General features: G+C 39.6%; 1 protein-coding gene across 1 annotated transcript; it reads left to right on the top strand.

Moving 5' to 3' along the window:
- Nucleotides 1-10,521: 10,521 nt before the first annotated feature.
- On the top strand, nucleotides 10,522-60,941 carry SCIN (scinderin). The gene is made up of 16 exons (XM_050332660.1): nucleotides 10,522-10,728; nucleotides 15,683-15,837; nucleotides 17,372-17,533; nucleotides 29,436-29,585; nucleotides 44,784-44,876; nucleotides 47,353-47,485; nucleotides 48,830-48,918; nucleotides 49,109-49,324; nucleotides 50,491-50,612; nucleotides 50,796-50,886; nucleotides 53,273-53,443; nucleotides 53,940-54,117; nucleotides 54,965-55,086; nucleotides 56,725-56,802; nucleotides 58,122-58,182; nucleotides 59,139-60,941. Exons 1-16 carry the CDS (start codon nucleotides 10,530-10,532, stop codon nucleotides 59,270-59,272), a joined length of 2,154 nt encoding a protein of 717 aa, XP_050188617.1. The 5' UTR covers nucleotides 10,522-10,529; the 3' UTR covers nucleotides 59,273-60,941.
- The last annotated feature ends 5,283 nt before the right edge of the window (nucleotides 60,942-66,224 follow it).

Raw genomic sequence — 66,224 nt, 5'->3', positions numbered from 1 at the left:
GAACAGAGAGAAAGATTTCAAGGTCTCTGCTCAGGATATCCTCTGCCCTCCCACTCCTCTGTATACTTCAAATTCAGTGTTATCTCTAAAACTGTTGTACTTAGGGTTAGATGTAACCATGTCCCCTGTGATTTCTGGAACTGAGAGCCTACTCATGAATAATTACCATGCAGATTCAGTATTTGAATTATACACAAGATTCCTAGTTCTAATCTAAGATCTGTCAATAGTTCTGTAACTTTGTTTATATTTTTTCTATGAATTTATGCCCAAGTTCAAAAAAAGACACTTTTCTATATCCTTCCTCCATCACAAAAATTAAGCACACACATGGAGTATTCAGGTGATCAACAAACTTCTGGTACTTGAAATGGTTCTAGGATCATACTGGTCATGCTGAAAGTGCTAACATTCTTGTCACACTAAGCCTTTGAAATACCAAATTTTACACCTTTCCTGTGGAACAAAATCATAAAAAGACATAAAACAATCAACCTAACAACAGACTAACAGTCTAATGTTCAAAGAGTTATTATTCAATTGTTAAGATCTTTCTGAGACCTGATTTATAAAAACTGGTAAAGACAGCAGACTGGTTTGCAATAAAAAATATCTGCTATTGGGCACAATCAAATTTAATATACTGGAAAAAATTTAAAGAATAATTTTCTGCTAAATACTTCCTTGCTCCATTGAACATTGCTTTGAGCATTGCATTATACCTTATCTCATTGCACTGATAGCAGTAGGGTAATTTTATTACCTTAATAACACAACTGCAGTTAGCTAACACTGCACAATTTAATTCATATAAGGAAGAAAAATATTAATTTCTTTTAAATAAGGGACTGCTTTTAAAAAGGCACTAACTGCATCCAAAAGGACACATAAGAGAGCTGTGCAATGTTAAATAAAGGAGTGAAGTAGAATGAAAAATGTTATGGGATGCCTCTTTTCATTTAGCTAAAACTAATACCTTCTTCTCCTTCAACACCAACCACTGGAACAGCTCAGTAAGTGCTGGAACTGTTCAGGCAGAATTTTGTGCACGTGGTTGTGAAGGACAACAAACAGGGATAAGACTGGGGAGAAGGAGGAGTGGTGGAGTCGTGGGGAGAGGGCTTTGGAGGGGGCAGTGGCTTGTGCACAGCATCTGTGGCTGCAGGACGCCTGTACATGGTTCTTCCCATAAAGAGCCAATTAAGTTTTAGTACCATGGGTTTTCCTCGCGTTACAAACCAACAGGCAGCACATGAAACACAGTAACTCTATTCTGTAACTGTTTAAAACACTACAGTGTGCTTTATAACACTGAAGTGCTGCTTTTCCTGCACAGAGGCCTTTTCTTAGTTGGAAAAAACCCAAACCAGAAAGTGCCTGTCATTCAGGTTGTACTAAAATTATGCTTCACCCAATAAACTTATCTGTAATAATGTGTTCTTCAACTGACTCTTTACCTATCATCTTTTGCTTTGTAAAGGGAAACAGTTTATTTTCACTTGCTTCCTCCATATTTGAAGAAGACAGTAGCCAAGCAGTGATGGTATTCCTTCTATGTTCGTCTCAAGAGATGGATGGGAAAACAGCAATTGCCAGGCAGCCAGTGAAACTTCAAAACATGGAGCCATAAACAGCTGTGTTCCTGTACGTGTTTTCCTGTGAGGATAATTGTTCTTGTTGATGGTCATGTACCTTTGGAAGTAAACAACAAACAGTGTTACTAGTGAAAATAACTAAAACCAGAGAAAGTCAGAGGATAAAAAAGGGATTTTTCTGTTCCCAGCAGAGGAAATTTTCTGACCTTGTGGACAAGACAAGGAAGGAAAGGGAATATAATGGCCTGGTGTATTTTAAACGAATGCTTCAATATGCACCCTTCCCTCTGATCACATCTTTAAAGCTGGCTGGCATGCCCAGTGCAAAACATGAGCCTTAGCACAAAGGGGCTGTGTAATCTAATGTTGGCTACCTTGAACTGAACAAGGAAAATACTTCTCTTGAATTTATGAAGGACAAAGTCTTAAATGGCTTCCAGATCTGCAATTTCAAGCACAGAGTCCATGCCCATAATCCTGTGTCATTGAAGAAAAAGGAGCACAACATTTGTAAATTTATTTATTGATTTTATTGTGCAAGGATTTGGGAGTTTTGACTGTTTTGGTGTGATTTGTTTTGGTTTGTTTTCATTTGGGTTTTTTCCTAGCACCACACAGCATATCACAGTTTCACAACATTATAGGTCCTGTAAGACTGGGCACCATCCATTCTTTTGTGGTACTGTTCAGGATTTTATTTTTAGAAACAGAAATTTGATAAATATACTGTCAGAAGTCATACAGGAGGTGGGACTGGTTGAGATAAAGATAACATTTATGTTTGGCTTCCAGCAGATCTAGTCATGAAGTCTTGGAGCTGAGCTTGGAAATATGGGACAGGAGAATGCCAGAGACCCCAGAGTATTGCATGAAGATGGGGGGATGGGATTTAAGTTAGCAGGATAAACTGAAGACTGAGGGAAAAGAGGCACCTAATCTACTGATCTGAGAGAGAAGCTGAAGGTTGCTTTGCATCTGTTAAACAGTTTTATTCTGTAAGGAGTGAAAGCCGTAATTCTATTTGGAGAATAAGTATATACAGTGTTATTGACTGAAGGAATATGAAAGAAATAAGGGGATGATAAATTTTGGAGATATTAGCTCTTTTAAATTTTAGTTAGAGCATTCATTCATTCTGGGAACTATGCCTAATGCTAGATAGGATTGAGGGTGTGTAAATAAACTACCCATTTTACTATCTCACATCAGTTATGCATTTTATCTCACACTACTTTATCTGGTATCTGGCCTTTGTCAGTGGACAATCAAATTGGAAGAGGAATCAGGAGAATAGGGTTTGCAAAGATAATGCATGGTGTCCCTGAGGACTTGACCTCTCTAGGATAACACACCTTAAGATAGTAAGAAAGTGGACTGAGGGACTGGGGGAGTTACGATTTACTGATCAGACTTCAGTTGATATGAAATGTGTGTTCTTCAAACTTTCTCATGAAAAAATCTTGTTCCTTATGACTGGCAAGAAAGCCTAACAATACATTACTCCTTGTCTTTCCTTGTGACTTACACTTATGAAATCAACTTTGAAATAAATGTTAACAGTACAACATTTAATGTCAAGGCACCTCCATGCTTTCCTGGTATAGTGGTAAACAGAAACCAGGAGCTGGGTCCTTTTCCAGTAACTATGTCTCATAATCTTGAAACAGGAATCAAACCCAGGCTTTGATTTAAAATAGATCTTTCTGTAGATCTCTTGAGCAATATCAGGATTATTTGGGCAAGGCTGATGAAAGCAAGGGTTCCTGCCCTCTTAAAACAAGCAGTGCTGAGACTATTAATTTAAAATGTTGTGATGGGATCTTTGTTAGTGACCTTAGTGTTTAGTGCTGGCAACTTGGCTAATACATAAAGGCTGACACACAATAACAAAGTTCATGATTCTCAAATGTGTTATTCTTGGAGAGTTTAAAACCACATTTTATTAGTGAAAGTATAACAATACACTTTGTGCTGTAAGAAAACCAGTGTGAAGCATAAACACTTTCCTATATGATCTTGGTAGCAACTGGATGTTTTGAACCATCTAGAAAATGCTTATTTTTCCCAGGTTGGTGTACCAAATTCAAGAAACCTTCAAGCAGACTTTTTTTCAGAAAGTCAGAAAACAGAAGGTCTTCTTCTTCTTTCCCTTCCCTTACTTTCTGTTTCAGATTTTTGAGTGACTTAGGCAAGGGCTCATGCCCAGTGAATTAAAAACTGATAGAAATTCTGTCTGAAGGTCAATGAAAGTTTCTTAATAATTATTTTCCATACATAATTCATATGTGAGATTTGATGAAAAATGTAACTTTTAGTGTTCAGCTTAGTACTTGCAGATACCTATTTATGAGGAGCTACTTTGTATTTGAAAAACAACCATACTACTGCAGTGAACTGTGTTATTCTGAAACTCTAAAGAAGCTGAAATGCTATTTTTATTCATAGTCAAATTAATCTTATAACTGCTTTGACTGGAATAGAGAATTTGGTCTATTCCATGCATATCTACCACTGAAATCAGATACAATGAATGAGTTTATTCCTTCTCAGAGAATTCAGAGGCACTACTTACTCAGCGGGGGTAGGAGATGCACATGCTTTGAGTACTCTGCTTTTCACACACAGAGCCTTTAAATACATAAAGATATCTTCATTCAAGAGAAAAAACTATCTCAGAATAACTTTATTTCACCTGCAATTAGAATCTTACGAAAAATATGCTTTCCTTAGGATCTTAGTTTAGTGTCACACATAGGCTGTTCTTTTTATATTAAATTCAGTAACTTTCTCAGGCAGGTTAATATCAAGGAAATAATGAAGTAAATATTTACTATTTAATAACGCAATGAAATAAATTAAATCAAAATCCTATCTCAGTTTAGATAACCACTAGCAGTTTTTATTACCACTTTTCTAGAGAGTTGATTTTTCCCCCTTCTCTCTTTGTGAGATGTCTGAAGAACCACTGGTTTATGCAGATGGAGAAGGCTGTTTTCCCTGGATACTCTGCACTCTCCATATTGCCATACCCAATATTTTAGGATCTCTTGTTGGAGAGTTGATCTATGAGCTTAATGGATGTTGCATATTTAATTAATGGGTCCAGAAGATGATTGTGCTTTCTTCAGATTGTTCTTGATTTCTTGTTTCTGGGTAACACTCTCTTTCTCGATTTTACTTAGATGCTTTTAACTTTAATTACTGCACTGATGGTAAATGGGAGTGTAGCAATTTGCTTGTCCCTTATTACCAAGAATTCAAAAATAACTTAAAACATCATCAAAACCTTTAGCTGCAACATACAAAAAACCCCTTTCAATTATAACTTCTTAGCAATCAAAAGATCATCCTGAAATTACACTCAGACCAAACTTGGAGCATTTTCAAATGCAGAATGGATAAACATCACTCTGACACTTATGGAATGTCAGTCCATGCAGACACATTCTGTAACTGCTTTATAGTAGCCTTTTTAGGCTATGTATTTGAACTTTACTCAATAAATAAATAAATTAATATGTATATAAATCAGGGTTTAATTGCCTTCCATCCTTTGTAATGTTTCTTTCACAAAGTGGTTCAGATTACTGAATCCCGGTAATACTGTGGAAATTGATAAAAGCTAGTGAAAGAGGGTTTGTAGCAATAATCAAAGTTATCACCTGATATAAAATAGTCTTGTTTTAATTAAACTTTCTGAGTAACAATTTTTGGCCATTACCTCTGAATCTTTCTTAACAAAGAATGGTTTCAATTTTTCTAGTTTCAGTGAACATACACAGATTCATTCAAAACTTTAACTCTTTGAAAAGAGCTGGCAATTTTCCTCCTCAAACTTGAGACCATTGGATCTAAATATAAGGAAGCAAAAGTAAGGATCAGTGGTATGGTCTTGGTGAAACTTACTGATCCATGTAGAGAACAGCTGATTTATTCCTTTGGTATTTATTCCTTGCTTTTCCAGAGCAGGAAATGTGGACAGGCTGAATGATCATTGCTGAGAATAATGGCAACATTTTTCTGTATAGGTAGACAAGGTGGGTAAAGTGATGAGTCTGAGAACATATTTTTCTAAATCTCGTCTACTCCCATGACCACGAAATGAAATGAAATGTCATGTCATATGAACATAGAGGAGACCTTCTCTCTTTTGGAAGACGGGCGATTGCTGAAGGAGTGCTTCAGTTTTCTCTGACTCCCTGAGATATAATATACTATGGCTTGAGATGAACATAAATAAAAAGAATTTCTTCATTAAACATTCATGCTGCTCATTGAATGTTTCAGGGGAAGAACATAAGAAAAATTCAGGCAGCTATAACATACTTAATAATTAACACTTCACTTCTCACTATCCCAGTGTTAAAAATGTTTGCCTAGATTCTTTCACTGAAGCAAACATTTAGATCACTTTCTCTGCATAGCCTATTTAGCCCCATTGCTGAAGAATGAATTTGAAGAGTGAGAGCTTCTCATCTGCTGGGTGTGTGCTGTCTTTACCTGCACAGATGAGAGTGGTGGGTGCCACTGAAGAATCCTTCATTGCCTGTACAGGAAACATGGCGATGGCATTAGGGAGTGAGAGTGCTCATGCAAGCAGAGCAGGATGTAAGTAGGAGCCAGCCAGTTGACAAGCGGAGCTCACAATGTAGCTATGATCCTGCCCTCTCTGTGCCTTAGACACCTTCCTCAAAGCTACACACTAAGACCCTTTATTTGCTCTGGACTTGAGGAATTAAAACCAGACTCCTCTCTTGAAGGTAAAGGAGGACTTCATATTTTTATGTCAGGTTCTGCATATGTCTCACCTGTTAGCCTTGTGACTAAAACTTTGGCAATAAGGAGGAAATCTAGGTTTCAGTCTTTCTTTAGCATGTTCTGACTTTGTTAAAATATCTCCAGTTGAAGCTGGGCTACTAAGCAGGATGATTTTAAGTACGATTATCACAGAACATTCTGACTTGGAAGGGACCCACAAGGATCATCAAGTCCAACTCTTAGGTAAATGGCCTGTAGAGGAAACAACCCCATGAACCTAGCCTCATGCTCTAACCAACTGAGCTAATCTCAGGGTCATGATGGAAGAATGAAGAGAATTAGCAAATGGTAGCATAATTCTATAGCTTGGTTTTGATAACTTGGCTTTCAGAGCTGTATGGTCCAATTGTCCTTCAGCTCACATACTATCAGTGATAATTGTGGGGTTTTTTAAATGTATATTGTAAATAAGAATTTAGATCTCTGAACTGACTTAAATCTGAAGTAACTGTTGATTTTTAATTCAGCAACAGAACAGATGAGAACATGGGTTGACTTCTGTGACTGTTTGGACAAGAGTGTGCTTTTGACACACATACTCTGCATACAGCAATATTTGTCATGTGAAACTGGAGGCAAAACTAAACACGTGTAATCCCATTGTTGAGGTAGGGTCATAGAGTTCAGGAGGATATTTGGCATGTGTGGTGAAGAAGAAATAACCTTTGTAGAAGGAAACATTTGTGACACTTGAAAATATGCTCTCGTTACATTCCTTTTCATTCCTTTCGTTGTTAGTTCCTGGTACTGCAATTCAAGCCTTGTAGGAGAACTTAAACCTTAGACTTAAACAATCTATGCTGAAAGTTATTTCTGCTGGGAAAGATTCTGAGCCTTAACTTCTGGGAGTCCTTTTGGGTTCCTTGTATATATCACCTGGAAACAACCACCATGTGTTTTTGCAAACCTTAATCTTGATTGGAACAAAAATCGGAACTCGGGACATTGCATTCTATTTCTTTTAATATCTATAGACACACTCCCTGCATATTTACTGTATATGATGACAGTACTTTGAGGAAAAAAGATCCCTTACTCAATATAACAAAATACTTTGGAAATAAATGAGCAAAATCAAATGGCAAAGTTTTTCCTAAATCCTTGAATTCCCTGAGTCATGCCAAAGCTTTGAACTCAATACATTTGAATTTGCTGTTTAAGGATTAGATGAGGAGCAGGAACACCTTCTGGCAGTCCTGGGTGATCTATTATGACTTGGGAAAAAGACAGGGCATTTAAAGATGGCCATATTTCCCACAGTGCAGTGAAGCAGCCAGAAATCTACACCTTTACTCCACAACTGTGTTTCTGGGCCATGACAGCAGCCAACTGATATATCCAGCCTTCCCTTATGGAAAGGGTGTGACCCAAAATTATTTCCCTTTGTTACTGAACAGCTGAAACAGTGCTAGACTTTTGCCGTCCCTCTGAGAAAGCCATAGTTTATCAGTAAGACAAATCTTTACTAAATTAAGTAAAGTAGTCTCAAAGAAGTCTGAAATTCCCTTACAGAGCAATTTCTAATGAGCATAGCAATTACTATTTGACCCCAGAGTTCTGGGTCATGAAAACAATGCTATTTTCAGACCTTTCCACTGCAATTACTATATCAAAGGACAAGCAAAAGCACACAAAAAGTAATTTTAAATATTGTTTCGAAATGTGTGAATCTTAATATGCTTCTCATTTTTTTTCTTCAAAATTTCACTCTTGAATGACCTTGTTAGAAAGATTTTGTTTATTAAAAAAATTATTAAGACTTGTATAATGTTAATAATGCTAGCTTAATTTTGCTACCGAAAAAAATAGATGGAAATGGAAGAAGACAGACACAATTTTCATTAGGAGTGAGATTGCAAAAGCAAGATTTGCAAACAGTCAAAAATTAATTTTGAAGAGTACAAACAAGTATCCTGGCACTTAGGACACAAACCTCAATCCAAGGTTTTCTTTGCTAGGAGCCAAATGATTACATAATCCTAGTAAGACAAACTCAGGCATGAGAAAACTCTGCTGTCAGTACTAACATCCTTTGTGTCTGAGTGGTGCCACAGACACTGAGACACAACAGTTAAACTGTTCTTGTGTCTTTAACCTTTGTCCATTGGTGTGTGCTACTGGGAATGGTCAATGCTAAACAAACAGCTTTAGCATGAGTCTCATGCCAGCAATGGGGATTCTGCTTACAGTAGTATTTAGTCTGTAGACTGGAAATTTAAACGCAGAATAAGGAGATGCAAATTTAAAAACCTATCCTGTGCAATCTGAGCACAAACAATTTTAGCTTGGCAAGACAGGCAGAACAGGCAGCAGAAATGAGGCTGCATAACACTGAGCTGGTTTGAGCTCCTGTATGGGCAAAACTCCACGCAATTCCAAAGTGAGTACATCTTGCCAGCTTCAGAAGAAATAGTAAATCCAAACAACTATAGAGAGTGGGAAGTTCTGTCCTCAGTGACTAAAGCAAACTAACGTACAAAAATGCACGCAATTAGAAAAACCCCCAAACAAATAAACAAACAAAAAAACCCCCAAAACCGTGGTTGTGTAATTAAGTGAGTAAAAGTGAACAGAATACAATATTAAAACTGGAACTGCTGGAATTTTTTGGCTACTCTTCCTTGAGTTTTTTTCTTCTTCACATGGTGAACACCTAGAGAAAGGTATTTCATTTGGAAGGCATCGTGCTTTAGCAAGCAGGCTTACTGCAGCCCTGGCAGAATGAGGGATACAATCCTTGGCTGTGAAGTTGTGAAGGTGGGCTGTAACATGTTCAGCTGAACCTTAGACAAAATAGAACACTCACAATTTCCTTTTTTAAACAGTGAGGATAAAGCTTAGGGTGCCTGTACACCTCTGTCTGGAAACTGATGAGAGGGTGCTCACAAAAATGGGAGACAAGAGTAAGGTACACATTGTGTAACCGCATCTTTCTCCTCAAGACAGTATAAAGAGAAGGAAGGAAGATAGTTAAGCAAATTTCTTAGTTGTGGTGTGCTTTTCTTAACTTCTTTTTTTTCTTTTTTTCTTTTTTTTTCTCTCTTTTTCCAGAGAAGATGCTCTCCAGCTCATTTGCTGCATATAGCAGTGCCTCTCCTAGTTACTAAGGCAGCCCAGTTCTGCACTCTTCTGGTATTAACTTGATAAAACAACCCAGAGGGGAAATCATGAGCTTCAACACTCATCCAGGTGGATAAGATGATGAAACTAAACAAAATCCTTTCTTAAATGTATCTTTTGATATATTGACAGCTTGAGCTGCATCTACCTGTATTGTACCCAGACTGATCTACCTCCTATCAATATCAGACGAAAAGAGTTGTTGCAAAGAAAACTGCAATTGCCATGTTGATATACCAACCATTTATAAAGGAGAAAGACAAGTAGGAAGTGGGTTTAAAGCTTTTGGGTTGATGCATAGTGTTGGAAAGAAAGGAAAGAAAAAGGAAATTTATATAAATTCTGGGCTTCATCTGAAATCTTCAAAAATATTTTTCCCCCTAGAAAAAGAGTGCTAGCAATACTGGACAAATGAAATGGGATTACTGGGTAAATGAGAGCTGTGCTCTGCCGTTCCAGCACGGGGTGAAAAAGAGCCCAACCGCAAGCACAAGCTACAGAAACTCTTTGTATTCCGGTATGAGCAGCTTACAGAAACAAGGCAGATGTGATAATTATAGAAACACACCGCACAGCACTGTAAGACCCGTAGGTGCTGGGTTGGCCCGCTTGTACTTTGCCTTCTTGACTTTTATGGGTTTTTCTCCTACTACTTTAGAATAGAGAAACATTCTCTGCTTGCAGTGAGGAAGGCTGATTTTTTTTTTTTCTTCTTCTTTTATAACACCCCCGCTACGGCATCGGGCACTGAAGGAAAAAGGACGCCGGGTGAGTTTTGCAGGCGTGTAAAAAAATTAATAATTAAACAAAACTCCGCTGGCCCCGGGAGCGGATGGAAAGGGGTGGGACAGACGCATCCCACCACCCACCCCACGCTCCGCGCCCGTCCCGGGGCCGGCCCGGCCCCGCCCCGGCCGGGCACTATACAAGTGGCCGCACCCCACGCAGTAAAGGCACTGTGGGTTGCCCTGCTGCGGTGCTTCTCCGTGCTCCGCCATGGCTCCCGAGCGGCCCCCGCAGGTCTTCGCCGAGGCCGGGCGCCAGAGCGGGCTGCAGGTGTGGCGCGTCGAGAAGCTGGAGCTGGTGGCGGTGCCCCCCGGGCTCCACGGCGACTTCTTCGTGGGGGACGCGTACCTGGTGCTGCACACCGAGCGCCGCGGCTCCGGCGTCGCCTACCGCCTGCACTACTGGCTCGGTAGGAGCGGCCGGGGTCGGGGCTGTGGGTGAGGCTCGTCCTGCCCACTCCTGCCGCCGTAGGTTCTTGCTGGGTTCCGGGGGCTTGGGAGCTGGATTTTCCCTGCCCTTCTGGGAAGGGCAGCGGATGCGAAGCCTCTGGATGAAGGCAGGACTAGTAGGGCTGCCACCAAGGGTCAGGGTGATGCCAAGTCTCACCACTTCTGATGGTGAGGGTCTGTGTGGTGGGACAGTGGGGTACGGCAGAAAAGTGAACACTTGCTTGCTCTGTGATGTTAGTTTGGAAGTGCTGAAGGGTTAAAGTCGAGTCTTGGGTGCACCCAACAGATTTACTAGTCAAATCCTGCTTTCACTCACGTCAAGAGTTTTCTTGCCTTTGCTTCCACTTGGATGAAAATTCTCTCTTGGCTGTCTCCCTGTGGTGTTGTTGCCCTGGTTTCTGTCTGGGTGTTGCCTTTTTCAGCTAGACTGATTCTGCTTTCTGTAGATACAGAGATCTGAGGCAAAGTCACCAGGTTTTTTGTAAAACCTCTTTAGAATCAGTCTGCCAGCCTGCTGGGCTGATGTCTGTCTTTTGCTTTCCACCTTGATTAGCACGCTTTACATCAAAATAGAAATCTGACATAAGGATGCATTTTCTGTGACTTCCTCATTTCTTGGAGGTATCTTATGACTTCTCTGTCTGTCCACCGAGTCATCCAGTCACAGTGGTTTCTGTGTAGCTGCCTGAAATCAATTACTTTGTTCTTGTTTCCCCATCAAGTTTGTGTTTGTAGGTAATCATCTCAGTGAATGCACATAAAAAAAGGTTAATGTGTATTAACATTAATGTGTTTGAGTTGCAGTAATTCTCATTGTACTTTTGCACGCATTGAAAAAAGAATAGCATATAAAGCTGGTTTTGCTTCTGTATAAATGCTTGAAGTGTGTTTAGTTTTGTGTGTGAGTTTTTCAGATGGCAACCAGGATTGTGTCTGTCTCTGGTGAGAGCATAATCATAGATGGCAATGTAAGTTAATTTCTGGCAGTTCTTCTGTCAGGGGTGCTTCTAGTTAATAGTAGAGTTTGGCTGTTCAGACCTTCATTAATGAGTCTAGAACTGCTTATGTTGTAGTTCAGATCTACTAGACGTTTCCCAGGGAGTGATGTAAGGACTCTTTGCAATTCTTTGGAAGTGAAGAAAAACAGTGACTGACGTTCACAGGAATTAAAACCTCTTTGCTGTTTGTCGCAGTCGAGGTGGGGAGGTGACATGGGTTTCAGGATACCAGCGGCTTTTTTTATTGCAACAGTGCAGCTACCTTTATACAGTTCTGGGTGACACATGTACACACAGCATTGGTTTACCACTTCATAACAACTCATGATTGGACATACAGCCACATGTCCTAACACAATAGGCTGACATTCCTCACAGGAAACCCACTGTGTCACAGTCCCCACTGTCTGTGGTTAACCCTCTACCAGGTGTAAGAAGTTCCATCTTCAGTATCTCAGTTTACTGAGAGCCCAGAACCAGCTGGGCTCCCCAACAGCTGTTGGCTAAAGAGCTTTAGTTGTACATGCTGGTGCACATTTCATGCTGATGTTGTGATATCCAGTTACTATAAATGGCATCAGGTGATGGGGTACCCATTGTTGTTGTGCAGCTGGCAGGGTGGCAATTGGGCGGCTCACTGCTGGGAAATCCCTTTCTGTTTGCAAGATACTTCAGTAGCAGGGTGGAGAATCTCAAAGACTGTGGCACTCAGTAACAGGAGATCAGAACTTCAGACAAGATGTATGGGGTGAGCCAGTCACATGCAGGGCAACAACCACAGAATCATTTTGGTATTTTTAATTGACTTGCACTGCTGGTATGTACACCAGACTTTTCCCTCATGAGCAAAGACTGCATAACCTGTGGGCAGGAAGACTGCAGTAGGGATTTTATGAAGACTTCCCATAAGCTGTCTCTCGACAGCTACAGCAGTCACTATCAGATTTTGGGATGTAAAGAAAGAATCACAGAATCAACTAGGTTGGAAAAGACCTCTGAGATTGAGTCCAACCTATGGCCAAACACCACCATGTCAACTAAGTGCCATATCCAGTCTTTCCTGAAGCACCTCCAGGGATGGTGACTCTACCACTTCCCTAGGGAGCCCATTCCAATGCCCAATAACACTCTCTGTAAAGAACTTCTTCCTAATGTCCAACCTAAACCTACCCTGGTGTAGCTTAAGACTGTACCCTCTTGTCATACTGCTGGTTGCCTGGGAGAAGAGACTGAGCCTCACCTGGTTACAGCCTCCTTTCAGGTAGTTGTAGAGAGTGATAAGGTGAACTCTCATGAAATCAGATAGGTGGAAACCCTGCAGACTTTGGGCTTAGATAGTTACAAGGACCTTGTCATTTATTGACACAGTCCTTCTCCTACCTGTTGTCTTTGGTGTGTCTTATTGTGGGGGCCACATATGGTGGCTTTGAGTGTGAATGGATTCTGATTTCAGCAAAAAAACCACACCCAAATTCAGAATAAAAGCAGAGCATCCAATTTTCCTATAATATAGTGACAGATATCCTCCTAATACCTTGCTAAGGGGTTAGAAGGAGGTCCAGACCATGGGAGGATGGTCTGTGACCTTGATGTGCTGACAGTCCTGAGCTGTGGTTGGCACCATAGGGTTAAAGTAACCCAACAGTTGTTCTGTCATCCTGAAGCTTCCTATGGGAAAGCCACTGTTTTACCAAATATCTCACATACAGTGAAATGCTGTTGAGGTTGGATCATTTCTGAACAAGCTAACTCAGGTGCTGCAGCAGTGTTGGCATGGCTAAGCAATCAAGGACGATCTGTCATGGTAGCTGTATCCATTTTTAACTTGGCTCAGACATCCTGGCTCAGTTGTCTGTACTGGCACTTGAGAGATGCCTTAGTAGCTGAACTACTAAATCTAAGGGAGCTGTCTGGACTTGACGCTATCACTAGTGGAAGCAGCATGTGCTGTGCCAGTATGAGGCTACTTGTGGGAGTGAGACTGGTTATACCCTACTTAGTATCTTTAATAAAATCATGCATAGTGGTTTTTAACTATTTTTTTAATCCTTGTCCCCAGAGATCAAGTCATAAGATCTGTCTATGTGATCTGGGATTTAGTCTGGTAAAAATTTGTTCTTTTTCCTATATACTCTGATGTGCAAACAGCCATAAATAAGGCAGACTGTAAGGTAAATTTGTTTTTCATACAAACCTGAATAACTCATGCTTGTACTGATGCCCATGTAATATTTTTTTTTAAATGGAGTTTCTCTGAGTATTTTATTGCACAGCAGCAGTGAGACCAAACCTGATAGTAATTCTCTCTAAAACTGTTCAAAAACGATTTTTCTTCAACTCTGAACCCTGTTGTGTGTTTGGAAGCAATAAATCAGAAGAATTTAGTCCTAATGGATATTAATAACCCTATTAAAAAACAAACAAACAAAATATCCCTGAACCCCCAAAACTTTGCCACCAGCTTTAAGGTGGTAGCCAGGTGTGAGAAAGCATATTGCCAAATAGCAGGGTTTTCTATCACTGAATGATGGGCATTTTTTTCCAGAGTTTGTCTTACATACTATTTCCAGTAATTTACTTTTTTACCTTTTTTGGGTAGGCCTAATGGTCTTGGCTTCCCTATTCTTTGGACCCCTTCCCTGTTTCATCTTTGGTGCTTTCTAGAGGCTTCCACATCACCTGTGTCTCCACAGAAGCTGTGATGATGGCGGTTGTGGCATTGCTCCTGGGAGAAGCATGGCTGTTGGTGGGTGGTGGGGGACTTGTCTTGTGGCATTTGCACTGCTGGACCATGAGTAGGGCAATCATTCTCCCCAGTAGAGAGTCATGCCCTTAGGCATTTGTGTCCCTTCTCTCGCATGCTTTATTCGTTCCCAATACCTTACTGACAAATCTCCTGACACCAACACCTCCCTACACACTTCCCATTCTTCTGCAGCCTGTGAGAGGTATGTCTGTCCAGGCTGTCTGTGCTCTATGCTGGTTTTACATTTAGTCATCTAGAAACAGAGAAATGGTTAATCTAAGTGAAAAGCTGCTCTTGAGAACTGCTGCTTGTATACCAGCTTTTCCCTCTTATTTAGAAAGAAAAATAAATCTAAATGGAAGACCTCATTTCTCCTTATTTTTCTAAAGTTTTTGAGAAGCCTGGATTTTTTTGGAGTTGAACCTATTTGTGTTTTCCTTGACACAATCAAAACTGCTGAAAATGTTAATCAAAAATGTATAAGAACATGTTAAAAGCTTTGGTTTAGTATACATCCTGATTTGCAGCATGATTAAGCCATCAGCACATTAGGTAGAGACCATTTTGCCATAGTCCAGAGAAGAGGCTAATCTCTGAAAGGTGCAAAACAAAGTGTGACCTCATGAAGCAAATATCTGAACCCCACAGACGCTTTTCTTTCTCCCAGCTGTACCAGGCAAACTATCGTGCTTGTATTATTGTATGAAGCAACTGCTTTTGAGTTATTTTGGCTTTATAGCTTAGTGCGTTGTTCTTAGCACAAATATCCAGTTTGCCATCCAGACAGTCCTTTGACATGACCTTTGTTTGTCTTTGCACTTCAGCTCAAAGTTGCCAAATCATTATGGCTGACAGTTGCCATGCTAAACTCCACTGAAATATTCTTTTGTTTAATGAGGCTCAGAGAAGACAAACTTTGCTATTTTTCACTTCCCCCACCCTCCCACCCTCCCCACCGATATAAATGCAGTTCTACAAGTAGTCAAGAAATGGTCTGGAAGATCATGTGTTTGGTGGTGAACAAGGTTATGATGTAGTGCTTTGTTACCACATAAACACTGGCTGTACAACCTGTTGAAGGCAGTATCTGATTGTTACGGAAACAATTTCTCCAACAGAATTCCAAGTTATATTAATGCTTTATAGACATAATATTTCCTCTTATTTCAGGGAAAGAATGCACCCAGGACGAAAGCACAGCTGCAGCTATCTTTGCTGTTCAAATGGATGACTATTTAGGAGGAAAGCCTGTGCAGAGTAGAGAAATTCAAGGATATGAATCTACTGAGTTTGTGGGTTACTTCAAAGGAGGAATTAAATACAAGGTAAAGACTCCTGTCAAAATGTATTCTAAAATTGTATGTAAAATTGTCCCCCACATAAAAATTTTTTTTTCACTGTAAATGGAGAGTTTAAAAATTGTTAGTTAATGCTTAATGGGCTTAGATCTGAACTACTCATCTTAAACTATGGGAGTCCCAGTGCTTCTACAGAAAGAAGCAGCTTGTTTGCCAGTGCCTCTTATGATATGTGAAAACCTTTCCCAATTATTTGTTTCTCCAGAATAAAACTGTCCTGAGATTTCGTGGTAGTGTGTCTAAGGGAGCTCAGAGTAGGGACTCTTTGTGTCTGGGAGGTATTAAATCTTGTGGAAATCACTTCTATGTTGTAGACTGAATAATTTTGTTCAAATGCAGAACTCAGTGTGCTCAAGTGGTTAGAAACATGAATAGAGCGTAAAAAAACCCAAAACCTCACTTGAGTCTAAAAAAAGGTGCTTTTGCAGTCCTACAGCAGTTTCTTTTTTAAGGTAGATTAAAAAACTCCCAAATACTTCTCACAAAAATTTTATATTTTGAAAAGATAGTGTCAACATTCTTGTGTCACTTCCAGAAGCTGAATATTTGAAAGGAATTTTTTTTTGCAGCATCTGTGGGGTTTTTAAGAATAAATTAATATATCTCCTGAGAATCTCCCCATAGTAGGAGCTCCAGGAAATGTGGCTCTGTCAGCCTTTTTCCCCCTTTATGGAGGTTTGTAACTTCTCAGAGTCTACACAACCAGTTTGAAGCTTTTAACTCTGCTTGCTTAAAAGAATGAGTGACTTGCCCAGTCTCTTACATTTTATTTTTATTTGTAATTTCAAGAGCCAGTTCCTGTTCCAGGCCAAGGTCTGCGTCTCCTGGAGGAGTGGAGAATACTGCCTCACAGAGGCAGATGGTCAAGCTAGTTTATAGGATTATGTTTATATTTATGCTTGTAGATTATAAATCACCAGTTTGGCCTCCTTGGTTTCCCAGTTTGGTACTCCTTGCTAGGTTGTCTCCTAAGTTGCAAATATTCCTTTCGTAAAATTACAGAGCCGCTGTGCAGTTACCCATCCTTCTACACATAACCAGGGACTAAAACCACTTGGACCTCTGAGATTCAAGTTTGGAAAACTTGAAAAGGAGCTGCATGTTTCTCTGCTTTTACTCAGTCCTTATTTGATAACCTACTGCTTTTTGTCCTAACAGTGCAGTTCAGTGTTACCTCATCCTCTGCAGGATGCAAGAGACTGCTGTAAATTCTGTGTTTTCCCTTTCCCTGTTTATCTGAAAACCCTTCGAAGCAGGGTGACATCTTCTCCCTTGGCTAAAGGTTCCCACCTGAGAGTTCAGCATCAGCAGCAGTTTCTGTCGGGTCTGTGGTCAATACTAGATTATTATCAACAGTAGATTATTTTGGCTTCCTTCTTTCTGCATAAACTTTTTTCATCTGCTAGCTCCTCATCTGTAGCAAAAAAAAAAAAAAAAAAAAGGTAAGTTTGCAGAAATCAAGCTGAAATAAAGCTGTCTGCTTTGTTTTGTTTTTACTCAGGCAGGTGGTGTTGCCTCTGGATTTAATCATGTTGTTACTAATGATCTGAGTGCCCAGAGGCTGCTCCACATCAAGGGCCGGAGAGTTGTAAGAGCCACAGAAGTCCCCCTGGCTTGGACCAGCTTCAACAAAGGAGATTGTTTCATTATTGACCTTGGAACTGTAAGTGTTTCCTAGAGCAAAATACACTGAAGAGATGCAGCATCCTTGATAAGGTCTGAATTATCCCCAAAAATCAGTTGTGCATTTTAGTCACTCATGTGAACTGGCAGAAAGAATCTGCTTTATAAAATCAATTTGTCACACAACTTGAAAGGTTTGAAACTACCCTAAATGCCTCCTGAAGTATGCACAGATTATCCTTCAAGAAGTAGGTCTCTTTTCCATTCAAGGCATTGGGATTTTTTCATTACTGGTGTTTGAATAGCTTAAGCTGTTCACGGTAAGTCCAGTCTGACTTTGGCACTATCTACTGGCTCAGTGGGATCAGTGCCGGTGTTCAGAGCAGAACACAAATTCAACCTTCACTTAAGAGCGTTTCTTCATAGGTATAAAACTTTGATCATGACAATTCACCCTAAAGAAATAGCTGCAAAAGTGCTTATGAAACTACTTGAGTATTTCAAGAGTTCACTTGAGGAGCAATCATTTGCTTCAAGACTTTCTGCTGAAAGCAAGTAGAGACAGCACAGAAGAATATGGACAGAGATGAGAAGATAATTTTGCTTGCTTTAGATGACTTGAACTGTAGTACTGTCACTGCAGAATACATGTTAAGACTTTTTGATACTAAAAGTAGCATCAGGGATGTAGTCCACACTAGATGCTAGTTACCAATTTGAAATTATTCCCACACCTGATATGTCATTTGTATAAAATGGAAAGCATGTGAAAGAAAATAGTATCTGCAGTTGTTTTTAATTGTAGTGTTTGTCAAGGAAGTGGTGAGCTGCTTCTAGATTTCAGAGTTCCCCTGACCTTTTGAAAAATTAGATGAATCCTTCTGAACTCATGTTGCACACTTGGCTTTTTCCTCTGAAAAGCATCCCCTGGTGGGACAGTTGAAGGTAATCAATACAGTTACTTGATACCAATATCACTTTGATTTTTAATTATGATTCACAGCCTTCAGATGGAACACCAGCCAGAGTTTTTTGAACACTATCCTATTCCTCCTATATCAATGTGGTCTAATCATCTGAAACAGCAAGGTGAACAGTATCCAAAGTTATCTCTATGTCACTTTGCAAAAAAGACTCAAATCATCTATTCCCTTTCAGAGTTAACACATGGGAGATGGCAGAGTTGGAACTAAATATTTCTAGAAAATGCTGCTTTTGCATGCAGGCTGTATGAGTTTTCTGGAGTTAACCTCCCATGGACACTCTGTGAAACTGGGTGTACTTCATGAATTCAACTTGTCCTGGCCCTTCTTGTGCCACAGTTACTTAGTTCACCTAGACTAATAGCTACTCAGGTCACACTGGAGACATTGCAATGATACTGATGAAGTGCACTGTGGGTATATTGCAGTGTTACCTGTATAATTGGGGATTCATCACTTCTGGTGAGATTTGAGAGTGCTGTGACTAAACAATTTAAATGTAATATGGCTTTAGAGTCTTTATCTAATGCTGATTGTACACTAGAAGCTTTTTTTTTTTTTTTAGTATAACATCACTGGTTTCTGACTTCCTGTTTGACAAGACAGAGGTCAAGCAGCAATGCAACTCTGTGCCTTCATAGGAAGAAAGATTAGATGTGAATCTTCTGGGTTTTTTTAACTACTCTATGGGAAATGTCAGTCAAATCATGTGACTAATAACAGTTCTTGGTCTTGTCATGTCAGTTGTGTAAGAAGGATGGTTTTTCTTGGACGTATTAACAAGTTAAGGTAAAGGGTGTTTCAGCATCCAGACATTTGTAGTTACTTCATCATAGGTTATTATATAAACTAGACTATGCATGTGGGAGATGAAAAGGCAATGTGTGACATAGTTCAAGATGAAGTGCCTGTAGATAAATGTGTGTGGTAGAAAATGCATTGTCACAGGGGAATCTTGAGCAAGTTTTATATGAAGTATATTTCAAGCTGAAATAACTGTATTTCAGATTGAAATTTTCCATGACTATGGGCCCATTGTAATTAGGTGACTTTTTACAGGACCTCTCAATTGAATTTAAGGGTCATTTAAAGAAGAAAAGAATTTTGGCTCAAGTAAATTCCTTTACTTAATAATTGAAATAAGTACTCTTAAATAGGATTGCTCTTGAGTCTTGGGATTTATTACAGGGCACTACTGACTCATTGTCTGAGAATAGTGGGCAGTAATTGTATAAAATAATGAGCTTATGATCAGTGCTTTTAATATCAAATTATTGTATGTCAAATAAGATGAAGTTCCAAGATATACTTTCCCCAGTCTCTTAACTAACCAGAATGATGGCCTCCATGGCACTGCAAAATTGCTTGTGCAGTCCATTTGCTGTTAGATTTTATCAAGCCACTTATCTAATATAACGAAAAATCATTTCAGTTTTCCCATTGAGCTCAATTACTGCAGTATTTTAAACCCATAGTTTTGAACCCAGATGAGGGAAAATCATGAAAGGTAATAATGGTTGGGAATAAAATCATTACTAGTCACTAAGGTTTCACTCATGGGATAATGCTTTAAGTAAAAAGTATTTGTGTGCATTTCTAACTGCGTTTGCATATTTACAGTTCATGTTCTGATGGTCACCTCATACCTAGATCATAGAGTAGTTTGGGTTGGAAGGGACCTTTAAAGGTCATCTAGTCCAAATCTCCCTGCAATGAGCAGGGACATCTTTAACTAGATCAGGTTGCACAGAGCCCTGTTCAACCTGACCTCGAATGTTGCTGTGCAAGTTATTTTGCCTTGATCCAGAGTTCTGAGTTTGATATCAGAGTCAAACCTTGGCTGGAAATAAGATTAAAAAATAATGTTGTAACTGTCTTTGGTTTTTTTTGGTTGGTTAGTTGGTTGGTTTGGTTTTTGTGGGTTTTTTGGTGTTGGGTTTTGTTTGTTTGTTTGTTTTGTGGTGGTTGTTTTTTTCTTGAACAAGAATTGATCTTGCCATATTTAGTGCCATTCATTTGAATGCAATGCAGACTTCCCATCCACTGGGAAATCAAAAAGCTGCAACCCTTCCACAGACCTGAAAAATCTCTTTTCTGAGTCTGACCCTGCTCTTAAATGTGATTGGGATCCCATGGGCATGTCTTGCATGTGCACAACCCACACAGCACCCTTGGTTGATGTGTTACCAAACCACATTTACAGCTCTTCAAATACCCTGCCCAGGTTTGATCTTGCCTCTCTGAACTCTCTTGCCTGGATCAGAAAACATCTGCAGAAAGCAGAGAAAACTCTGTCTGTGATAAGAGAGGACTCATTAGCTGTGGGTAATGTGTGAAGCCTTTTATTCAAGCAGTCTTCTGTAATATCATGAACTGAGAGTATTGGTCAATACACTGATGTTCCTGTACAGTGCATGACCCAGGAGAGTGACTGGAGTGCCAGACCCTGATTTAAGATTTACTTTTTTTCTACAAGGGTTTTCCATGACACCTCTTTAATTAACCCAGGGATTCCTGAAAGGGAGCCTTTGGGACAGGGCAGGAAAGACAAGTGCAGGGCAGTTGCTGAGAAGCCCTGGAGTAGAGCACACCTTTGTCAGGTGCTCGTTAGTGTGTCCTGTCCTGGCAGAGATCTACTTAAGTCCTCCCAGAAGCTGTTATCTTCTGCCACACTTCCCATCCTGTCCTGAACTATTCCTGATATCTGAGAGGCACCAGGATGGGTCTGACAGTCGTTGGCCCCCATAAACTGTCTGGCCTGGCTCTGTACTTCCCCTTTACCTCCAGAAGCAGCTCTCCCTCTATAACACCATCCTCCAGCCACCTTCCCTTGGTCACATCCATTTTACCTCCTTCATCTTCAAGACAATTCTCAAAACAGCAAGGAGCATGAGAGGGCATGGAAAATGACCACAGAAGGTGAGGAAAAAGCTGAATCATTGTGACATTTAGTGAATAACATACACACAATTTCACAGGCTATTTAAGTATTATCTAAATGCATATGTAAATTACTCTATATGTTTATATTTCTGATAAGATGTGCTAAAGATTTTCATCTTTTGTAAATTTTCTTAGTTTAAAGTGGGAAGGAAAGTTGTCAGTATTGTGAAGTTCACCCTATGTACATTGATGTATGCTGGTGACTTACAAAATTGGAATGCTGAGATTGGAATGATAATTTGTGTAGTTATGAAAACATGGAGCAGACGTAATGGGAGTAACAATACAATAAAACAACATGAAGTGATCAGCTGATTTTATTGAAAGCTCCCCAACTCAGTTTGGGAAGCTCTACTGTATGAAGGCTGTCTAAAGTTGTATCCTTAATGACCAGCAAAATATGCTCTGTGCATTTGTTTGGATAGAGCTTTGTAAAATGTGAGACTTGATTGTCTCTGTCTGACTGACCTCTTGATGGGAGGCAGCAGCAGTGCCATGAGCTAAGTGACTGCAGAGGGCAGGGAGAGGGCTGTGCACTGCTCAGCCTCCTTGAAGAAATTAAGAGACAGTTGCTAAAATAAGGGTGTGAGGAGGGATGTGTGATAACTACCAGTCAGTTTTGAGCTCGACCTGATTGCAGTTGAAAATTTTTTCAGTGCAATAAAAGTTCTGTGGATGAGACATTACCCTTCTGCCAAAGGAAGAATGCAGATGGTGAGGTGATAACTGTAGCTCAAACTAAGTGAAGACTAGAGGTAAACTGTACTCAGTTGTCCATTCTCCCCATTCCTATAGTGGTGCTTATAAACTGATCTATAAACACCCAAGAGGTTGCTGCATTGAAATTTAAGAGCCTGCAGTGTTCTTATAAACTATTTGTGCTATCTAGCAATCAATGCATGTACTTTTAAGACCTCCATGAATCCAAGTTAAAATGATGTTAGAACTCAAAAGTGTGAAACTGAATAGAGCTGTTGTGATCATGTATCTGTCAGTATCTTATTTGAACTATTACTGACATAATAGGTATGTCAAAAGAAGACTAAATTGCTGCCTTGCACAGATGATAGAAAAATACATTAAGCAAAAAGGCTGGCTTTTTATGACAGCTGTTTTTCATGAAAGCTGTTAACTTTGTGTAGATTAAATTATGTTTAGAGAAAAAAAAGTAACTTCTGCTTTTTAACAGTAAAGGACCAAGTGAACAGATACTTGCTTCGTGATTAGGACTGTGGGATGTGATTCAGCATCACATGTCAACCTTAAGCATAGTTGTTTTGCCTGCCTCTAATCTCCTTGCCTTCTTCCCTGCATTATCTGTTTTAGGTGGCTTTGCTTCTCTTCCATTAGAGAAAACAATTCACAGTCAGTGTATTAACTCATTTAGTAAAGTCACTTTAGGTGTAAAGAGGACTGGAAGAGTAGATTCTTGCATTTTGTGTTTCATCACTTCAGGTTTCTAGTTGCTTTCCCCAGCACTAACAACTGACTCAGGTAATTTTTCCATGTTTTTCCATTCACATACTTCTCCTACAACTAACCTCTTCCCCAGTTTACCCCAGCTGAGAGTTAAACTATTGCTTATAGTATAGCAGGGAGCTGCCAAACAAGTAGCAGAACTTGAAGAACTAAACTAATTTCATTCTTTATTAACTTTATAGACTTATTAACAGCATTAAACTGTGGTCATATCTATACAATGTGTATCTTGGTAAGTAAGCACCTAATTTTTCTGTAATTCTGTGAACCAGTTACTTTTACAACTCTAGTAGTGTTAACCCCAGCTTTCTGGAAATTGCCATAGTCTCAAAGTCATAAGATGGAAAAAAAAATTAAGCCCTTTTCTACCCCCACACTTCAGTTAGAGTATTCAGAGTATGGATTTTTCCTTCATACTCTATGGACTGGAAAGGTTCCCCTCACCCCCACTTTTACACAAAAAAATGGTTGGACTGAGACCACCCTTAAGCTTCAGGTGGACAGGACGTACATGCATGCACAGGGGTTTGGTTCAGTTAGTTTACTTCCTGATATTGTAGGAAATCCAGATACTTTGCTGATTGAGCTGCTGTTACCTAGCATTAATATCCTTCTGGCATTCACCCTTTAACCCACTCTGGTATTCTTAGTACATACTAGCAAAAGAGTTGTGAGAGGAAAAATGAATGTACTAACTGCATCACTCTGCTATATCTGACTTATTTTTAGTCTGAAAATTTGTTCCATTTGAGTCAAATGGGAGACTCCAGGACTGGTTACAAAGTCACTATTGTAATTATACTAGGACCAGCTCATGGTGGCTTCAGCAGCATTCTAGCTGAATGAATTCAGAGTTTGTTTTGGATTATCAAAACTCCACAACTTTCAATGGTTCACTGTATTACAGTTTCAACACATGTCAAAAGCAGATTTGATGGATATGTGAAATGAGGTTTTTTCTTCTCCCTGCCTGTATCAACAATTCAACAATCAAGACAGGAAAAAAAAATGAATAATTTAAGAAGACTAATGCTTTCAGAAGGCTATGTTAACTTGGTTGAATTCAAATATTCTTCTTAATATGTATCATCAGTTCCTAGAAAAAAAATGAATGTCAATGAACTGACAAAAAGTGCTGTATCCTAGTCATTTTTATTCAGTTTTACAGTTCAATTATTTTCCCCACTGTGTGGACTTAGTTTTCTTGATTTACTTTTTTGTACTTAAAAAAAAAGTCTACACTCTTGCTTTAGGGCTCTGTTTTACTTCCAAACTTTGGCATTTGAAATATGAACACCAAGGTTACGTGCAATTGCCTTACAAATACTGGAATTGAGGGCATTGAAAGCCTTTCTGTTGCTTGCAGTTTATTTGCAAACTTTTTTCCCAATTTTATTTGTGTTTTGTACTGGCCTTTTATTCCTTTAAACCTATTGACTTTAATTAAGGGACTAGACTTTAACAAAGAACAGTTTCAGCTAAAATTAACTCATGCTTTATCTAAACAGCTGTTCATCAATGACTGAAGAAAATGTAGTCTCAGTTGAGTGCATGCCAATTATTTTGATAGTAGAATCATAAGTATAAAAGCTTTGCCAGTATTTATGCATGTTCCGTCTGACTCTAGCTTTGCTGTTTTGGGGTTTTTTTCTGCTTCCCTCAGGAGGTGAGCATTAGGAGTGCTGGGTCCTATTGGGCACTCCAGCATCACAACTTGTCTCTGACCCACCTTTCTTTACAAACCTCATCGGTCTTTCTTCTACCTGCTGTGAAACCACTACAGTGGCTTTCTGTATTATGTGGTTATTTGTCTGCACTCTCATCTGCTTCTGAACACAAGCAGCTGAGCCAAAGAGAAGAGAGGAACTAAGGCAGTTATAACATTACAAACCTTCTTTTCTTGCTTTTAGCTCTTTTGTTATGGGTGAAGCTAGTGTAGTAAGGTGTTTCACACAAATGAGCAGATTTATCTGAACCCTTTTGTGTTAAGTCCTTCTGCTTTATAGCTGAGCCTCTCGTGCTCCTAATGCTCCTAATATTTACAGAACAGAAGAGAGCATCCTGACTGACATAAATTCAGCATAAATTATGTTGATTTGACAGGATCCACACTATAGATTTAGCTGTCTCTGAACTAAGAGTGGTAAATTTTATTCTTTTTTTCAGTTGAGGTGCAGTTACATTCTGGGAGCATATTCTGGTGTAGATGTGGTCAAAGGTGGACAGGTTAGGGTGTATCAGGGCCTGCAAACAGTGAATGGAGGCACACCAGTTTATGTGCTTTCCTTAATGAAAGACTGAATTTTTGTTTTAATATTTTAAGATTAATGAGACCAAATCTCTTAAGCATTTTATTGTTTTCAATGAAATTTGAAGTTTCGCCACAATCTTGCTTCAAGTTAGAGTTTTGAAACCTGTTTAATTTGTTTGGCTTTGTAATGTCTCTTAATTTAAGAGAATGCAAATCAGCAATTACAGTAGGAGTCTGGAAATGAGTAGGTATTTCAAAAAATACATAAGTCTAAAACACTTGCATGTCTAGGACATGTTTAACCAGAGCAAAAATGGATTTAAGCTTCTTGGGTTTTGCTGTCATTGTCCTGGCTAATGTCTACAGAAAAGACATCAGGATGCAAAGTTTATTTTCATTTGCCTCCAAACTGAGCAGACTGCCAGTTGAATACAGAGGTGACTATGTGTTTAGAAGGGCAAAATTGGTTTTTATGTCACTTTTCAAATGAGTGATTTTTTTTGTTTGTTTGTTTTCCTTCTCTTGCTCTACATGCCATTTGGGGCTTGACCAGGAAGCAGGAGGTGTACTTTCACAGTCCCCTTCATAAAGGGAGAAATGCCAAGGTGCTCTTGCTTAGAGTTACATGAGCCATGCATAATCATCCTGCTGCACACTTCTGTATAGAAGCTAAATGTTGGGTCATTTTTAATGAGCTGTAGAAATATCATGTGACTTCCTCAAGGTCACTTTGTGGGCCAGAAGCTACATGGTGTGACTCTTGGGGATGGTCCTGTGCAGGGCTAGCTAAGAGTTGGACTCGATGATTCTTGAGGGTCCCTTCCAACTCCACATATTCTGTGATTTTGTGAGTAGGAGCAGTGAATCCTGATGCTCTGACTAGAAGACCAAACTGTGTCCCCAAAATGTGTAGATGAGGAGAGACCTTGCTATGACCTTCCCAATCTCCCTCAAGGAGCTCTAGGGTGATCACTGTGATTATTCACTATAACATTTTCTCACCCTCAGCTGTTAATTGTCCCACTGCGATCTGACAAGCATAATTATATCGATAACTGTTAATAAAAGGTGGCAGAATAGTTTTTTTCCATAGCATCTCTCTCAAACTCTGTTAAAGAGATTTTAAAAAAACAAATACTGCAAGTACAAACTTCTGAAAATAAACTGGGATTGGCACAGGAATTACTGATGAATGAAGCTCCTTTTATTTTGAGGTGAGTGAACACTTGATGTCTGTTTTCATTTGAATGGAAACAGTTTTTGGCAGCCCACCAATTTAAAATAAACTTAGCAAAACAAGCCTAAAAATAGTGAAGGGGTTGTACAGCTAAGAAATTGTGAAAGCACTGAGTGAGCTAAAGCTAATATTTTGGCTGTAGTTGAGCCCTTTATATGTCTAAAAATAAATACAGAAATAATAAAATACAACCCAAAAGCTTATTAGTCTGTTGGACGTGGTTAGATAACTAGCTGACTGTATTTCAGGTAAATCCAGACCTAAATATTAACCTTGTCAAGAAGTGGCTGTAACTTTTAAAAATCTTTTTCTGGCTTGAAATTGTTGAAAAACCCAATTGGTCTAGAAGTTGAAATGGATAAGTTGCATCAGGAAGACAAACTTGTAAATATCCAGCAGAGCTTCTCTACCATGAGGCCTCAAAATTAGATACATTACAAAATGAGACAATTTTACTTCAGAAGGCAAAATTAATGAAATCTAAGCTCATGAAAGCTTGTAGCACTGACTGCTTAAGAGATTTGTTTAGTGTTCATTGAAAATACAGTAAACTATTATGTAATTGGGGACACTTTCATGACTTGTGGCTGCTCATTTCCTTTTATTAGATCATAGAGTACATGAAGTTTAGCTTTCAGGCTTTTAATAAAGAATACTGTCTTTATTCTCTAGTGCTGAAGAGAATCAGATTCTTTTTCTCTAACTTTTAAAATCAGTATTTTTTTTAAATAACGAGGAAAGATGGAGCTTGTGAAATCCAGATCAAGGATGTTTTCAGGCACTGCTTGTTGATCCAAGTGGTTTTAAGGGGGTTTTGTGGAGCAGAAGAAAGTCTTACAACATAAGATTTCTGAAAGTTACAGCTAATAAAAAAAAATCATATTTATTTTACTTTTATGACAAAAGTATCCAGGCTACTTTATTTTTTGGGAATGTGGACTCCATAAGGAAAATAATGAAATCTGAAAATCTGAAGTCCATTAGTGTAGATTTTTCTTTTTTCTCCTTCCTCAGGCTGATTTGAAACCTAGAGCCAGTGAACTGTAGGAGAGCTCAGTTTAGTCACTTGATGACTGAAGGCAAACTGGGAGAATAAACTGTGAATGTGGGGTAGCTTGGGTGCAGTGCACCATGTAGATGCTAAGAAAAGAAAATGTGAATTTATTGTCCAAGAAGTAAAGGTCTTTGTAATTTCACAATATCCTGTGTTGTCAGTACATCAATCACGATTCATTTTTGTAGATGTGACTGCTTGTTTGAGGTTGCATGGCCGTTTGCCAAAAGACCTACAGAAGGCTGATGGGCACAGCTGAAGTTGAACTTTTAACCTTGCTGAATGAGTAATCTCCATGAATTGCAGCACCCACAGTGAGATAAGGCAATAGCTGCCTGACCTCTTCAGCTGGTTCTCTATTACGACTTCTTTCTCTTCCTTATTGCTTCTATAGATTGTGGGAAATAAAGAATTCCTGTTTATTGCTGCACTATCTCTAATGACTCCTATTTTCTCATGTAATTGCAAATAAGCTCAATTAGTAAGAGGTAGGCCAGGATAAGAATGAAACTAGTTGAAAGGGATACAGTTCTGGGAATCTGGTGGTGTCTTTGAAGATGCTTCTAAAGGGAAAGGAACTTGGCAGGGAACAGTGACATCACTGAGTTTGTAGGGATTTTTTTTTTGTGTGTCCAAGCTTGTCAGGAATAAATAACGGAAGTAACTAGCATTGGGTTTGCTTGCAAATTGCTTCAATGTGAGCTGTCTCCTAAAAATTTGCATCTGCTAGTACTGGGAAGCTGTACTTCATCTCTTGCTTGTCTCAAACCATCATTTCAAATGCTATTAAAGAACAACGGTGGTCAGCAGAAATATCTTAAAAAGCTTTTTTTGATTTAAACATGTTTTCATCTTAGATTTAGGTTTTATGCAGTTGTATATGCATTGTAAAACTAACCTCCAGTAACTTAGTGAGGGCTCTGATTAAATCCTTATTTGCATTTCACAAACCAGTTCAACTTTTTTTTAAAGGTAAAAATTACTGTGAAATTTCTACTAATTGGGCTATTTGATAAGAGTCATGTGAAGAATCAAACTGCTTTCCTCCAGGAGAAGCAACAATCCAAGATCAGTAATTTCATTTGACTAGATCCTTGCAGCTCAGCCTTCAGTGGTTCTGCAGCTTATGTTTTGCCTCTTGCTAATATTTTTCATCAAGACTGAGGTCTAAATTCTTTATTGTGAAATGATTTTGAGTTCACGATGAGTAAGGGGAATTGCCAAAACTGGAGGTCCTTGGTCTGAAAGGAAGGGAGCTGATGTCACTGGTGTGACTGAATCAGGTGACTTGTCTTAGGCTGATTCTAGCAGCTCTCCTTCCTGAGAGGTGGCTTGGGATTATGCTCCATTTTGGCTGAATTGCACTTCCCTTGTCATGTGCAAGTCTTACCTGTTCAGTCAGATGAGAGGAAGGCCTTAAAGGCCCACAGGATGATATCTGGTGGGTCTACTGCCACCAGAGCATGAAGAGCTGCTGCTGCAGTGTCTGAGATGCTCCTTGTAAAGCTGGCAAAGATGCTGGGGTGGATGGTCCCTGAGTTAGCAGCTTACTCGCATATTATGGAATCACAGAATCAATTAGGTTTGAAATGACCTCTGAGATCATCAAGTCCAGCCTTTGACCAAACACCACCACATCAGTTAGAACACAGCAAAAAGTGTCATGTCCAGTCTTTTCTTAAACACCTTCAGGAATGGTGATGACTCCACCTCCCTGGGCAGCCCATTACAATATTTAATCCCCTTCTCTGTGAAGAAGTTTCTCCTAATGTCCAACCTAAATCTCCCCTGGTGCAGTTTGAGACTATGTCATAGATCCTACAAGTATTTATGTGACTTAATGCAAATCTCTTCTAGAAAGTATTTCTGAAAGACGTAGCTTCACTGATGTTATGGTACTTTAGATCCAGTAAGATAATTATTAATTAAATAAGTTTCATAATTTTGCTATGTTGAATCCTATTGCTAACGTGTGTCTTCTTTTCATTATTTTAGGAAATCTATCAATGGTGTGGCTCATCATGCAATAAATACGAGCGGCTGAAGGCTACTCAGGTTGCTATTGGCATTCGGGACAATGAACGAAATGGAAGGTCTAAATTAATTACTGTGGAAGAAGGGAGTGAACCAGACCGGCTCATAGAGGTATTGTAATATGCAAACCAGTTGCTGACATAGCTGTGAATAAAAAGTTTTTACACCTCAGGAACTAAATTGGTTTGGGCTGACTACAGGAAGACAGACATAGGCTGTAGTAGGCCAGTTTACAGCTTTTCCTTCCTTATCCAAGCAGTGTTAATTAGACACTACAGTCTGAGGTAGTTAATCATCTGAGAGTACTTTTTCAAGAACTTTGTTTTTTTGAGTTAGCTGTAGGGTGACTGACACTGTCTACTCTATGAGGAATGAACTTGGAGCTGGGATGGCACCAAACAAGGAAAGACAAAATTACTGTGTCTAGAAAACAAAAAAAAAATGTAGCAAATTGCATGTTGGTGCAGGGGGCCAAGGACACTGCTTTGCATACCCATTTCTATTCCAAGATTGTATGCACCTAGCCTCTAAAACCCTAGTAATCCCCTTCCTCATATGTTTAGAAAGTTTAACCATTTTACTTTAAAAATAGATCTTAGATTTTGTAACTGAGCTGATCAAAGTAGAGTGAAAAAAAATTCCACAATTTATGGATTTTTCAAATCTTGAAAAATTAACAAACGCTGAGTTTTTGCAAGCCACATACTAATAAAAGCATTGTCACTTGGCATTTCTGCCCTAAATTAAGCTTTTACCCTTTGTTCTCTAAAAAAAAGAAGAGGGAAGCAGGGTCATAAGGGAGTCCTTCAGTAAAATGGAGTATGTACAGTTAGAATGTCATCTTGTACTTCAGATTAACTTCAAGAAGTAATGCTAGCGGTGCATGCAGGTGTAATGTTATTTTTGGTGGTGCTTACATTCGGTACTGTCTCATGCAGTATAACTACTTACTACCTAGGCAGCAAAACATTCCAGATGCTGAGCCACCAGCCTGTGGCCATGCTGGCTGTGCTTACTCCTTTGAATGATCTGTGCCTGTGCTTGCAAAGCCTTTTTTCCCCTGCGGCTGTGAGTACAGATGTGGCTGTGCTCAGAAGGGGAGGTGGCACCCAGTGCACTGGAGATTTTTGAAGGGGGGGAAAAAAAAACCCCAAGTAAACAATCCTCCATCTGGCTTTTTACTTCCTTATACAGGCTTTTCACTTTGGCTCTGATGTGGCATGTTTAATACCTATAACTTTTATGAAAAGAGCACAGGTTGACAATTAGAGCCCATCCTTCTGCTCCTGACTGGAATCATGGTGTTGGGTTGCAGCCTGCTGCAGCTGTGCCAGGGTGGCACTGTGGGAGCCTGTTGGCATGGTCCCTTGGCCCCAGCTCCTACTGCCAAGCCCATCCTGGGGTTACCGCTGGAGGCTCTGCACTGGGCTTCTGATAAGCTTATGTGTGAGTTGGGAGCATCGATCAGAGCAGCTACACTTTGCACCTCTAATCTGGATAAGGTGCAATGCAGATAAGTCAGACTTCTATGCCACCACATCAAGGACACAGGCCAGCTGAAGGGATGGCCATTGGGAGCCCAACTGCCTCCCTCCTCACAGACCCTGAGCAGCAGGGATGTGCTGGCCTCGCTCCTGCATCTGTTTGCCAGACTTTCATCTGTGTGCAACTGTTGCTTTGTAGCAACCTTGACACATGATTAAGAGCAGGAAAAACACCAAGGTTGCGTTTTGATCCTGTAGTGCATTGTTATTGTATCAGGGAGTAAATCTTTTCTTCGCTTGAACAGCAGTACATGAAGAGGTTTCTGCTTTTTCTTTTGGATTGTGAATATAGAGGAACAAAAATGGGTAGTCCAGTGCAACTAGGTTCATTGCTTTTATTGTCACTACTGTAATGAACCCACTTTGACTGAGTATGTCTGCAATAAAGGTTTACCTTCTAGTCTGCATCATGCTTAGTAGCCTTAATTTTTAAGTGCTGCTTGCATAGTGAGATCTGCAGCTCAGCTGTGGCTGTCCCAGTACAGGCTCTGAAATGTGCTGCTAATAAGCCACAAGGATAGTTAACCTCACAAACATATAAAACCTCTTAATCACTATTCCTGCTCAAATTGTATCCAGTTCCTGGTGCTCTTTTTTTTTTGGATTTTTCCTTGCTCCCACAAAATTGTCTCTTAACTGCTGTTCCTGGGCTAACTGCTCTGAAGTTAACATTGGGTTTGTTTCTTCCCTCCACATCAGGAAGGCTGAATTCATGGCATCTCCATCTTTCTTGAAAAAGATTGATTTATTTTCTGGGGAAAATAATTATGTACTCTAAATACTCATTTTGTCATCCAGTATACCACTGAAATCAGAGTGAGATTTCGTAAAATTATCTCTTCTGAAAAATATCAGGAATTTTCCCCTTCCTGTTAGCTAGAAAACTGGTTCCATATCAGTGGCTGAACTTGCTCATGCAGCACGAGTAGAAGTGTGTTAACGCACTCAGGGAAGGGCTGACACACCCACTGTGAGTACCAACGTGAAGAGCTGATAGTGGTCTTATTCCTGCTCCATAAGCACAGAGTTGTGATTCTCAGCCAGAAAAGCAAGACTTCTATGCCTACACTGCACCACAGGGGCAAGACAGAGGCTGATTGAACTAACCCTGCCACACATTTGTCTTGCTACAGGATTAGCAGAGGCAGCCCTGGCTGTGATGAGGTGGTGTTTCCTGGCCAGTCTCCTTTCCTGTTGGGAGCTGTGGCACTGCAGGGGAGGTAAACTAGTCTGACAAGTTGCCTACTCCCAACAAGCATTTTTAGCAAGAACTGGGAACAGGCTGACACTGCTTGAACAATTTGCCCATGGGAGAGAACTGTCTGGAACATGCTGTAGGACTGTCTGTATTGCTGTGGCAGGCCAATAAGATGCAGTTCACTTGCCCTGGGAAAGGAGTGTGACTGGAAGCTGAGTACATGTGTAGTCTTGACAGCAGCAAGATCTTTTTTCATCTGCTGTAGTGACCAGGGGCCACTTGGGAACACACAGCAACCATCCTGTGCTTACCCTCAGGAAACACAGCGTGTCTAGAAAGCTTAGACCTGCAGTGGGTGCACAGAAATTCTCATTAGGTGCATCAGGAATGACTAGAACTCTGACTGTGAAGATGAGGCTAAAGCTTTCTGTGCAAGCACAGTGAAGGTATTTAAACCTACCTAGTTTCACCTCTGTGTTTGCACTTTAGGTGAGGTACTGACTTACAGGTTTAAATAGGCAGTGTTGTATAGGGTTGCTGCCTTGGAAATTTGGAAACTAAGCAGACCACCTTGGACAAATTGCTGCTGTTGCTGTGACTGGTCTCCATAGTCACTGTAAACCATGATAAAATTCACCAGATGTCAACTCAGCTCTGATTTTCACATGGAAACAGCTGACTAGTTCCCCATTCTACCAAATCTTAGGCCTGAATGTTCTAATTGTGTTACAGGAAATTTTTCACCTGCATGGGATCAATCAAAAACTGGTCTAGCAATGCTTGAGTCAGTTTGGGAGCTCTTGATTGACTATGTTAGGGTTGGAGCTGGCTAAACTTTTTTTTTTTTTAAAAAAAAACTAAAGGAAGACTAAATATGTGGTTTCAGAGATAGCCTACGACCAAAACGCTCTAGGGTCAGTTGCTAGCTCTGTCTGACCCCCTTGGGCCCACTGTGCTGACACTGATGCTCATCCATCTGACTGCTTGCAGTGGTAAGCAGAGCTCTCACAGCACTGTTTTTGGACACCCAAGAGATCACGGAGATCACTGAGACCTGAGAGAGCAGCCAAAGTAGCAGGTAGCCAGGCTTAGGACAGACAACTTTCTAACTGTAGTTGGAATCTCTGCTGTAATTCTGAAGAGAGGACAAAACTGGAGAAGCTAAAAACAGTTTCCCATGATCTCGTTATTTAGCATTGTGGGAATGCTAAGTGGGATGAGTCAATGACTCATTGCACCCTGCTTCCTTTCTCCAGTGGAGTTATTGCCCACTGTTTGACCAATGATTGTGTGACCTGTGCTTCTGTTATCAGAGTATTACTCTGATGGAGAAACAAGGAATCAGAAGGGTCTTTTATCTGTGAAGTTTTGTAGTTGGACAGCAAGCAGAAGGTGCTTGCAGTAATACAGGAGACAGAAATTCCGTTCTGAGTCACCCAAGGAAAAGATGCAAAGCATCCAATCCTCCATGCATACTACAGCAATCCCTTGATCTGGTATCATGATGAAGTACAGTGGAAGAGAAAGTCTTAGTATATTTGTTTCCCTATATTTGTGCAATTTGAAATGTTGATTTTTAGGTTGATAATACTGTTCTGTCTACATAAACTCATCTCTTTGCCATACATTTTATGTATCTCAGGCAGCTGTGACAGTCTGTCTGCATGGTATAAAATCCAGTGAAATAGTAGGATAGACTGAGTTTTACCTAAACTAAGTGTTGAGCCTGCATCTGTGCCTTCTTAATTATGACAGGTTCAAACTAACACTTCTCAAGATAGTTCTGTTCTCTCTGCAGTCAAATCTGTCTGATTTGTAGAACTGCTTTATCATTCCCCTGCAAATTACTCCCTTAAAACTGCAGCTCTTTGTACCACGTGATTGCTACAGGTTTTACTGCTGAGACTTTTGGCTTTTGTTTTATTTTTGTAATTCTTGATGTGCATGTTTGAAACAATGAAACCTGAGAAATGTGATGGCCGAGGTGTAAAACCACAAGAAAATGAAGCATCATGTCAGTACTCATCTTTGAAATTACTCCTCTGCCTTTAAACAGAAAGTGCCACGACTTCTGTTTACTCAGCAATTGCAATTGTCGTGTGCCTGGTTTTGTTAGCTTTCTAGTGGCCTTAAAACAGGTGGGTCGTGACCTCTCATAAAATACTTGTGTAAATATTCGGTTATTGTAAATATTGAGCAACAGGGGGAGCCTCTTCCTCCTTTCTGATAACACAGCCTTTCTCCTCCCTCCTTTTTCTTTAAAGCCCCTAAGTAATGCTTAATCATGAGAATTCTTGAATACCATTGTGTTCAGTGATGATTGTTTTTGCCTATGGTGTGAATAAATACCATGCGTAAATGGTTTGATCACATTACAGCCAGTCACACCTTTCTGCCTTAGTCACTGAAAAGGGACTGGTAGAACCAGACAGTGCTAGTTCAGTTCTGAGGATAAAATCCCAAAGGCATGGGCAATAAGGAGATCCCATTGCAAATGCAGGTTACAGAGGCTGTTTCTCTAGAGACCCAAATAATGCAAACGTTGAAAATGTCAAGCTCCAGTAAACCTTAAATTACCTTGATAGATGTCTGCCCATAAGGACAGAAGACCAAGATCACTTCTTCCTATCTTATTAAATTCAAGCCCTTAAAAATCATTTGTTACAAACCAAAGATAATTTTCAAGGACAGCATGGAGCACAGTGAGGTAGCTTGGAAAAAGTAAGTCTTGCTTTGACTTGCAACTAGCATAGGTGGGTGTGAGAGTGCAAGGACATGCTTCTCTGAAGGAGCTGAGCAGGTTCCTGCAGTCTCTGGTCACATGGATCGTTACATAAGGCTCAGTGAGCAGCGTGTGCCCCACAGGTAGAGGTATCGGTTTGGTACCTGCTACTTTCCCAGAGCCAGCAAGAGCAGGATCTGTCATCACAACTCTGCAAAAGCAAAAACTGCTCTTGCTGCTCTCATAACATTTGCACTTCTTCTTGTTCCCTTACTTTTGGTTGTATTATGAGCTCATCTTGCTAAGGTTTGTTTGGTTTATATACAGAGGAGTAGAGGAACAGTGGGAGTGAGGGTGATGCAGGAGGAGGAGGAGGAGGGCTAACTTCTTAGAATAACAGTCTGTTCTAATCTTTTATGGAATACAAACTCCATGTGTTTGTTAGGGGTTAAACAAATGCTTAATCATGTAGCTTGTCCAGAGTTTTACTCAAATGCAACATGTTCATAAGCTTTGAATTGCATGTAAGTATTAGGGTCCAGCCTGACCTGTTCACAGCCAAGAATATATTCAATATGAAAAATACATTAATGAAGTCCTAAATATGGCTTTGGAAGTAAGTAAACCAAAGTATTTTATTGTCTAAGGCATCTGGAAAAAAAACGGACATGATTTCAGGGAATTTTGTGAAATGAATAGTAGAAATTAATTTCAGTCCCAGGGCAGAAGCAGTATTGAACAGTATGTAAAAAAAGAAAACTAATGCATTGAGAATTTGTACCTGTTCCCAGTGCAAAGACTCAGTAATACAAGCACTCAGAGAAGTTAACTACATTTTCATGAGAATGCAAAGACTTAAGCAAGCTAATGCACAGAAAATAGCAGAACTGCTAGCTGTAGTTTCTATCAATAGCTGCATTGGCTGCTCAGATGAATAGCTTTCACAGGCTGCTTTGAAACTGTGGATCAAATTTACTCCTCAGGAAGACTAATAGGCTTCTTCACTGGCATGGTTTTGGATACATGCAGGTGCCAGCAAGAATTTGGGTCATTTTGAGCAGTAAGAGTTTGTAGGATACAAACTCAATAGTAGTCCAGGGGGAAAAATCCTACACGTGCTTGTGCGCCTTTCACAGCAACACCCATCTAGTTTGTGGAGTGGCAGTTTATTAATCATTACACTGTTTGATTAAAATTTATGATGGGCTATGAATGTGCATACAAAGTACAAACCCCTTGTCCTTCAGGATACCAGTTTCAAGCTGTCAAAACTAGGCAATCTTTCTATTTACTGAGCATATCTCCTTCATTAAGGACAGTCCTTTTTCTTGATGGAAAGTTGCATTTAAAGGAATCAGTTACACAGCCTGTACTTGGACAAAACATTCCTGGCCTGGATTTTGGTACAGCTTTAATGCCTTACACCAGCTGAGCATTTGGCCCAGTGTTTCCCCACACCCAGGTAGAAAATCAGGAGTTTTGCCCGAGAGTGGCAGAGGCTGGTAAGGAGGACTTAAAGGCAGGTACTTAAATGACAGGGAACTGAACAGAAGCTGCAGGTGGCAAATACATCTGAAAGCCAGGCTTCTATTAAAGTCTTTAAATACAAATTTCAATACCTGCATTACAAATTTAACTTCAGAAAATAAAACGTTCAGGTGTATCATACTGCATGGCATGAGCAAAATCTTTTATGAACAGCTCTACTATGACTGAAAATCTCTTTTCTTATGTTAGGAAAGTTGCTTCTGTACTAGGTATTTTAGTGAATTTCTGAGATCCTAATGATTTTCTGGAAGTGCTTTGATCAAATTATAACATGTTATTTGTATTCTTTTGAGTTAGAAAACCACTCATCTTTATTATATTTCCTTCTTCAGCAGCTGTAGCACTTCCAAGGTTACTACGTTAGTCAATTATAAACCTATAATTACGTTAGAATATTAATGGAGTTTGTAATGTCTTTTTTTCCTTTCTGTGCTAGACTATCAAGAAATCTATTGATGAAAAAGTACCATAATTTTCAGGTTTTAAATGAGCACAATTAAGAAGACCAGCAAAAAGACAAGAGGTGTTAGCAGTTATCTCCACGTGGAGTTGTTTGAACTTATTTAAACGTACTTCCTCACAACAGGGGAATTTCATGGAGAAGATCTGAAAGAATAGATTTTCCTTGCTGCATAAAAACTCAGAGCTATGATCCTCCTGGAATCCTGCATCTCCCCAAGACAAATGCACCTTGAAGGAATAGGGTTTTTTTCCCTTTTTTCCTGCAGATCTCTCTTATCCCAGCCCCTGTGAAGAGCAACTGGGATCTGTGCTCAAGGTTGCCTTTCAAGTTTCTTAAGTGAAAGTTCTGTAGTGCAAGGAAAGGCTCAGGGAGGAAAATTTTGTAGTTTGGGGTTTTTTTCAGAGGAGTCTGCATATGCACAGACTGTTGTTCTGTCCAGGCCATGTAAGACCAGAGTAAAAGTCCTCTCACATCTGGGCAAGAGTGAAGAACAGCTGTACAGAAGAAAGCTTTCCATGCATTGTAGGATCAGTTCAGTATTTTCACCAACACCGAGTGTGTAATGCTGAAGGAATCTGTAAATATAATTATTGTATTTACTGCAAAGCAGGTTGTTAGGGCCAGGTCTTCTGCTTACATAACTCCCTATAACTTTGATACTATCTGGATTTACCTGTAAAAAACTAAGACAAAGGTAAATTAAGATGGATTAAAATACAATAAGCAATACTGCAAATTCTAACTCTTGAGACCTGTAAATCATAGCCACTTTGTTGAACGTTTTGGCTCCTTTACACAAAATTTGAGGAGGTGTAGGAGCTTTTAGACAAAAATCAGTTAGTGGAAGGCACCTAAACTAGCAGGAAGAAATTATTTTCAGAGACCCAAGCAGGATGTATCTCCTAGAAAAGCCAGATGCTCTCTCTTTTTTTTCTGTCCTAATAAATATTTCATTTATTTCAAGCATCTGCAGGAGACATTAGAGGGAAATCTGTCAAAAAACTCTCTGATTTGCCTTTTTAAACATTAAGGTCCAAATCTGTGCTCTGTCTTGGATGCAAGAGTTTGGGTGTCATACCGGAGAAGATCCTCTGTCATACCTGGTCTATTTGCTCTATGGGAATAGAAATGCTGAGCTTGTAGGCTTATTTATTTCATTATTATCCAATGCATAAGCATGCACTGTCATGCTTTATGACTTAAGATATTTTGTCCACAAGGCTTTCAGACAGAGATCTGCAAAGCTACAAAGACTTCTCTGTGTGCCTAAATTTATGTCCCAATAAAGCAGAAAAAATGGGCCTCTCAAGCACATGTACAAATCTCTGCAGGATTTGGGTCCCATATTTAATACTACTGCTGGTTTCAGACAAGGATGTAGCAAAGGAGTAAGATTAAAAATTTAGGTAGAAAGCATTTAATATAAATGCAAAAAGATGTAGAGGTGAGGTGATTGCTTAGCGCATTTTTAATTCTGCTGCAGGTAGGCAGGTCACTGAGCAGCTCAATTTTCCATGTTCATTCAACAGCACTAATGGCTACAAAAAGGCTGCTGTGTTTGCATAGTCATTGCCATTCACCCTTCTCGTCTCTTTAGTGTGGGATCACTGTTCATCTTAGAGGCATCCTAAAAACCGGATATTTGACGATAGTGTAGGCTGATTTCCTCAGCTCATTTCATGCACACCCAGTCTCAGAGTAAACAGATACTGCCAGCTGTGCAGTCCCAGCAGGACAGAAGGTAGCTTGTTTTACTTTGGAGACGAACTATTGAAAAAATCGAATTTGTACTCTCACGACTGGTCTAGATACTTCTTTTGTGAACATGTTATCCATGGCCAGTTTCACAGAGCAGAAAATTAATGTCAGAATATTGTTATCATATGACTAAAGGTTTTATATTCAAATTATCCCAGACAGATATGCCAAGTTGCAAATATTGTATGAAAAGCTGCCAAAGCCTAATGCCCTATTTTTAGGAAGCTAAGTATAGAGCTTTGAATAAAATTATGATTTGCATTTGAAATTCCTGAGATAACAGAAACTGGCTACAAATGTAGGCCACAATTTATGCATCAAAAGTGCCATGAGTAACTGATGTGTTTTGCTATTTTGTAGCAATCTGAATTCAGGTCAGGTATGGACCTTTAAGTCAGAAAGTCCTATGGATAAATTAGGTGGTAAACCCCTAGAAATCAACAGCATGCCAGAACTATTTGTTAATATAAACCATCCTTTTGTCCACTTCTCCGTGCATTGTTGCTGTTTCCCTCTTATTTTCAATCTGTGTTCAGATGGCTGGGAGGTCATCTGCTCAAGGTGAGGATGTAATGACATCTTTTGTTGCTGGAACAGCTAGTGAGAGGCAATTTCAGGCAGAAACCCTGGGAGCAGTTCAGTGAAAGGATAAATCGTTTCTCCTGTTGGGAGTGTAAGACTATGAATGTTTGCTCAGATTGAGTTCCAGGTTACAATAACCACTAAAATAAGCATATTTGGCTATTCATAATGTGACCAGTGTCAAAAGGCATTTTTGGCTGGCCCAGAATATCCTCACCAGTGGTTGTGCTCTGGCAGAGGAACCAGTAATCTAAAGTAATTAGAAATTAAACTTTAGCCAGTTTAGCAATGAAGCCCTAAAAGCCACCTTTGCCTGATGATCTTCTACATAGGTAACCAGGGTCAGCCAGGTGGTTACTAGCCTGCATCATGTTCATCCCTTCCTCTCTGTGATGGATTTTTTCCTTTTACTGGCTGCTGCAGTAGATACTTGAAACAATATTTACTTCAGAGAAACATTCCTTGTAATACTTCTCTCTGCTTTGAAAGTTAATAAAAATCTAAGCTTTTATCTGCCAATGAGTTCACACTGTGCCTTTCATTCAGATGTGTTGTCCTGCATGGAGGATTTATTCTGCCACAGCCCACATGTATACCTTGAGTTTGTGGAGCAGGATATACTTGCTTATGTCAGAGCATGCAGGAAAGTAAATGATGAGCTACTAGCCCTGATTGTTTTCCAGAAGTATTAAGTAATAAAATGTCAGACCATCTAGACAGCTTTAAGCTCGTTAAATTTCTTGCTTTTCTTTTTGTTGCTCTTAGAGTATAAAGAGTGCGGTTTGAGTGGTTTTGTGATCTGACACTTGGAATCACAGCCACAACTAATAGTTCACTTTCAGACCCAGAAACCTAATACAAACTGTTTATATTAAGAAGAAACTCAAATACAGTGCTAGTGTACACAAGTTAAACTGTATAAAACTGGTTTTTTCTCTTAATTAACCTTCACCTGACGTGTTCTTCAAGTATTGTTTTCCTGCTTGGATTTTCAGCCTCACTGAACTCCTTAAACTTTTTACTCCCATTAAATCAATATCAACTATTTCATAATGCAGAGCTGGCTTCCCCAGTTATGAAGACAATGTTTGCTATTTACCTTCTCACATTCCTTCAGATTAGAAACCTTTTGTCTGTGATTTCTTCTCTTCTTTTTTTAAGGTTGGAATTTCACTTGTGAGTAAAAACATTGATTCTGTGTTTTGCACTTCTCTGAGGGGGTGCAGATATTGACAGAGAAGAGCTCGTGCACATGCAATTATGAAACAGGTTTTGCAGGCAGGTTAAGCTACATTGCATTTACCACAAGAGTGAGCTTGAGCAGTTGTTGTAGATGATCCGCTGATTTGCATTATGATATTCTTGTGCTAACCCAAGAGTTCCAACGCAAAAGTCTAACAAAACTTAGCCAAAAATTTTAAAATTAATGCAGATTGACTTCCTGTTATATCCCCCCAGACAAGATCTAAAGGTGTGGAGTTAATGAATACTTTTGCTAAAACAACGCTACCTCAGCAGTCTGATGCTCTCACTGAGGGATCAGCTGGCATTAGGCTGTAGCTGTGGAAAGCAAGGCAGGCTCTGCTGTAGCCAGCTGTGGGCATGTCTTACTCTGAAACAGCTGTGAAGCAGATGAAGCCTTGAGTGGTCAAAACCCCTCAGATATACCGTGAGGTTAGAGTGTACACAGTGGCAGTCACTGCAGAATAGAGGCACTATGCCTGTGGGCACCTTTGCTGGGGCCAGTGTTGCTCATGCTTTTCTATTGATAAGCTGCATGCAGGAAGCAATGTTGGGGAGACGATAAATACTCTGTGGTGGATAAACAGAGAGCGAGGAGTGGTTTGACACTTTAAACTGTCAAGGACAGATAAGATGAAGTGATATGAACAGTCTCTGTGGTTTGGAAATAAGCTGCAAGGAAGGATGCTAAGACCAAAGAATGAAGAAGCTGGGGCATCAGCGGGTATGCTTTCAGGGTCTCTGATTACTCTTTAGGTTATTTTTACTTAGTAATGAATAATAATAATAATAAAAAAGTAATAATAATCATAGTAATATAATGATGTTCTTATTAAAAACCATTTTAAGACCTGTGAGTGCACCTGTGTATTTATTAGAGGTAAGGTTTGAAGTTTGCCAGTATGGTTGGACGCCTGGGGAAAAGTGTGGCTAGTCTGTCTTGCTTCCCGAAAAGAGCATGGCTATTTTCAGGTGTGTAGGTGGGATTTGCGGGTCTCAGTTCATGGCATATTTGTAAATTTGGGTCTCAAACCTCAGAGCACCCAGGAGAGCCAGCCTAGGGCTGTCGGTACACTGGGTCATAAGGTGTCAAGACTCAGTGGAGCAGCCTGACTGTACAGAATTATATGAGCAAAGTCCTGTGTAGATAAACTACCACAGGATTTGTGTGAAACTAGGAGTGTATGTAGATAGGTATCAGAAGACCAAATGTCCTTTAAATGATCTGTTGATAGAAGTCATTGTATTGGGGTACCTTGCTGAAAAGCTTTTGGAGCCTTTCACTGCAGTCTCAGCTGGCATGATTTGTTTTCTTTTTGATCCATCACATGAGAATTATCTATACAAAGGGAGGTGCCCTGGAGAGCTGCAGCTCAGCCAGCTGTATGCTTGCATAATGATACAACCCAATTCCAATGAACTAGGTAGGTGTTGTTTAAATAGTGTTGCAATCTTCTTGATAAAATTATCAGTTGTCATAATATCCAGGCATATGCCTGTGGACTCAACCATAGCACGGGAGTCTGGTTAAGAAGGAAAAAAGATCACTTCTCTGGAAGGCATTTCTTTGGGAAAGAACTTAAAATTTTTTTCAGCATAAACTTCTTTCTGTTTAAGCACAGAATTTTTCCTTCCACGATCTCTCTTATCTTCCAGTCTATAAGATAAACTGGCAACAAATGCATGTTGGAAATTACCAAAGTTTTTCCTGGCAGTACTGATGTTTACTGACTATATTTCCTACCACATCACTTCATGTATTGAGTATATATAGTGCATGCTGCATATCTTCACAAATTGGTGTCTTCACAGGCCTTAGGTCATTTATCTTCTATCATCTTGGGGTTTGATACCAACACGCGAGGGTACCCACTAGCGATTCAGCTCAAGGCTTTTTTCTGATGGCCGTGTAGGCTGCACAGCTCTTCTCACAAGTCCTGAATTTTCTCACCTGGTGGGAGGAGCAGCACATCATGTTCCTTCTTAACAAGACTCACCAGAATGCCAGGATCTACAAGCAACTGAGACTTCAAATGAAGGAGAAAGGGGCACCCTCAAGGCCCTTCTCCATTTATTTTTGGGCTCCTCTGAGAAGCTGCAAAAGAATTGCAAAAACGAGTAATCTATCTTTTCTGCTCCCCTGCTGAATCACAGAGCTACCTTTGGCCAGAGAAGCTACTGTGCCTTTTAGTGAATTGTGAAAGGATTTCCCTGGAATGATCTCATACCTGTAACTGCACCTGCACAAAGCGGGTTCTGACCCCTCTCTCTGTGCCAATGAACTCAGATTTCCTAAGATGAGACTTCTTGAGTCTGACAATAATTCTCTACCTGGCTCAGAAAAAGATTTCTACATGCAATTTTAAGACATGAACAGGTCAGGCCAGTGATCTAAACTGTGCTGGGCCCAATTTTAAAGCCCAATTTTTAAAGTATGGCTTCTACTTGGTTTAATTGCCACCACAGTGGAACACCTAGACTGTGCTGTGAATAGAGAGGCTTCTTGGTACCACAGGTATTCTGTGTGCACAGCAAGGGAAAACACTGACTTTAACTGCATCAGGAATCATTTTTTTCTTTCTCCTGTAAGCACCTAATTAAGCAGAGAACTAGTCAGTATGGACTTCTGGGAGTTTTATTAAAAGGACTCTTTTACCCTCTTAATTGTTACTGAAAGTCAAATGTTACAAGCCCCTCAAACTTGTTCAGTGTCTATTCAGGTAAAGATATATGCCTGTTATTTAGCAACTTTATGTCCCTGGCATTACAAAAACAACTAATTCTTGGAGCTCTGTGGCTTGTGTGTGGGCTGGTAGGAAGGGAAACGTTTTCAGAAACCTTGTGCCAATGAGCCCCCTATGCCCCTTGTTTTAACCATTCGTGGTGGTACTCTGTTATGAACATGTAGCCACTTGGCCTATAATATAGAAAATCTGCAGCCGTGTAGAGTAAATTCAGGAAATGCTGGCTGATACCTACTGAAAAGCTACTGATAACATCTTTCTGAAACACTCAGGGCATGACTTTCTTGTCTTAAATGAGTCACAGCCAAAATATTTTAGCTTAAATTACAACAATCACACTTGGTAAGACTATTTCAATTTAGGGTTTTTTTTACTGTTTTATTGACTTTACCAGGTCAGAAAACTCCACAGATGGGTGATTTCTATTAAATATTTATTCTGTGTTGTTTTTCTTTCCAAATTCTTTGCAGCTGTATGCTTTGTTGAGGTTTCCTGTAATCAAATATTTACAATGTTTTTGCGTGTGACTCCATGTTATATGCAAATGCACAGCATATTAAACATAAAATGCTCAAGTTAAGAGGAAGGCTGGCACTGCCCTTGTACCTGATGTTAATATTTAGTCACTCAGACATATCAATTACTACCTTCAGTCTGGGACATAATTTCATAGAAATCTGTAATATTCTGTATGTAACATTTGGATTTGGTCATATATGAATCATTAAGGAAAGATCATTAATAAAGTGTAACTAATCACGACTACTGACCTAACCCCTGTAAATTTCTTGTAGTGATAGTTGTTATAACATTGCCCATAGTGTAAAACTACCATGATGAAAAACAGCCACAGTATTAAAATCGATATTCTAGTGGTAAAGCATGAAAATGTATTTCTCACACCATAAATTAGACCCTAGCTAAATTTTCCCTATTAAAATGAGATCAAGAATCTGGAATTTTTAAGATTATTGAACTCATAATCTGATATCTTATATTGTTAATTGAAATAATTTATAGTTTTAACTAATATATTTTGCTCTGTTGGCTTTAATTTTAGTATTGTTGAACATTTTAAGAGTAATATTGTTCCAAAAATTGTAAGATGTGTTTGCTGACAGTTTAGGAGTTACTGTTAAGAAAAAAGGAAGACAGACATATGGACACACACATAGAATAGGATCCTATAAACCTTTCTTTGTGTGTGTGCGTGTGTGTGTATCCTCTGAAGCTTTTCTCCACATATCACTTCCTATCCCAGTATAGATGACCAGCAAATTGGCCTGTGGGAAAGACATCATGCAAATATAAAGCTTCTGGAGATCTGGCTCAGTTTTTAAAAATTGCCCATATGCTTGCAAACAAGTCACCCATGAGTTTGGTTATAGATTGGATTACATATAAAGATGATCCCAATGATTGGATTACTGGGACAACACATTAGTGTTTATGTATTTGTGCTACAGCACCTACTCTCTCTGCACTGAATTTGTTGTTCTTCTGTACAGGTCTTAGGGAGCAAGCCACAGCTTCCTGAAGGCGGTGATGACGATGATGAGCTGGCTGATATTACAAACAGGAGAAGTGCTAAACTATATATGGTAAGCTGTTTGTTTGTTTGTTTGTTTATAGTTAGGTACTCTCAATACCATGCATTCATTCATTCTGTGTATGTGGAGTTTGAGCTTCATTTACAGAACTGCTGTTGATTTGCAGCCAATGGACAAGTTTCTCAAAGCATGTCAATCAAGACAGGCCAGGTAATTTAAAGGAAAAAAATGAATTACATTTCTGTTTACTCAGGAACAGGGCCTATAAACCACTCAGTGCAGGTCAAAGAAGAATTAACTGGTCTTAAATCATCCTGTCTTCTTCATTTAAATAGTCAGAGTTTTAGTAGTCATATATGATTTAGTTATTCTTAGCAGAGTTTGATAGATAGACAGTTATGTTATTTTATATGGATAAAATCAAAGGGATTTGCATGCCAAATTCCTTTTTTTTTTGCAATGCCCTATTTCTCCTTTCTCACCTGCAATGGCTTAAGACCAACTGGAACAGTGCCACTGCCAGAAAAATTACTTACAAACAATGGATAAATGTATGGATAAATATATGCTCCATTTAAATCAGTGGGAGGTTTTTTGTTACATTCAGTAAAGTTATGATAGGCATACTGCTGTTTCCTAGAAGAGACATGGAATTTATTCTTGGACCTATCAAAACAGTATCTGATCTATGTATAACACCATGGAACTATTTATGAAAAACAAACAATTTCCAAGCCTCTATTTTCCATCTTTTATATTTTTGCCAGAGCTCCCCTTTCATTCATATTCTCCCGTATGAGAAAATATTTGGAAAAGGGGATATTTCTAATGAAATCTTGAAAATACTTTATCCTCCTCCCTCCTTCCCTCCCCACCACCCCTCTGCCAAATAAAAAAAAAAAAAATATTTTCTCTGGAAGACTGCAAGAAAACGTTTTTTACAAGCAGCTCTCACTAGCACTGAGATCTGGACCTTTCTCTTCAGCACTTTGTTCTCTGGCTCATGCAATGAGATTGCCCAGTGTGACAGCAAAGAATCTCACTGGTATAAAATGTGCTTTATTCTCTTCCCCATTATCACTCAACAAGGAGGATTTGCCCAACAAGTGGCAACACTGAAAGCACATAGTACTGCTGGATCCCCATGTGTGTGACCTTTTAGGTGCCATCTACAGTAGCCTCAAAGCTGCTGTGAAGTGTGAGAGAGGATGAGTCACTCCCTCCGCGGTTCCTGCATCCCACAGACCACAGCAGGATGGAGCCACCTCTCTCCCTGCCTCTGACATGATTTTTCCACTACCCATAATTGTGGCTGGAGTTTACAAGAAGTCTGTGTGAGGTGGTCAATGTTACCAGGCCATTTTTAGTCCCAGTTGTCTATGTGTTTTGTTTAGTTCACATTAATCATTCCTTTCATGCCAAAAAAATCTGGCACATCTTTATAGCAGGGTTTTAGGTGAAAAAAACGGAATGAAAAAGCAGGCCTGTGTGTATGATCAGGACCAATGTAGTAAGATGTAAATAGAGAAAAGAAAAGGCTTGAATGAATTTTAGAATCCTAAGAACTCTCTGGAATTTTTGTGGCTATGTAATAAATTCATCTAAGTACACAGTCCTGCTAACAGAGCTCTATTAGCTAGATTTAAATGTGCTGCAATATAACAATGAGTGCCAAAGGCAGGAGACAGGTCTGTGATGAGCCCTCAGAGTAGATATAATAGTTGATTTTTATTTGTTATGTGCAGTGTTACATTCCTTCTTGTGCTTCTGTAATATGTATCTTATATATATCTTATCATATGATGTATCTTACATTGTAATATAAGATATACTGATGTATTTAAAATTAATATTTAATTACAAAAGGAAATTAAGACTGCTAGAAAAGTTATTACAATAATAATCATTTATTTTCATTAGCAATAACTGGTCTTTTCAGCTATACAAGAGGGAATTTTAAAAGGTTTTAAAGGTCTACATGAACTTAAAGTGGTGGAAGGGGTTATAAAGCAGATTCTGCAACAGATTTTATATAACAATTTTCAATTAAAGAACAGTAGCTTATAAATGTAGGTATTTCATCTGTTAGTGTCAATGTAGGACTATTTTATTATTATTTCAAATGCTGTTTTTCAACATGTACGTGTCTCTTTGGCCTCAGTGTATGTGATTTGGTAGCAGGGACTCCACCACTTCAGCCAAGCACATAGAAGGGACTGAAGAAAACACAGATTTTTTAGCTTTGAGCAGTTGAATTGAAGTGGAAGAGAAACGACTTTAAAGAAGTTGTGTGACAGGGACTCAACAAACTCCCTAAAATTAACACTACATCTCCCTCTATTGGATGTAAAATGAAATGAAACAAAAATAATAATCATTGGCCTACTTTACTTTCCAGTAGTACACAGATTTCATATAGCCATATATGTAGGATTGGCAACTGATTTTTATGGTAATTTTTGGAGCAGAAATTAATTTGGTTATAAAAGCCAGGGTTGATCTAAATTTGAAATTATTGCTTTCTTAGGTGTCAGATGCAAGTGGATCCATGAAGGTTTCTGTGATAGCAGAGGAAAACCCCTTCTCTATGGCTATGCTTTTGTCTGAGGAGTGCTTCATTTTGGACAATGGTGCTGCCAGGAAGATCTTTGTGTGGAAAGGTAAGAGCTTTCCAAGACTTTGATACTTCTTTCTTTTTAGTAAATATTTCTCTGAGGTCTCATCAGTATGTGTAGTAGTGTCTACAATGGTTTTGTCTGAATGTTTCCCTGGAGAAGAATACTACTACTGGGGAATTAGGTCTGTAGTGGTGCTGCCATTAAATCCAGTGCTGAATATTTGGGTGGTTTGTTTTGTTTGGTTTGGTTTGGGGGGTTTATTTGTTTGTTTGTTTGTTTTTGTGGGGGGTTTTGGGTGTTTTTGTTTTGTTTTGTTTTTTGTCTGAGGTAGTGTATTAATTATTCTCTGGCATTTGCATTTTGTTTTACCACATGCAATAGCCTATAATTTATTGATGCCCTTGTCAAGACTCTCAAGTCAGTCCAGGAAGCATTGTTAGCATTTTGCTTGAAAACTTCATTTGTGGTTAGGGAAACATCCTTAAAAAGAAAATATTTTGGGACTGTTATGCTCAGATGGCCTAAGGTCTATCTGAATCCCTGATTCCTGATTTTTACTCCTTGTTACAGCTCCTAGGAGAACCAAGCCAACAGGATCAGGCATAAAATAAATAAAATATAATTTAGGTGCTTTGGCTGTGTCCCTTTTTGCTTCTGTGTGTATCCTCACTTTGCTACTGCTGGTAACAGTAATGTGTGATAAACCCTGATTAGACTCTGAGTCTCACCCTTGCATGGGAGACTGCAGTTATCATCTCTGCTGGACATCTTCAGACCACTATGCTGAGAAGTGTGAATTACTTCAGTAACAGTCTCATTCAATATGGGATACAATGTATAGTTTATCATGGCATCTGATCAGATTAAGAGTTTTTTGGAATATAGTCACTGACAGCCAGCTAGGATGCAGACCCAATACTCAGTGTCATCCCACAGGGACTTTCAGAGATGTCTAACACTGAGCAAGGCTGAGCAAGGAGCAGTGGATAGGGAAGGGTGGTGGTAAATTGCACAGCCCATCCAGACAAAATGAAATTTTCTAGTACTCAGACTGTGGCACTGCCTGGAGAAGTGAAGGCAGTTCTGGATGGCAGCTTTATTTACCATGTTGGAGCCCAGCAAAGGAAGAGTTAGAAAATGCGCGTACACACACGCACACACACACACACATGTAATTTAACTGTTTTCAAAGCTACTGAGGTACTGTTTCAGCCATTCAACTTCGTGTGAATCTTCTTGCTCATGCTATATCCAGCATTTGTGTTTTTTTCAAGACTGAGGAAAGAGCAATGTCAAAGAGAACCTGGCTCAAGGACATCTTATTTTTGCAGGTTTTGTGAGCTCATTGCCCTTTCTCATGTGTTGTTATCCTTCTGTTTTAATCAGGCAAAAATGCTAACCCTCAAGAGAGAAAAGCTGCCATGAAGAATGCTGAACAATTCATACAGCAGATGAATTATCCTGCCAACACACAGGTGTGATCTATTTATGAGGTGATACCAGGACAGCATGAGCTCTGTTAAAGACTTTGTTTTTAAGTCATAAAAAAAAAATAAAAATTATGGGAATAAAAGACATAAGAGCAATATTTCACTAACATATAATTCAGAAAAGTTTCTGTTTGAGTAACTTTCCTTCCATTTCATGTGTCTCCCTTCATTTCAGATTCAAGTCCTTCCTGAAGGAGGTGAAACGCCAATTTTCAAACAATTTTTCAAAGACTGGAAGGATAAAGATCAAAGTGATGGGTTTGGCAAAGTATGTGTCACAGAGAGAGTGGCTAAAATTGAGCAGATTGAATTTGATGCTACCAAGTTACATGAGTCTCCACAAATGGCTGCCCAGCATAACATGGTAGATGACGGTTCAGGGAAAGTAGAGGTAATTTTTGTATTGTATTAAATTGTATCCTATCTACTTAATGTGTTCTGCTACTACTACTGGGATAAGCTGCTACTCTGTGTTTTAATTTTATCCTGTTGTTTAGAGTAGCACTACATTAGAGACTGTTACTTCTACCATCAAAAAAGTTGTTTTGAAGTAGAATCTCTTTCAGCTGTATGCTGGATTATGTTTTTGTGCTTATGAAGGACGTACCAGTCATCGATAGAAATCAAACAGCAGAAATATTAAATATTCCCCCTTCTACACCGTACATTATAAATATGTACTTTAAACATGATCCTTAGCCTAGAGAAAAACTTCTAGCTCATATCAGCTTGAAATCTGGGGTGGAAAGACTTGCCCTTGGAGTCAGAAATTCACATGTCTTTATGTATATATCCAGTCTGGTTTCTAGAGGAACCTTCTTTGTCCCTACTGTGTCTCTTGGGTAACCTGGATTTGGAGAAAAAAAGATGACTGTACAGCCTTTCTAGATCTGTCCATATCCCACTTCAGGACTCTCTTTGGACTATACAGGGCTGGCATGGCATCGTATCAGCATGGCCTTTCAAATGCAGATTGCATGTTAGGTTTCTGGAAGAAAAAGAAGGGATGAATACTTACTCATTGGTCTGTTTTCTGGGTTTCTGGCCTCACACTTGTGTTGGTTCATAGGTTTGAGCCAAAGCAGCTTAGATCTGAAGCATTTTTTTCTGTACAATTTTAGCAGTATGTTTTTGGAGAGGAGTTGTTAACTGAACTGGGCTGTAGAAATCTGCCTAACAGTGTGTTATCTGACTGTAGCATGCCTCTTCAAAATGATATGATAGTTTTATGATGAATAATAATGTTGAGCCCTTCGTGTCATATTGTCACCTTAAGGTGTTAAGAAAATAGGTTCAGCATAGCACTGTGAGGTGATTGTGTGCCACTAAAGATCATGACAAAAGAAAGTATATTGCAATCCATTGTTGATGGTCATTATTCATTCATTCGGTGGGCACAGGGTGTGTCTGTCTACTTCATGAAGCATCCTTCCTGGTTTTATTCTACAACACTTGGGAATATAACAAAGGTCACTCAAGGGATGAGGCAGTAAATTGCTTCATGGAGAGTTTCAGGATGAAGCTCAGCATTCTCCAGTGACTTTCCTGTTTCCCCAGATCTGGCGTGTGGAAAGCAGTGGCAGAGTTCCTGTGGGACCTGAGACATATGGACAGTTCTATGGGGGTGACTGTTACATTATCCTCTACACTTACCCCAGAGGGCAGATCATCTACACGTGGTATGTTTGGTTGCCTTTGCACAGACCTCCAGCACATGGATATTATTTTATACTGACTTTTTGTCCTTTTGAGTAGAACCATGTGTAAGTGCAAGATTGTTCACTGTGCTTGGTCATGCAGGATAAACTCTGGGTGATGCTGAAACTGAACTTAACCATTGCCTTTCTCCTTGTCTTCCTCAGGCAAGGAGCACATGCTACAAAAGATGAACTGACTGCATCTGCATTTCTGACTGTTCAGCTGGATCGGTTATTGAATGATCAGGCCGTGCAGGTTAGTGTCTTTTGGATAAAATTCAGCATCAACAGAGCATGTGATATATGCAAATTTCAATGAGAATTGAAAGGAAGAGGTTGCATTTAAAGACTTAAATATAAATGTCAATTGCTTGTGGTCTATATCAAGACCAGCACCATTGGCTCCTTTTAAAGTCAATTAAGTTTTCCCATTTAAATGATCCTTTCTGTACGCAGGTGTTCAAAAGAACACAGATAGACTGAAACCTAAAACTGCCTTTTCCTTCCTTTGACTTTCACTGTTCAAAAATTAGGTTTCAGTCCTGCCTAGATTTACACACTCTGTGCATGACTGATGAAGACTGAATGATAAGATCCTCCTGGGCAACTTGCTCCGAAGCAGGTGTCTGACAAATCAATGAGCCTATGAGAGCTCCCCTGTCTCCTTTTGATGATGGTTGAAGTTGTGATATTTAGCACAGACAAGACATCTGACTTTTAGAGGGACAAAACTAGGAGATATGAAAGCTACATGACCACCAGAACAGGAAAGCCTGCTGGAACTGTGCAACAGGGTCTGATTTCTCCTTGCCTCAGTGAGGAAGGTAACTTGGGTTTTTCCCATCCCGTAGTGCTTGCAGCTCCATGAAATACACTTCCTTATGTGCAGAAATGGGGTGTGCAAGGCAAAGCACAGGACACTGACAACTAAAAGGCATGAGGAGATAAGCTAGTCCCTAGCTTGACTAGCATGTGCTCTCCTTACGTCACTTGTGAGAAGTGATGGGTAGGTGAGGACACACGAGGTCTCCTCCTTTCGCAGAAAAGCTAGAGCTGTAAGATGGCAAGGGAAAAGCAGAGACTTTATAGGCAGCAGGAGATAATTCTGTGATTTCCATTTCTTAAATACAAAAGTAAAAGGCTTCCCCTACCCACCCAGGTACACTTAATTCAGATGGTACACCATACTTTTAGCCATTAATCAGTTATGATTTATGAATGAAATTATATTAAGGAAGGATTAGAACACTTCTAGGTAATTACTGCTTGAAATATTCCTAACGTGTTCTATATTTGGACAGAGTCCAGCACAATATGGTCCTGCCTCATACCTATGGCTAATATTAATACTATAGTAATAACAATATTGCTACTAACAACTGCAATAGTAAGGTGCCTAAAAAGTCTTTCTGTTAAAGCTGCAATAGATGTGATACATAAAAGCACTTAAAGCCTGCAATGATTTTAGGAATATATGTATGTATGTACATGTGTACGTATACATAAGTGCATATATACACACCTATGTATTTATGTATGTGTGCATTGCTATGCAAATAAATAGAATATATTACCTGTGCTTAACGTCTGTATCAGCAGTATTTGAAAGGTTTAAGTGTGCTATTTTGTATGGTCACTAGATGGCACGACAGTACAAATCACCATTAAAAAGTCAGGCTTGCAGGAATATGTTTCACCCAGCAGTGTTTGAATTTGGGATTTCTTTCGGGTTTGTTTGGGTTGTTACTGGGGCTTTTTTGTGGTTTGTTTTTTTCTTCCTGTTTGTAAAATCCTGATGCACTTTGTCATCTACAAGTGTATGTGTCCTCTGTTATCCTTATCAGACAGTCTATCCACCTGGGAAATAAGTAAAAGCACCTGCTCCTGCCCAGCTGCAGCTGCCCCTCTGGGCACCCCGGCTCCCAGATGCCCCAGGCCTCAACAGGGGCTCTCCGCTTCTCCTACTCTTTCTTTCTGGGAGTGAAAGACAGGGAGTTGCAGCCTGCCACCTTGGCGGGTGGTACTATTAAAGGAAGAATTAATGGTTGTGTACAAATAACCTTTATCATACATTGACCTAAAACCAGTTGTTCTTCATAGTGCAGTGTGGGTTTTTATATGGCAGTAGCATCTTGTGCATCTGTAATAGAAGTCCATTTTTGTCATCCATTTTATCCTCTGGAAGATAGATTTATGATCATCTTTTTCATCCTCTTGCAGATAAAATACATGTGAAAATAATGAATAAGTTGAATAACCATTCTCTTCTGCTTAAATACAGGGTACCTAAGCTTCCAAGACAGTTTTTCAGGGGAATTAAGTCATTGTATAAAACACTATGAAATGACAGTTCTTCTGAAAAAGAGTGATTTTCTTCTTAGCAGCCATTTTAATTAGCTAAACGTTATGTTAGAAGTTTGAATCTTGTCTTTGTGTCAGCATGATTGACAAAAAAATCTCACAAATACTCTGACTCTATATGTCTGGAACTATATTTTTAGAACTTCTCAGCTTGCCGCTTCTCATTTGTGCTGACATGCATAGCATTATTGACTAACATCCCCTATGCTATTCAACAAAGACCAAAAATAACCACCTGTGTCCTTTTGTTTCTTTTATTGCATTTCTTTACATATGTACAGATCCGAGTCAGTCAAGGCAAAGAGCCTCCACATTTACTGAGCTTGTTCAAAAACAAACCACTTATTGTCTACAAGGATGGGACATCCAAGAAGGAAGGTCAGAAACCTGCTCCACCCACACGACTCTTCCAAATCCGCAGGAACCTGGCAGCCATTACTAGGATTGCAGAGGTAAGGTCACCTGCTAATTAAACCAACTGCTCCCCACGAGCCTCGCTGACAAATCTTTTTGGGTAGTCACAACTGCTAAGAATACAGAGCTCCAAATCCAATCCACTGCTCTATGTGACCAACCCATCTAATAAGCCAAAGAGAATATGCTGTAACCGGCTGCAACCAAGCTACATCATTCAGAGGAAACTGTAAGAATACACACAGTTGACAGTCAGTTGACAAGGAATAGACAAGAAGTCAGCAGCCCCTAGGAGATAGACTTTGTCCTCTTTTATGAGATAGTCTTTCCTACTGCAAACAGTCCTAAGTTTTCCCTGCCAGTCAGTTCCCTGTCTTAAGTTCTTCTCTAATTTTTGTCAGTATAAAACTAGGGAAAAAATGAAGACCAAAAGCATAGCTGATTAACACTTCTAAACATTTTATGTAAACATGCAAAATAGTCATTACATTATTTGAAAATCTGAAGAATAAAAGAATTTCTTTTTTGATCTAGGTTGATGTTGACGCAACGTCACTAAACTCCAATGATGTCTTTGTTCTCAAACTGCCAAACAACTCTGGCTACACCTGGATAGGAAAAGGAGCAAACACAGAAGAGGAACAAGGAGCTCAATACATTGCCAGCATTCTTAAATGCCAAACTGCTAAGATTAATGAAGGCCAGGAACCAGGTTAGTATGAGGTCATGTAGCTGCTAATAGACAGCTGAGAATACACAGCATGCATGGTGATACAGTCTAAATGGTTTTTGCAATCCTATATTTTGTGGGCAGAAGCATATGCTCACACTCTGCCTTTGAGAATCCAACCTGACATTTACCATGGGGATCCATCCAGAACTGGCTGATGCACGAGCAATGCAATGCCTTGGAAGTCTGTAGGACAGTGGCCGGAGCTGCAGAGGAATGAGGTCCTTTCTTTATCCTGAGTGTCTAAGAGGGGGGAAAGAAAGCACATTGATAAGGTTAAGAGAATTGGGATTGTTCAATGTGGAAAAGAGGAGGCTTTGGGGTAACCTAATTGCAACCTTCCAGTACCTGAAGGGAGCCTACAAGAAAAATGAAGAGAGACTATTTACAAGAGCATGAAGTGACAGGAGAAGGGGAAATGGCTTCAAACTGAAAGACAGTAGGTTTAGATTAGATATTAGGAAAAAGTTCTTTACTGTGAGGGTGGTGAGGCATTGGAACAGGTTGCCCAAAGAATTGGTGAATTTCCCATCCCTGGAAGTGTTCAAGGCCAGGCTGGGTGGAGCTCTGAGCAACCTGGTCTAGTGGAAGGTGTCCTTGCCCAGGGGTGCTGGAACTTCCAACCCAGGACATTTTATGGTTCTATGATTCTTGCTAGATTTGCAAGTTATATTGTTATTTTGACGAACTGCAGGAAACACTGTAAGAAAATGCTTTCATCTTTGAGACAGCAAATAGATTGTTTGAGGATTCCTGAAACAATATCTAACAAGGTAAAACACAAAATGTTAAATCCAGTGGTGAATAAATTATGTGTTGTGTATTTCAGAGGAATTCTGGAAAGTACTTGGAGGTAAAAAAAAATATCAGACTTCATCCCAACTCTTGACAAAGGCTGAAGATCATCCCCCTCGCTTGTATGGTTGTTCTAATAAGACAGGTAGATTTATTGTAAGTATCTGAAGGATACTTTCCTCAGTGTTTTGTAGTTTCTGATATATTTTGCCTCAGTGGACATTAAATTAATTTGGGGATCTGGCTTAGTTAGCTGTTCTTGGCAAGAGCTAGAGAGTTGACATTTCGTGCTTTAAACAATTCAAACGCAGTGGATGAACAAAATAATTAATACTGCAGAAGTTTGCATGCAGAGCCTGCTCTGGCCTGGAACTATAGGCTTGCAGATGCAAAAATATAAGGTTCTTGCCCAGTCAAGAGCAATTTAATTCTTGCAGAGCTTTGCCAGATTGCTATCAATTTGCTGAGAAAGTGCAGGTCAGTGCCTTGCCTCTTACGTGTTTGGTAGTGGTGGTGAGGAAAAGAAATGTTGCTTGCCAAAAATCCCTATCAGTCTGAAATTTTCCTTAGAGACTTAAGATGTGTAATTATGCCTTTAAAGTGTTGGCCTGTGCTCAAGGAGGTAGGAAGACCTATTTCCTTGGCAGAAATACCCAGAGCTAGCTATTCAGTGGGTATTAAGTCTGTGATTCAGGCTTAATTACTTACCGTATTCTGGGAGGGCAACACTGTGTCACTGTTTGGCAAGGATGCACTGATTTTTAGGCAGGGGACGTAGCTGCCTATCATCTGCAGTCTCCTTAAAGCATGGCCCAGTCATTTGGAAAGGGATAAAACAAACAGGATCCTTTAATAAGGACTTTAAAATCTTATGAGAGTAGTAAAGTGTATTCTTCTAACAAGCTTCTAAAATACTCCTGTGAAATACACTAATAGGAACCAGCCTCTCTTTAATAGTCTGCTGGGAGCTATGGACTTGCTTTTTATTTTAAATTCCCTCCAAATTCTGAGAAATCCCCTCTTTCCTGTAGCATTTCTCTAGTAACTGAGTCACCACCATTAGAGGTCCCAGAAGAGGAAGATCAGACCATTCTGACCTTCTGGCCGCTGTAACACAGGGTGGGGAAAAGGAAGGTCTTTTGCATCTTCTGCTTATCGTTCCTTTAGCACTCCTACACGACCATGCATAGCCAAAGCCTTGGCAATTCTTTAAAAGTAGGAAACACTAGCTACATTATTATCTCCCCTTCTCATACAGAATAATATTAAACTGCCCTCCTATCCTCTTCGTTCTTGGAAGAAGCAAGCAGTCTGTCTTTCCTTTGGGCGCTAATCCTCAGTGGCTTAGTCAGCTGTGATGTTGCATTGTCTAGTGACTGGGAAGCTTGGTTGTGTGTGTATTTCATCACGGAGCTCACTCACCGCAAACCAAAGCTGTTTCTTTTTCTTATTAATGAATGTAAGATGCATGAACATATCAGCTGATGTCAGCTTGGTTGGTTGGTTCAAGATGCTCTATGGAAACATCCCTGTCTCCTCTTTCTGGCAGACCTCTGTCCCAACTTAACAATAGTCAACAATTACAATGTAAATCCTACCAATTCTACAAAACTGAGAGCTGCTTTTATAGGACATGCCATTATATGATTTGGTTTTGATCCTTTAGGAGCAAAAAGAATGGCTCACTAGCCTTTGCACTTATCCTTTTAAAAATAACTTTGGTCTGTGCAAAATTGTATACCTTGATAAATCATTAAAAACAAAACAACCCTCAAAACATAATATCCTTTTTAGATTGAGGAGGTCCCTGGAGAATTCACTCAGGACGATTTGGCTGAAGATGATGTCATGTTGCTGGATGTTTGGGATCAGGTGAGCTGTGTACTTGACCACTGCTTTTTGTGAGAACAAGAATAATTTATTCTTAACCACTTAGTTCATGAGATGGGAGGAAAAACCACATTGTGAGAATGGAAGCTGTTTTGTTTTCTTTAATTTATACCATACACTATATTTTTTGAGCTATATGACGTGCTAGTGTGAACATGCATGATTGAATTTCCAAGCATAATGTGAAACCATGTAAGGTACTTCCTATTTAAACCAATATAGCGTGCAAAAGTATAAGCCCCAGCAGTGTTCTGGAAGGGTTCTCAATAGTGCATCACTACAATTTATTAATTTTTTAAAAAATATTATTGCATTAAAGGTATTTAGAAGCCACAAAATACATGCAGCAGCAGCACCTACAAAAAGTCTTAGAAGAGAAAAGGACAAACACTAGACCCTTACATGAATTTCTTCATGCTAGAAACTGGGTGGAGGATGACAGAAACAATCTCCATCCTTTCCCAGGTTCACTGAAAACTGGAAATGTGGAGAGCTTTTTGAATGACAGACAAACTCACTGTGGATGCAGAGAGCACATCTGTTTCTCACAGTGTATTCTCTCTACCCTTCCTCTCCTCTTGGAGGGAAAGGGGAGGAGGCCACAGATCCCATGCTTTATTTGTCTTCTTCAGCCTAAACCTTAAGGAACAAAAGGCTGAGGTTTTTGGAAATGAGAAGGAATGTCCAAGGCCCATGTGGGAAGGAGTGATGGGTAAGGTGGGGGAACACCTGGTTGGAAAGTAGCTGGGACATACTGACTCAAGTAAGAAGAAAAGAAGTCTGGGGCACATAACAGGTTTTCAAAAGGATTCTGGGCAGAAAAGAAAAAAAAAAAAAAGAAAAGGGTGTGTGTGGGGTATTGTAGATCAAGGTTATGGTTGTTGGGTTTTTCAGTGCATTATCTAGCAGTTGCCTGGGGAAGCACTGATCATGGGGCACAAATGTTGGTGCACACACAGAGCTCAAACCAGAGACAGTATTTATACCTGCAACCAAAGGGCAATTTCCTGGGCAAATTGTAAAAGACATCCATGGAAATGGTAATTAGATTTCCTTTCATCAGAATACATAAAGGTCCAGCCTTCCAGTGTCATAGAGAGCAGTGAGATATCAGAGGACATGAGTACGGTCTTTCAGATGGAGAAAAAAACGTCAGTTGTGATTTGTGAGAGCTGTGTATCTCTGCAGCCTTTTCATAGTGTATATTCTTTTTCCTAGTGGAATCAACTATTTTGTACTTTACCAGCTGTACACAACTTCCTTATAATAACATTGGGTCTGTATCTTTCCTCTGTTTGCAGGTTTTTGTCTGGATTGGGAAGGATGCTAATGAAACTGAGCGACAGGAATCCGTTAAATCTGGTAAATCAAATCAATTTGGCAGAATTCTGAGGTAGCATCAATATTAATTAAAGAAGAGAAAAATATGATGTAGAAGAAATGATGTAGAGATGTAGTTACATTTACAGTGTTTAGAAGTGTTATTGAGCTTATTAGGATTTAATAAAAAAATTATTATTTTTGCCTTTAAATGTGCTTTAAAACTCTGTAAGTTTATGAAGGATAAAATTAATCAATATAGCATTACTAGGCTGCAGAGCTTTTTAAAAAATATATAGTAGAGCTCCATGAAAAGAAACTGAACTGAAAAGAGAAAGAATTTACAAGGAGGTCCCAACTGAGCTCCACCCTCACTAATGTATATAGAGAAAGGAATGCGAGCAAGTCCTTACACTGCCACCCTCCACTAAATTAAATTTGCAGGAGGAAATTCCAGTTGCATAACAAATCAAGACAATTTACATGGAGTAAGTAGTAAGTAATCAAGAGATTGAAAAATTGTGCGTCACCTCTGGTGTGACTTCACATAGCTGAGCCGTTCTGATGTAGTTTGTGCTGAAAATGCTTGCATCTGTTTCCCTGGAGCAGCTGGGGTTACCCGGCTATGTTTCCGATATGTACTACTGCCACGTTGTGATGTCAAGAGAAACTACGCTGCCTTTCACATGAGAGAAATGAGAAGCTTGTGTATCCTCACAGCACCAGCAAATTCTTTCTCCTGTTGAAGAGCCAAAACCTAGCTGTATTGTAATGAACTGATCAGAATAGCAATCCCTCTCTTTTAACTTCATGGAAAATTCCTTCACTGCCAGCTGGGAGAAATCAGCAATTACCTGATCATTTCATTGCCTTTGAAATAATTAATTGAACATTGTACTATAGTAGCCCTGGGCTCTTTCACTATGGCTTTTAATGTATTTTTTATACCAAAGGAATGAACTAATATATTACATGTTTTATTTCCTCTCTGCTTTCAGCCAAACGCTATATTGAAACAGATCCTTCTGGCAGAGATAAGGGGACCCCCATTGTAATTGTGAAGCAGGGGCATGAACCCCCAACATTCACAGGCTGGTTCCTGGCTTGGGACTCCAACAAATGGAAGAATTGATCTCTCCAACGAAACTCCAGCTTCAAGCCAAAGAATGATCAGAGCTCAGCTACTTCCTAGTATTTTTAAGCATAAGCTTATGAAACAATATGATGCATCTGTTGTTACACTTTCTTAAGCTTTGATATATTTCTGTGAATAACCTAGAAATTCTTAGCACTGGAAAGGATAAATGATAATTGTAAACTGACCAAATGAGATGAGTGGGGCTTTTCTAGTAGTAAATACAGTAGAGTGCTACCAATCTTTAATATTTTAAGAAAGAAATCTACTTTCTTTAATCAATTGATTATTCAAACAAGCTGTGGATCAGTTTATTTTAATGTACTAAAATGGGCCAAATTCTGCCTTTACTTAATAAGCCAAACTAATACCACAGAAATTCCTTTAGATTAAGGTAAGCATAATATTGTGCAGAAATTTGCCTGATAAAGGAATAATTCTATATCTGTTGCAAGGGTAGGACTAGACCTGATTTAATTACTAGGCCAGTATATTGCTATACTCACTTAAAATTTCAGATGATGTCTGATCCACATCTGTGAGCTGTGGCTTGCAGGGGACAAATAAGGGGTGGGTATTTTGAGAAAGCTGTGCTTAACATGTTTGCTTGCTCCACATACATACATGTGGAGCTTTGGAATGAATGCTGTTAGAAAATTAAGTCGACAAAGGTTTTTTTGAGGGACTGTCTAGCTTATTGTTAGGAATTCCATTAGATTTGTCTCTGTGAACCAGCTCCACCAGGTCTTTTTAACCAAAGTTCTTAAACATGTTGTAGTGCACTAGTGCTTTGAAGTGGAAGCAGAAGAAGCAACAGCTTCAAAAACATACTCTGCCTTAACCAGACTGCACTTAAGCCATACTTTGCCTCAGTTGCCTTACTCAGAAATACTCAGTGCTTTTTGAGCATGCAGATTGTTCACCTCGTTAGGTGCAGGATATCTTTCTAATTTTCTGTGCAGGTCTTAGACAAATATCAAGCACATCAAAAACGAGGAAACCTGTAGCATTTCTGGGAATCTGGATGAGTATGCACCACAGAATATGGCTTTCTCTTTTCTCTCAGGCACAGTAACTTGGGCTTTTTTTTTTATTCTGATGAATTTAAGAGTACATTTTCAAAGTGGCTTTTATTTGTAACTTAGCCAGAAAAGTATACTTATGGGTAGTGGGCAAACTTCTTAAAATCTTGAGCATGGCTTTGATCACTTATTCTGTAATGCTTGTTTTAAACAACAGTTTGTACAGCTGTAAATCATGTCAACATGGCTTTTTAATGACAGCATTTCAGTTGTTTTATTATTCTTATAAGTGAGGTTGGAAAGTGAAATTTTAGACATTTTTGTATTTTTTTTAACATGACTGATTTTGAATCTGGGTAATGCAAAAGAGCAAGTTTAGTCTGAGCTGAAAATATCAGTGATAAAAGAATTGCAAAGCTAAGAGATTAATTATATGAGTTTGTTAGCTTTAAACATTTGTTTAAATCTCTGCTAATATAACTGGGCTGTAATAAATGTAATTCAATTTAAAATAAAATTACAAAAAACAGTATTCTATATGCCAAGCTGATCTTCCTCTCTCTGACATATTGTTGGTCAGTGCTTCCACTGCTATCTAGCAAAACTTCCTAAAATAAACGAGTAGAAACCTTCCTTTTTAGATGGACAATGCAATGAGAAGTTATTTGGTTTTACTTTGGTGCCATTTTACCCAATGGAGGCTTAATTCTTCCCAACAACTTGAAAGTTACAAACCTAAGGGAAAATCGAAGAACTGGGTGCTTATTAGCTTGTTATTTTCATCTTTGAGAAAAACTACCATTGTTATCAAACTCTTTGGTTTTATAACTTTTTATTTGCAAAAATGACTACAGAAATAGCTATTTTTTAAAATAGGAGGAAGCAGTTTTATGTTTGTTTTTAAAGGATAGATCTTGCTTTTTACTTGTAAGAGTAGATAAGATGTCCTTCTCCTGCTGGACGGAGCACAAAGAGCTTTTCAGTTTCTCAGTCACTGAACAGGCTGTAATTATCTGATTGTCGTCTTCAACACATACATATGATTCTTCTCATTTTTAAAAAATAACAGTTACAGTAGCTTTTGAACCAAGGATTAGACAAGATTTGCCCTTCTTGTACATAAATATCTTCCGGAACAGTGAGGGCTCTGAACTGGCACAGTCTGCCAACATATTCTCCAGCACTGTGAAAGCCTCTTTTCAGTTCCCCCACACAAGACAGAGGAGCTTTTGTGGTCTCCTGGCCTGGGCGTTTGAGTTTGTAATACATTGTCCTGGCACGTTGATTACTGATGTTGAGAAGAGCATTGAGAGCTCATAAGGGAACAGTGTTCTCAACTGGGCTTTAAGCACAACAGCTGCTAGCAACATTGTTCTTGGGTTTATTTGCCAGTGGGGAAGTTTATTTTTCATACATATATGTGCAGTACACATTCTTGAGGGAGGGAAGGAGGACAGACAGGATGGACTATGAGTGCTTGGAAGTGTTAAAGATTAAGCTGTTTTCAAGAAAATATTTAAGTACATAACTATGAATACACATAGCAAACCTTGATCTCAGAATAAATAGAAAAAATTCTGTAGATCACTACAGTCAAGTTCAGTCAAGAATAAACTACACTTGCATTATTATCAAACTGTAATAACATGTTCACTCTATTTGTAAAGGCAAAATCAGACCCTGATTTAGCAGTTTCATTATGCTACTAAACAGAAAGTATTCATGTTCTATTGGTTGCAAATACACCATCATTTTTCATCTTTATTTCAGTGCAACAGAAAGATGTTAGGAATCCTTAGAACCAACAGAACATCATAGTACTATATAGTATTTATATTACATAAAATACTATAATCTTAGACTATAACTACAGATTGTGCAGAGGAGAGGAACCAATTTATGGAATCACTGCTCTAAATACCCATTTTGACCATAGCACATAGTGCTATATAGCACCAGATCTGCTGTAAATGATTATGTTAAATGTAGCTAGATTCAACTGAACAGTTTGATTTCTTGCCAGTGCAGATTCACACAGGCTTCACCTGCACCAACAAGAAAATAAGGGAGATGGGAGATGGTAGACAATGGGGTTGCAGTATTATCCCTCACAGGAGAACTAAAGAATTATGCAGAAAATACTTTGCTCACTGGACTGTAGCAGGAGATGCTCTCGGACATCTGTATAGGCTACATGAGCAATTCTTGTTATGAACTTTCTCATCTTCTTGTAGTCTTCATTTTTACTGGATCTAAAAGGACTAATAAAGAAAACAAAAACAGCCCAAGCAAGTCTATTCTTTTCCATGGACTGAAATTGCTCTTCAGAGTCCAGTTTTTTATAGGAAAGCTTGGGAAAAAGCCTTCAAACTTCGCTTTAGGATACAACTGCTTCCTCAGCATCCCACCTAAGTTCTGTCTTTATGGCTTAATTGAGCCAAATTTAAGTACATGAGATTAAAAAAAAAATTATCTACTAAAACCAGAGCTAGATAATATTTTGATGTGCTGACTTTACAAATACTTACTTTTTCTTTTTTTAAAGACAATAATTTTGGTTTTAGATAAAGAAATAGTATACTTTTCCCTTCATATGGCTAGGACTTCTGCTGCTAAAATCAAAGAAACTTCTGACGTAATTGAATGGCACGGCAGTGAGGGCGTGGCACAGTAGTTTGCGTGGCAGTTCACGCAGGCAGGGCAAGCAGGAAGGGCACAGCCACCCTGCCAGCTCTGTCTGCTGGATCATGAGGTTGGTGTGTGACTGTGGGTATTTTTTTTTTTTTCCCAGCAACTCCACTTGACCCAGCAATGGTTTCCAAATGAGCAAAAGCTGTTGCTGCTGCTCTCAGGGGGAGTGTGCTAACCCAGACAGAACGCCCTGGGAAGGACGCAGCTCTTCAGGTCTCTGGCTGCACAGAGTGTCTGAGCCTGGCGTCAGTACCAGAGGACATTGTGAGAGACGTCTGCATATGATCCGAGCAGGTGAATAACTTACTGTGCTTAGTGGCAGAGCTCAAGGAAGAAGTGGAAAGGCTAAGAAGTATTAGGGATAGTGAAAGGGAAACCCAAAAGAAGTCCAGCAGGAGACGGTGAAGCCCTGCCCCTCCTGCCGTCAAGCAGATGGAGCAATTCAAAGAGATGGAGGGGAATGGAAACAGGTCCCCAATCAAAGAGGTAAAAGAATCCCCTCCTGACCCCCATCACCTCCCACAGTGCCCTTAAAGAACAGCTATGAGGCCCTGGACCCAGAGAGTCTGGCAGAGGGCAGTAAAGAAGGTTGAGTGCCTGTGGGTCAGAATCAGAGGGAAGGCCTGTTAACAAGGCTGACATCCTGTGGGAGTCTGTTATAGACCACCCCATCAGGATGATGAGGATGATGAATTATTCTACAAGCAGCTGGCAGATGTCTCAAATTCACCTGCTCTTGTTCTTGAGGGTGACTTTAACCTGCCAGGTGTCTGCTGGAAACTCAACACAGCAGAGAAGAGGCAGTCTCAGGAGATTCCTAGAGTGTATAGAGGATAATTTCCCACTTCAGCTGGTAAAAAAGAGAGCTTACTGACTATGGAAGAAAGTCCCAGATGACTGGAAGTTGGCAAATGTCACGCCAATCCACAAAAAGGGCTGCAAGGAGCAGGTCCAGAGAAGAGCTACGAGGCTGGTGAAGGGACTTGAGCACAAGTCCTATGAGGAGAGGCTGAGGGAGCTGGGGTTGTTTAGTCTGGAGAAGAGGAAGCTCGGGGTGACCTCATCACTCTCTACAACTACCTGAAAAGGAGGTTGTAGCCAGGTGGGCATCGGTCTCTTCTCTCATGCAACCAGCAGTAGGACAAGAGGGCACAGTCTTAAGCTGTGCCAGGGGAGGTTTAGGTTAGATATTAGGAAGAAATGTTTTACAGAGAGAATAATCAGACATTGGAATGGGCTGCCCAGGGAAGTGGTGGATTCACCATTCCTTGAGGTTTTTAAGAGGAGACTGGATGTGGCACTCAGTGCCATGGTCTAGTAACCATGGTGGTGTTGGATCAAGGGTTTGACTTGATGATCCTGGAGGTCTTTTCCTACCCGGTTGATTCTATGATTCTATGAAAACACAATCAGATCTTTAATCTACTATACATCCTTAATGTCTAATTACATCCTCTCTTGACTGACCTAAATTTACTTTGACCTCCTCTGCCTATTAGCACATTACCTTATGCTAAAAATCAATATACTGCACTGGCTTCAAATAAAGCTTCCAAAGTGCAAGAGGGAGAAGGGCAAACCAATGGGGAACTGGGAAAATTAGTGGATGATTGTTCTGGCCCTTCTCCCCCTGCATGTCATTTTCCTCTTGACATTAAAGCATATTTGAATTATAGGGAAAAAAAAGTATTCTCTACAGAACAGAGCATGTAAGCTGATTTTTATGTTTTTCTTTTAAATAATAGCAAGCAGAGTTATTCCAGGGGAACAGGCAGAAGGGGAAACAGTCTATATCAAGCTTCTTCCTAAACACATCTACACTTGCACCCTGTGAGTGCTCTCTCCTCAAAGAGATGATATGAGTGTACTGAGAACCACGATTGGATATTTTACCACCACATTTAATCAGTCAGCAGTGAAATGTGGACCTCCATGCACATGAAATGAAAGCATTAAGTGAAAGCATTGATTTTCATTGTTTGTTAGACTGCAGATCATTTCCTCAGAAAATCCCCTGGATGGGGGCAATCAGGGACAGTGAAGGTATGTGCAGTACTTCTTTGGGAATGTATCAGGAATCCAAGCAGCGAGGTTGGGACAATCTGAATGATATCCCACCAAAAGGCCCAGAGATAGGCACGTTTGCTTTAGCAGCAACAATGCTTTGATTATCCTAACAAAGCCTCTTGACCAATGCTAAAAGAGCACAGTGTGCTCTGCTGCTCTTTAACAGATATCAAAGAGGTGACTCAGGATGATTTCACAGCAGTTGGCAGTATTAACATCAAGGTTGGATGCAATCAGGTGATTTTACCATCACTTACCCAACAGTTCACCATGTTTTTTGTTGTCTGATGCTCTTTCTACAGAAGAAGCAGCTACAGAAACAATCCTGATTAAAATAGATCACTGGTAGGAGGAACAAAAGATAAATTTCCCTCTGGGCTTAGATCTTTCAGAGGTGGCTCTGAAAGGTCACAGGCTTCCTGTAACAGGCATGGCAGCACAGCAGAGTCTGCATTTAACCAGCTAAGTGGGGCTGTAGATCTCTCTAGATGGTGGCAAAGATTGCTGTCCTTCCGAACACTAACCAGCTGCTCTCCTACTGGATTTGGGTGAGAAGTTAGTTGTAGCAGCAGCGTGAATAGACAGGAGTGGCAGTAAATGTCTCAACCAAAGACAACAGGCAAGAAACCCACTCTAACAATGCCCTACTCTCTTACTAGATAGGCCCAGTCAACATTAACTATCTCATGTGCCTTCTGCTGCCAGACTCTGTCCCATCCTGGCATTTGCAGATGCGCTCCACCATCCAAATAATCCCATGTGTGAATTCCCAAAACTCAAAGTGATTTTTTTAAGATTGTGCACAGAAAGGTGATGGAAATTTGTCTGCTATTTAAAGCAGCAAACAAGGATTCTGCTACCTGTATTTCCTGTGATCCGTGAGAAGTAAATCACTGAATTTCAGTGCTTCTATTCTCTACCTATTAAATGGGGATTTCTTTGATCCTTTCCCTGTTTATTTAAGCTGCTCTATCTCCTACTGTGTGTTTGTACAACGCTTGACCTAGTGAAGTCACTTCTCAACACTCATCTTGTAGGTACTGGTCATAATCCAGACAGCTGCCCAGGTTATTGGCGCCAAGCTGCACAGACTTGCTCAGAGCAAGATTAGATGAGATGAGTGTGATGCCTTGGAGACTTGCTAAAGCACAGGTGACATTGGGGCAGCA

The sequence above is a fragment of the Myiozetetes cayanensis genome, unplaced genomic scaffold, assembly GCF_022539395.1.
Source record: "Myiozetetes cayanensis isolate MyiCay16 unplaced genomic scaffold, myiCay2020 scf1, whole genome shotgun sequence".
Classification (NCBI taxonomy): domain Eukaryota; kingdom Metazoa; phylum Chordata; class Aves; order Passeriformes; family Tyrannidae; genus Myiozetetes; species Myiozetetes cayanensis.
The sequence above is the reverse complement of the archived record's forward strand: the minus strand, read 5'-3'. Positions and strand labels throughout refer to the sequence as shown.

Excerpts from the sequence above, each read along its gene's own strand:
- SCIN (XM_050332660.1), top strand. The coding sequence starts at position 10,530 with ATGGCTCCCGAGCGGCCCCCGCAGGTCTTCGCCGAGGCCGGGCGCCAG. Across the intron at positions 50,887-53,272 it reads TGAATGATCAGGCCGTGCAG|ATCCGAGTCAGTCAAGGCAA; the intron begins GTTAGTGTCTTT and ends ACATATGTACAG. Across the intron at positions 58,183-59,138 it reads ACAGGAATCCGTTAAATCTG|CCAAACGCTATATTGAAACA; the intron begins GTAAATCAAATC and ends CTCTGCTTTCAG.